The sequence below is a fragment of the Plectropomus leopardus genome, chromosome 20 (assembly GCF_008729295.1).
Source record: "Plectropomus leopardus isolate mb chromosome 20, YSFRI_Pleo_2.0, whole genome shotgun sequence".
In the NCBI taxonomy this organism is placed as follows: domain Eukaryota; kingdom Metazoa; phylum Chordata; class Actinopteri; order Perciformes; family Serranidae; genus Plectropomus; species Plectropomus leopardus.
This window is the reverse complement of record NC_056482.1, coordinates 23,007,281-23,068,228: the sequence shown is the minus strand read 5'-3', so window position 1 is coordinate 23,068,228 and position 60,948 is coordinate 23,007,281. Positions and strand designations below refer to the sequence as shown.

The window sequence follows — 60,948 nt, the reverse complement described above, 5'->3', positions numbered from 1 at the left end:
CATTGCTGCTAATATGTTGTCATCATTTTATTTCTGGCGTTATATTGTTGTTGCAGTGGGTTAGAGATGTGAGATTGATCACAAAAATTCTCCCTACAACATCTAATCAGTGGCATTCTTTAACTCGCTATCATCCAGGATTTGGAGAATATTTCTCCTACCTTTGCACCTTTTTCTCCTCTGTTTTCATGAATTTCATCATGAAGAGCAACTCTAAGAAGCAACAATGAGAATTTTAGTAAATCAAAGTGGACATAATTAACATCTATCCAAAATGTTACATATCACATTTACTATAAATAGGTAGTTAATTACCTGAGTTAGTCTACAGTTATCAGACACTTACACTGAGTGTTTTTCATGACCTTTTCAAGATCATATTTAGACAAAGAAGATTGATTGTTAAGATTGTTAAGGTCTAATGTTTATAAAATTGTGTTTTAAGACTTTTTAAAGGTGTAGTGCATAGGATTTATTGTCATCTAGTGGTGAGGTTGCAGAATGCGTGGAGGAGGACTATTATGGCCAATGCAAATTAAATAATCAAATTTAAATTAAAAAAAAAAAAAAAAAAGGCCCAATCTAGTGCCAGTGTTTGGTTTGTCCGTTCTGGGCTACTGTAGAGTAATCGGCTCATTCTAAGGTAACCAAAAAGCAATTATTCTTATTTTAAAGTTATTATACACCTCAAGACAAAAACACTTGATGACAAAGATAATATTCTTGGAAAAAACACTACAAATACTTCTATTTTATTTACATTTAACACAAAAAATATTTCAAACATGTCACTTTTATAGAAACAAGTAATGACAAAAATATTAACAGATTCAAGATGAATGTCATCAAATGCTTTTGTTACATGTAATCCAGAATTTCTGTCTCCATCTCATTTTCACTTCCCTCAGACGGCTGAAACTCATCGACCTCATCTTCATCTTCATCATCGTCATCGTCCCTGTTCTCATCGTCCTGCACCTCTTCTTCGTCTGCATCCGAATCTCTCTCTAGCAGTTTTGAACTGAGGCCTCTCCGTCTGCGTTTCTTGGGGTATTCTGGCAACGCTGAAGGAGAGACAACACAAGAGTTAACTCACAACATCAACTCACACACTGAGTAACATGCGAGAGATGTGACGGATGTTTCCTTACGTGGTTTCTGGGCTCTGATGACCTTTTTGATCATGGCGGAGATCATGTCCCTCAGCTTGTCGGTGGTGCCGACAACACACCAGCCGTCCCGCTCGTCACACACCTCCTCATTATTGCCCATCTCCTCGAGCACCTGTTTGATACTGGACACACACACAGCTGTGTTACACCCAAACAGTCGGTGACATTTAAGTACAATTTAGACGTTCTTGTTATTTTCTAGAGTTTTTATTTTCTGCTACTTTGCAGTTCTACTCCACTACTTTGAAGAGCAAATATCGTATTTTTTACTTCAAAACCTGTATTTAATATCTTATTTATTTTGTAGATTCGGGGGGGGGGGGTGGCAATGAGCAACTTCAGACAGACCAAAAGAAAATTGGCAAAAATATTTAAAATATAAGAAAATTACCTGAAAATCAAACAAACAACCAAAACAAAGAAAGTTAAAAAACAAAAAAAAAAGACAAAAAGAAGAAAATTCAAGAAAATGACCTGGAGAAGTGCTTAAGAATTACAAAAATTCAGTAAAATAATTTTAAATATATAATTATTGTAATTAGAAATATAAGTTTCTGGACACATTCCCCTTGCTTTTTTTATTAATAATTTAAATCTACTAATTTCTTGTAATTTACAGGACACTTCTTTCTTTTTTTCATGTTTTCAAAGGAAATTCAAACCAAATATCTCAGTTCGCGCAGCACTGTAAAGCACCTTTCTACATCTAAATCGCAGAGCTGGTAAAACATCTGTCTGTGAGGAGGCAGCATGCCTTCTTTGAAGATGTAAGACGACTCCTGTGGACATGAAACAGAAGTCAGAAGGCAAATAAATACAGATTTAATTCAAGTTTTTCATGACTATGACAGGAAATCCCTTCACCCGATTTTGTCAGAGAAGATAAGACTAATGAAGACAAAAAATAATAATTTGAATAAATGCAAAATATAAGCTTTACACATAAAGCAGCTTGAAACCAGCATGTTATCACCACTCTCCAATAATGTCATCATATAACTGCACCGTCACGGACCTTCAGCTGGTATGAGACTGGGACCAGATCTCGACTGCTGCTCGGACCCTCCTGAGCTGACAGTTCCATCACACTCGCTGCCTGGGAAACTGTGAAAAAACAACAGCACTTTTTCCAATATGTTGTCAGTTTTTCCTGGCAACAGTAGCAGGACGGAGGAGATTATTGAGGACTTGTTACAGATGTTTGAGACAGGACGCGCATGACAAGGTTTTAACCATTTACCGCGGTAATATTCCACGGTGTCAACAGGTTTCAAGCACTTAAATTGAATGCTTTTCAAGACATTTTTGAGACAATTTTTAAATAAATTTAAGACTGATGTTTGGACAAATCACCTTTTTCATTTAAGCATCGCAGCTGAGCATTAAGGTAAATATGTGGCCACATGAAGTGGATTTTTCGTAGAAATATGGTTATTAGATTGAGTTTGGTTAATTTGCCCTTTGCAAACAGGTAAGTGCAAGTATAAAGTAAAAATATAGTTTAGGTCAAGTGTCAAGTTTAAAGATTTGTAACATCAGACGTATGGACTTTCACGTGAAAGAATTTGACTCATTTTGACAAAAACAAAAAAAAAGAGAAAAACAACATCAATATTGATAATAAATTTGAAAATAAAGACCTGACTTTTTTATATTTCTAAAATTTTACTGGAGAATTTTTAAGGACCTGCAGACAACCTGACTATGCGTTGTAATTTGGTGGTCTGACTGGATGGTTTATGGATCATGTGAGCAGAAAACTGCCAAAACTACAATAAGGCTCCATTTTTATCTTGTTTTAATTTAATTTGCATCATTATCTTTTCCTTGCAGCATGATTGTGTCTGTCTTTAGAAATGTTAAAATCTGCAGTGATGGAAACTGACATCTACTTAGCGTGAGTTTTATATAACTCACAGACTCACCTGTTTTGTTGAACGTGATGGGCAGACTGTAGTTCAGTGCGCTCCTCTTGGCCTTCACTGGCATGTCAGATAATGAATACCCTAAAATATGAAGACCAACAGTCAGTGTCAGGCAGACAGGTCGTCACCTTTAATTAAGATTCATAAATGAAAGAAAGGATGGCGTACAATATCACTGAAGTGGCACACAACTTAATTTTTCTTTTTTAATATAAAAAAATAGACACCAACTGGGTTAAAGATACTCCACCCACACTGACAGCCTGGTACAGCCTCAAGATTTGGAGCCCTTTGTTTAATTATTTACCATATGAACTCAAAAAACGACATTATCGATACCCTTCAGATCGGAAGAAAATTACACCCAGGGCCACATGAGTTTTACGAGACCATTTTTTGACACACGTTGCTGATGAGAGTCAGATGACAATGTACTCCATCTCTCAGGATACAGTTATGGTCAGTATTTTGATTTATTTGCTATTTCTTGTTAATATTATTAATATTTTAAAATCTTTTTTTCTTCTTTTTGTTTTATAACCAAATTGTAACCTAAACCATGTTTTTACATTCATATTTCACCAATGTATATTATCGTGCATCAAATGTCCTTTTTGTATGTTACATGTACTTTTTAGCCCTTGTGTATATACACTATGGACTTGTTTTGTAATACTGTGAGTGTTATCTTCTGAAAATAATAAAAAATGTTTATTAGAAAAATGAATTAAAAAAAAGGACACCAACAGTGACACTGAAAAGAACTCAGTGAAAACACATTTGAATGAAACATTAAAAACATGCAGTAAGCGTGTGAGGTTGTTACCGTGTTTGGTGCTGCAGCGGATCCTAAAATCTAGTAACTGGTATTTCTTGGCTTCATTGCACTTTCGAGGGTCATAGCCGAGCCTCACCCACAGACTTCTCCATGGTCCCGTCACCTACAAACACAAATCTGATGTTTCACTTGCATTTTAGGGAAAAAAATAACATTAAAAGTTTCCTATATGTTTACAAATGGATAGATTTCAGCTTGGAATCTGTGCAGATTTCCATTCAGATTCTTGTTTAAGTTTCACTATATCTAAATGATATCAGTAAAAACGTATTTGACAGTATTTACTTTTTGGCTGCAAGAGCCAAAGAAAACAATCTTTTCCGGGCACACCGTGACCCCTCAGCTCACCATGTAGTAGGCGAAGATGGGCAGCAGCAGCTTCAGTTTATCAGGGTGGATGTTGATGTTGGCCTTGACCGCGTTCCGGGACCAGATGGGCCGACTCTCAAACATCTAGGTACAAAAAGTTTTGTTTGAGATAAGATAAAAGCCATGTCTGTGTAACATTAAGTTAAATAACTTTCCGACTTCAACCACATGACATTCTACAATTCTACAATTTCATTTAGCAGACGCTTTTATCCAAAGCGACGTACAACACAAGCAAGAATTTAGACTTAAGGAAAAAAACCCTTAGAGTGAAAACTGTCGAAAACTGAAGCGATTTAAAAACAGTCACTACAGTACAGTAAGTTTTTAACCCTTTGAAACCTCGGTTGACATCACTTTTTTTGTGCTGCATTCAGATGCCTTTCACAAGCTACATTACCCTTTGAAAACTGAGCTCTTTAGTTTGATTTCTTTCAAAATGTGGAAAAAGGCAACAACCAACTCTGCAAGAAGTTTTCCTACAGAAAAATTGCAAGAAATTAGCTTAAGGGGATGAGAAAAATACCTAAAAATTAGTTTAAAAAAAGAGGGGAGCATATTATTTATTATCTAATAAAATAGGGAAAAATGTCTAGAGAACTATATTTATAATTATAATAATTTTATGTTTAAAATTGTACAGAAAAAAACACAATAAAGTAATTATAAAATTATAAAATAAAAGCATTTTAAGTAATTTTCTTTCATTTTTAATACATTTTTTGTGCTTATTTTCAGGTATTTTCATTATTTTTTGGGGCCATGTCCTGTTAAATTGCTCCAGGCCTACTCTTTGTTTGTGTACATTAACACTTTGTGCAAATTGACCCCTCCTAATAAAATGCTTTAAAGTTTACTTTCAATGCTGTCACACTATTCCACTGAACTGCAGGCGACAGTAATTTCCCCAAAATGCAGTAGTGCACCAGTAATAGCAAGGAAGAAGAACGTGGATGCAAACAATGCAGGTTTCAAAAATTAAAAAAAACTCTGCTTTGCAGCATGTTTGCACAGCCTCAAGGAGACACACACAGTGTTTTGGTGGTTAACGCTGAAAGTAAACAGGAACTTTTCAAGAAAATTCAACGAGTGAGCGCGTTGTGTCTTATTTCTAAGCTGAAAGGAAAAATGTTGATTATTCTATAGCCATTATATTGTGCAATCAACATTTATTTCATGATAAAATTTTAAAGCAAAAAACTTTAAGAGATGACTTAAATCAACCATCGGTTCAATGATCAAATCAATTATGCAGACTAAATGTTTGACCTACTAATTGATTGTTTCAGCGCTAAAAAAAATCTGACAGCCCTCATCAGCCTAAGCTTTCTTCAGTGTGACTTTTAACACATTTTAGTACTTAAGCTTTGCAGTTTGCCATTTGTTAAAACGCCCTATTTGATTAGAACAGCCAGAATTTATAGGAAATTACATTTTGTCTGGGGAAGCACTTAAATGGTCAGTCTGGACTCTTCTGGGTAAGTTATGGTCCCTCCTTCCTTAATAAAAAGACCTAACTTACATCAGAGTGGCTCAGATTTCCTAATATCTTAATTACCTCAATATCTAAATTATTAGTTATTACACTCCCTGGCAAACAGAGTGTGTGTGTTGATTTTTAAGTAATTAGCGGCCATGATGACACCAGCACACAAACCTTTTTCAGCTGCTCCTCCGCCTGCTTGTCGCTCTCTTTAATGCAGACTCGTACCCAGTTGGTCTTGGCTGCCTCGAGACACTCGGCGGGCACGGTGGGATCAGCGAAGCTGACAAAAATGGCATTGTGGGGTCGGCGAGCTCGACTCCAGCCGATAAAGTTCTTGTTGTCCATGGGCACCTGGCTGTAAACACAGAGGAGGAGGAATGTGACAAATGTATTTCTGATAGTCTGCATTACTTCAAAGATGTAGAGTTCACATTGTTGTTTACGCGGGATGACGACACTTGAAGAGCCCTTACAGTGACTTTTGATAGACGTGGTCAGCTCGGTAAAAATAATCCACAGGACTGTCGAGACGTGAGAAGCTGGCCGGGGGAAGAAAGAAAGGCATGGGCTTCTCAAAGAACTCCTGATTCTCTGATTTGCGAAGGATGATTTTGTCGTACAAAGAAGTTTCTTTTCCACCTTCTGTATGTACAGCGAGGTACTGGAAGTCTGCCATCCCTGCAAAAAAAACAACAAAAAAAAACCAAAAATTGTAATCAGATCAACTAACCTCAGCCATTCATTTAATTCCACATCAGTCTTTTTTTTAAAATTATTTTAACATATTCAAACAACTTCTATACAATAAAAAATACATAATGGAGTTTTTTTTTTTTTGAAAATGACTCAAAATTATTACAGTCAAGTGTCAAAAAAATCTTTGACAGTGGAGAAAAGAAAAAAAAAATCACATACTGTGGGGACTTTTAATCTAACCTTGGAATTTGTATGTCGTCCCAATGACTCCGAGTATCTCCATGTGGATCTCAGAGTCCTTCGGGTCCTTTTTTCGCACCCGTCTCCGCACTCTGAGGACGAGGTTGCTCGATGGGAAGCGGTTTCCACACAGAGAGTGACAGAAAGGGTCCTGAGGTCGGTAACGCATCTCAAGACGTCTGTTGGGGTGAGCGTAGGTCTGTGGGAATCACAGGAAAAGCTATGATAAATGGTGTAATTTTGGTGATTAAAAAAAAAAAGAAATCGGCAGCAAAATAAATAAAAACTACAGCCCTTTATAGTTGAATGCCCTTCCCCTGAGCCAAAATACAAAATAATAATAAGAATAATAATATCAAATCTCTCGCCGGTGCTTTAATAATTATTAAACAGTTCCTAAAAACATATAGATTATAATAACCTTATACAATTTCGATAGCACCTTTAAAAAGTGCTCTGACAGACAAAGCAGGAACTCAGAGAATAATAAAAATAGATATCAACAATCAAGCCAAACAGAGGAAGGTGTAGGACAGTCAAAAAGGTCAGAACAAAATACACATACAAAGGTTTTAGAAAATATAATAATAACAGTCGTTAAAGATAATAAAAGAGGAAAACTAACAAGACAACAAGACGAGGCGACATATGTGTGTGTGTGTGTGTGTGTGTGTGTGTGTGTGTTTTACAGTTTATGGCACGTAGATATTTTAACATACATCAAGGTAAAGACATTTAATACTTGCAACTTTAGCCTGTTGAAGCCATTTTATTCTTAAATATTTGAGTTGTTAATGCAGTCACAGTGTATATATATTTCCTGCATGTTCTAGTTATAACTAGTTAGTTAGACATAAATGTATGATCTTTATAAGTTGCTAAAATTTAGTTTAAAGTGTCCTAAGACTTTTGCACAGTTCTGTATATGAGACTGTTTTCAGCTTCAGTGCAGAAAATAAACATCTGATAGCAAATATAACAACAGAGTGTCCCCGTCAAATTCTGCTTACTTTGGAGACAGTTTTTTCTCCCCCGAGAGTCTCCAGCATCTTGTCCACACTGGTGACCACCGCCGGATACTCCACACACACCAGTTTGTGGTCCTGCAGCTCCACGCTGGACGAGCTGCCGGGGACATCCTGAGCGTCCGTCTGAGGGGACAGAGACAGCTCCTTCAGAATAAAATCCAGCTTCAGCTCCTTTGATTCCGCCATACTGGATATTTCTATCGTGTTTTTTCCAGCGGCAATAACACCAGAGTGCTGCAGTGAACGTAAAACACAGACTACATGAAAGAAAACCCGCTCACAGCCGGGCTGCAGCGTGCAGTTTGTGTCCAAGTGCAAAATAACGCCGGGCGGAAACGTGAGCGCACTCGAATAGTTCCGCTGGCGTATCACTGAGGCCGCGAGCTAAGCACAAAAAAAAACAAAACATTTTTTTCATGTCCAAATGTCCACATCATTTAAGATAAACATTTAATTTTAAACATTACTAATATTTTCTCCCACGTTTATTTTACCTCTAAATTATAAGCACAAATTTATGGTTAATATCATATTCTTACACTGCTAAAATATTACCGAAAAAAATATAAATGTCCTAAAATATTACTGAAAACATATATGATAGACTGCTAAAATATTTGAAAAAAATAATGACAGTTCATTGAATTATATGATATTAGTTTAAAAAAATACAGTGGTTAAACAGCTGAAATATTATTGAAAATAATAACAGTAAATTTCTAAAACATCACTGAAAGCATAACTTACTGTTGAGGGACTGTTTGTTATTTGTGAGAGAGGAGCGAAAGGCACTTCAAAGATTTTTTAATCACCTGGAAGAGGGCGTCATGCTTTTTTTTGGCCAAGGGGAGGAATATTCAGCTTTAATAGTTCTTTTTTTAATACCCTCAAAACCCACAAAATGGTTTGAAAGGCATGTTTCTGTAAAACTCTCCAAAATCACACTATTTTTCATAAGCAGAAACAGTGAAATATGATTATTTACGGTGAAGGGAAGTTCATGCATTTTTTGGAAAGCACAAGGAAAAATATTTTTAGTTGTAGTGAAATGAAAAAAGCAACACAATCTGAAAAAAAGAGGTTATGAACACATTTTAGAGTGAACTTTAATTGTGAGCACCCCATCATAGTGTGTAATCAGCATCTTGATATGGATGGATTATATTGGAGAAATGCTCACTTACACAGTTTGTCAAATTTGTTACTAAAACTCAACAGAAATATATATATTTAGTGCACTGAAAAAGCCTTAGATATTTTAATTAATCTGTTAAAACCTGAGCAAATTGGCTTGATTTTTTGTCAAAAACACTGGAAAAGGATGACGAGCAACTTAACAAAAAATGGCCTAAAACTTAACAAGAAACAGGTAAAATTACAGAAAAATGGAATTTTTTTTTTTTTTTTTAAAAAGAAGAAAATAAACTTACCTCAATGAAGTGTCAAAAACATGTTTCCCCTTTTCTGTAACATAATTTAAAATACATAATTAAGAGAGTTATGGATATAGTTTTCTGGATATTTTCCCCCTCATCTTTTAAACATATGTAAGAATCTCCCCCAGCTCAACCCTTATCACCTTTTATTTATTTTTTAAAATTATTTTTATTCCCAGTTCGGACATTTCCTGTGTCAACCAAGTTTCTCAGTTTTCAGAAGTTTGAATGCTAGTGAAAGGCATCTTAATCCAGATTTTAAAAGACCAAACCTATGAAAAATGGTAGCAAAACCAAAGAGTTAAATTTTTGATCAGTGTATGAAGAGCTGTCACGATGAACTTAATGTACACATTTGGCCACAGGGTGGCGGTGTAAAACCAAACAAAATTAATTAAGGAAATTTAGTGGGAATATCATCACCTTTAATCAAAATTAAACCACTCAAATAACTGTATCTTCTTGAATGCCCTGAGTCTATGTCAATGATCTGTTATATTATCATTATTTTATATTCAGGTCTGGGCATTTTAACAGACACTAATGTCTTTGTATTATCAGAATGACACATCCACTGTCAGATTCAGAGGGCTGTTAGTAAAGAGGATTTATGTGCTGTCCCTCCCAGAAACTGTCAACACACTGTCATCCCCTCGGAGAAGACAGACTTTGAAGAAACACTCGTGTTTACAGAGTTATTTAAGATGCTGTTTTACAGGCGATTACAGTGTGATGTGATGCCATGTTTACTTAGATTCTAGTTTGTCTTCTTCTCTCATGCCTTAAAGGGAGTACAAGGTTTAACATTGAGTTCTTAACAATATGGTCCAGTAGTCATCTCATATTCACTCTTTAAAATCACCTTTATTTGAGTTTAAGTGTCCAAAACAGACGATTTGGTGAGATTCTGTTATAATTCCATCCCGGGACACGTTCCTGTGCAGTGCAAATCATTAGGAAAGTGCAAAAAGTCTGCTGAGATGGTGCATTCATGTGCGGTTATCGAGATTGAAAATAACAGCTGGAGAATGTGATGCTGATCTCGGATGACTCTCATGAATGCAACAACTGAATTATCAACCTGTAGTCTGGGATCTGGTTAGCCTAGCTTAGCTTAAATCAACCACAGAGTGTATTTGTTTTGTTTGTTTGTCAAAGGGCTATGCTAACAGTTTCCCACTGCTTCCAGTCTTTGCGCTAAGCTAGGCTAAGCAGCTCCTGGATCAATCTCTGTACCGGAGATGCAGAGATTAAATGTGGGTCTAAGGGTTTCTTATCTGACTTTGAGTTGGATTTTACTCCTTTCTTTCAGCAGACATGTTATAACTTGTCATAGAAGAGAGGAACAGGTGTAATTAATAACAATATTGATGACTGACTGTGATAGTTGGCCCTTTTTGTGATCATTAGTAACATTAGTTTTTCATGACAAGTAAAAGGTCCAGTGTGGATTTGGGGCATCTATTGGCAGATATAGTATCTAATATTCATAATTATGTTTTCATCACTGTATAATTACCTGAAAATAAGAATAACTGTGTTTTCATTACATTAGAATTTGCCATTTATTGTATAAATAACAAGTTGGTCTTTTCTTGAATGTATAAAGATGGAATCATTCATTTCTATGAAAGTTACTCAATGACACATGAAGCCAAAAAAAATTATTTCTGTTTTATAAAAATTCCCAGACCTGTCACATCCATTGGGACCACAGAACAAAGCAAACCAGAGATTTCTGCCGGCTGAATGGTAAACTTCTGGTTTAGCACTCTGCTAACTTGACTGGGGAATTTTGAGAGTTTTTTGAACTTTAGGAATGTTTTTGAACCAAATGGATCAAATTCTGTTAGTGAAACAGGTCATTTTGCAGTGGTGGTGATTCTCGAAAAAGTCTATGGTAAAAAGGTTTTTTTTGGCCCCCATGGTGTCATGTCATGAACCTGGAAGTTTTAATTTCACGTTGGACCACTACAAAAATTGTCTTCAAAGATGGCACTGTCCCTGGGGGCTTGGTCACATGGATGCATGAAGAGATCTGAACTATGGAAGTTGCTCTGCTGTGCACGAAGCCTAAACAACAGCAGTAGCCCAAATCGGACACATAGGATCAGCTGTTTTTTTGGGTCAGCCTCTGTACTTCTTCCACACGCTGTCTGCAGCCTCACTACTGGACCTGTAAAATGTCTGAAAAAGAAGTCTTGCTCACGGCCTTAAAACATCAAGGAAATGACTACAACACTAAACAACATCAGAACCAGCGCAGATAAAAGATTTGTCAGTTACCTTTAAAAGACTTATGGATATTAGAAAAACGTTGCTTTCTGAAAGAAGTCTTCTTCTTACGATTACACAGCGTGAACTATGTGTTCTTGGGTTTATTATGTTCTTCTGGACTGGCTTCCATTTATGGAAAACTGAAGCAACTTCATGAACATCATTATAGCTTCAATAAAAACATAAATGGTGACATCAAGTCTGGCCTGTCAAAGTGTTACGGAGCTCAATGTTTCGTGGGAGGGATGTAAGGAGGAGGAGACAGAAGGTACTCGAGGCACTGACTGACAATCTGTTGTGTGCTGTGGTGAAGTAAGGATTTTGACAATCTTTCTCTCTTTGTTTCTTTTTTCTTTCTCTTTGCGCACCTCGTACATTGAACATTCATCCAGCTCGTGGTGCTATCTCAGTGGAGGGCCTGTCCGCTCCTCCCTGCAGCTCTGCTGGCTCGTCCCGGCCGTTACAGTATGGGGAGGCAATGATAAGGTTATCAGACAGTCTCTACCGCCCAGCTCACTCTGACAGAGCCTGCTGCCCTCAGATTTCACCCTCCCTGTGACTTCTCACTCAGCGTGTCATCTCTTCTGTCATCCCTTCTCTCAACCTCCAGGACCTGCAGCTGGCTGTTTGTTAGACTCTGTATGCACAGCCATGTTTGAAGGTGGGATGATGCACACATTTAGGCCACACCTACGAGGGCTTGTCACTCTCTGTAGTCAAAACAAAAGGTTATTATCAGTGATTGCAATTGGTGCACTCTTGTAGTTTATTCAAGTGGCGCCGGTATCAAGATCTGCCCACAACTGTCACTGCACAAGCTATTTTATATAGATGCAGCTCTTAAGATGCAACTTGTCATCCACATCATGGTATCTAAATAATCTTTAGAAGCCTGACAATGCAACTGCAACAAGGATACAGTCTCAATCTGTATTGTTTGCATCAGTCTTTTTGCGTTATGATAACTTATAATGTAATCAAGTGCAACAAGCGCACTGCATTGAGTTAGGGGAATTCTACAATCAAAGGCATTTTTAAGTAGCGCTAACTTAATAACTGATGGTAAAACACAACTTTTTAAGTAAAAAAAATAATTTCCTTTGTGTTGAAGCTGTTTGGCCTGCAGGTCTGTAACACAGTCTTTACTGTGTGAATTTTTCCAGGTATTTCATTACCTTTCTACAGCTTAAATTGTGTTTTAAATCAAGTAACACATGAACTGGAGTTTAAATTGCATACAGTATTAAGTTGATGTAATTATCAACATTATTATATGACTTAAATGTTTTATCTAGATCAATAAATTACAGTTTTTATCCTGCAACCATGCATTTAATTAGGCCGCGATGATAGGTCCCCGAGCTAATGGGTTCCCCATTAACTAGAAATTTCTAAATTAACAGAGAGTCTACAGAGTCTACAGCCATACTAGTGAGGCTGAATTTTAACACAGTGTCACTTTGAGTTAAAGTTGATGCTCAAGGAAAAATCAGGGATTCACCAAAATCTACAGGATCCATCCTCTTTGGACAATGAATGTCTATCTAAAATTTCAAGGCAATCCACTCGGTAGTCGTTGAAATAATTCAGTCTGGACCAAAGTGGTCAACCAACCAACAACAGTTCAATATTGACATCCCTACAGGCAATATAAAAATCAGTGTTAAAAGAAAAACACCAATTTTGAGGAATATAAATGTTATTTTTCAGCTTTCCTCTCTCTCGTTCTATCAATTCATGAACCTTCAGATTTATCTTGCGACCCAGGCTGGGAACCACTGCAGCAGACTATCTGCTCAATGCCAGAAGTTGGAGTAGGCTGGCAGTTCAAGTCTAAAGGAAGTCCCAAGTTACTGTGGTGAGAATCAAGCAAGCCAAGCCAATATGAAATTCTAATAATCTAATAAAACTTCACATAGGCTATTTTTCTTGGGGGTTTATGGTGGTAAATGAAGTTGGATGTTGTGGTGGTCACGTCACTGATTTTTAAATTGAAGCCCTTGCATACACCTGGTTTAAGATGAAGAAAGAGTCAAGTTAAGTGAAATTATTTTTAAAAAACTGAAAAAGAGAGAGAGAAAATATATTAGAGAAATAATTATTTAATTATAAAAGAACATATATTTAAAGTTAATACCATTTTACCATAATTTTTAAGTAACTTTTTACTAATTCCTAACCAGTTTGGGGTAATTTCTTGTGAAGTTGCTCAAAGCTCTCCTCCCATGTTTTTGAAAGACATTCAGCCAATTTGCTCTGGTTTTAAGGGATTAAACATAACAGAAACTAAAATTAAAATGATCACATCAAGGGAGGGACATAAGCATCATTTAAGGTGGCAAGTTTTTCTGTTTCCTGCATTTGAGTGGTGAGGCTCCTTTTCAAATAATAACGGACTAGATGTAACTTGCAGGCACCATGTCGATTTGCCATCTTGTGAAATAGATTGGTAAATCCCTGGAAAAACAACCACACGAAATGTTGGTCTTTTCTTTTCCTCTCATTTCATGTCACTTTGTAGGCGTGTCCTTTTGTGCACGTCATTGCCACACTTATCTACGGGCGAGCAGGACATGCTGCTGAACCACAACACAGTGACACTGGCAATCAAACAGTATCTCACCCTGACACTGTGTGACAGCAGCGGATGTGATCATACAGCATCTTCCTGTGTCCAGTCACACAGAGGAAATCTGCTGACTGTTTATTTTTATATTTGGATAATTCTTGTTTAAGTGGCATGTCATTCAACACTGACTTTACAAAACCAGCACAATCCTACAGCTTCACTGTGGTTATAATTATGACTTGAGCGTCAAACTTTCATTAATACATTTGGGGGTTTTGTTCTTTGATGAATAAAGTGGATATGTTGTGGATATTTAACAAGGCTCAAGATATATATAATTTTAATCACTTTTAAAAGTTTGTTTTACTTCTAGCTCATATTGTGTAAAAAATGCCACTACAGTCATTTTTAAAATGTAATATTTTTGCACAGGAACATTCTAGAAAACCCCTATAAAAAGCAGCTGTAGTTAGTCTAGAACTGTTTTTTAATTTAACTAGTTTTTCAGAAAATATACAGACAAATATTCTAGCACACACACCCCACCTTTCCCAGACACCCAAGAAATGAGTAAAGTAACCCAAGAAATAAGAGAACAAATTACATAAACAAATGAATTACAAAGAAGTAAATAAATAAATTCTTAATTATACAAATACAACAGTGAAAATAGTTGTAAAACAGCAATGAATCGATAGACAGATAAAATAAAGGTAAATAATAAATTAGTCTGTACTGTTTTTGTATTTTTTTTTTTTTTAAATAACGCCACAGATCTGTAGGCCTCCTTATGTGCAGCTTCATCTTTACAAGCCTCTTCCCTGTGCTCCTGTACTACTATAATAAAAACTGTCTTTTTTTGTAGAATAAAAGCCAAAAATACCCTGAATTCAACCGTCAAACCTTTATGGAGAGCACTAAACATGCTGCTCTGTCAAGCACAATCTTATGAATAAGAGGAAAGTTTCAGGTTTCGATAGTTGTTATGAGCACTGAGGGGCAACATGAAATCATTTGAAACAGCTAAAATCAGATTAAATTTAGAAACGGGAGCAACAAATCTGAGTACTACTACTGTGTATGTGATTTTTTTTTGGGGGGGGGGGGGTGTATGTTCAAAACAGAGGCTGTTAGAGATACAAGTTGAGACAAAGTGTTAATTTAAAGATAGATATCTTACAGTAAATAATGACTCAGACTCCCGTGATGTTTCTCTGATCTCACAGGAGAGAGGGCAGCCTTTCTCAGGGATCTCCCCTTGTGTTTTCCATGAATCCCTCAGGCCATCCTTCCATCCTGCAGCGTTTCCAGAGTACCGGCCATGCAGGGTTCATTTGCATAGAGTCAATTTGCAAGACAAATTTCAGCTGTGTTCTCTATCTGTTATGTGCGTGTCTCTGACACAGAGAGACAGAGACATTTGGATTGGGGTGTGTTGGCTTTGAGGCACAACACTGATATTTTGATTTTTTTCTTTTTCTTTTCAGTTGTTTCTTTGCTGAATGGATCAGATTTGGAGGGTCATTGGTTGGGTTAGGGTTGTTTTATGGTATCAGATTATGCAGTTACTCCACAACTTTTACACGTTAAGGACTTTTACACATGTTAAGGTCACACTGCAAAATATATTCAATGCAACAATTCATGCAACTTCTAAAATCTTCTTTCAGAAACTTATCATAGGTGGAGTTAGAACAGTTAGAAGGACCATCAAGTAAATTTGCAACTTTCAGGATACCACAACGCCTCAGGCAACACACATTATGCAAATGGCCAAGGCCCAGATAACCGCATAAAGAGCTCACACAGTCCTCATCTGCTTTTCTCTCTGACATCTAAAGAAATCAAAATGACTCCACTGCATTGTCACACCTGTACACCTGTGCACAGGTGAAGGAATGTTACAGGTGCATGCGAGCCTAAGCGCTTTTTTATTTTCTCCCGTTTTTCCCCAGGCTACCCCATGCAGCACCGCCCCTCCTCTTTCAGGACCCATGTCCTGTTTGTTTAGTCCCACCCAAGATGTCTCATTTGTCTGTTGGTTACCTGTGCAGCATTTTGATTTGCTCCATCTCCTCTCACCAGGATGCAGCGGGCGGCTCCAACAGCACATCTAACTGTAGTGGATCACAACGAATCCTGTTGCCGTGGTAATATAAACACGTTTTGCATAAAGACCTCAGATTTGTTTGCCAGACTGTAAGCCCTCACATCTCCTCTCTTGCCTGTTCAGACAGTGATTTCTGCAGCAGTGACTCCACATAGACGAATGCACCTTTGCATTTTACCTTAAAGATCCAGTGGAATTTAGGGGGTATAATGGCAGAAATTGAATAAAAATATGATAAGTATGTTTTCTTCATTACATAATCTCTGAGCACTGTTTGGACTTTAGTTGTCTTGAACAGTTGTCTGAATGAGCTGTTTATATCTACAAAGGGAGTGGATCCTCATCCGTGGAGTTTGCTATGTTACACCGCCATGATTCTACAATAGCCCAGAACAGACAAACCAAACATTAGCATTAGATGGTGCCATTCATGTTTTCATGTTCTCAAGTTATTGGCAACTATAGTTAGCAGCCCCTCTGTGGCAAGTATCATTGGAAAAACACGTTTTTTAAAAAAGCAGCTGGAAGTAGTTAGCAGCTAACTCAAAGAAGAACAACAGCGGCTGAAAATGTCCGCAAACAAAGAGGGAGCTCCTTACCCTTCGAGCAGAGGGTGAGATCAGCTGCCATATAACAGGCACAGTTAATGATTGTTATTGTCATGTAAAGCCATTGTATTGTTTATAAACTGCTGCAGATGCATATGATGTATGTCACACTCGAGGCAGACACTGTTGTGTTAAACGGCACACCTCTTTTGCTTTAGTGATGCTTGCATACTTTCTAAAATCACACACAGGAGTGGCATCATGCTGCCGCTGTTTGGTTGGAGTTGCAAAGAGGGACTTAGTAGCTGGGCTACCAGCCCATCTGCAACAGCCCAAAAAGCGTTGGAGCAACCCTGATTTCTAATTTGAAACTGCCTCAATCAGCATTTTTACTGTATTCATGCACTTGGTTCCTTTGTTTTGGAGAGGATGCGACCTCTTCAGATTTTTTAAAATTTTGTTTAAAAGGGACCATGTACAGTTTAAAACATAAATGTTACCACCAGATTATAGCTCAGAACTAATTTGCATCTGCAGTCTCTCTGCAGGTCAGAACAAATACACACCGAGAAAAAACACACAAGACAAATAGTACACACAATAGCTCATGATATAAAGTGATACAAAGAGGAAGACGCAAGACATCACTCACAAAACACAATAAAATACTACACACAATAGGACATCATGAGTGAATGCTTGTCAAATTAAAATCAAGTTATTAAGTCCAAAGTCGAGTAGCTTTTACTTAGTTACTTTTTTTCAAGGTAGTTTTGAAAGTAGAGCTGCAGCTCCTCACATCATAAGGCAGAGTGTTCCTCTGATTTGTGGCTTTTACAGAAAAAGTTGATAATTCGTCTCCCAGTAAAAACCTCCTGAATTCTGAACACTGAGGAGTGGGAGAAGTTCAGCTTTTTGCAATCTGAAATCCTTACCCCCAGATGCCTCTGCATCCCCCTAAATCTTACACTCCGTCTTTAATTTATATATGGTCTTTAATTTCTAGGATCCATTAGGGTGAAAAAATATTTCACCTTCATGTTACATCAGCAGTTGGTCTGATTTATCTTTAAAGAGAAGCATTTTGTAAAAATTTCTGACAACACATCAAAATGTTTAGATTTAAAAGGCCCAGGTGATGATCTGATTTGCCTCAAGCATCTTAATGTCCTAACAGGTTTTGGTGTTTGAGGAAGGTGGTGAGTCTTCGTTAGAGCAGCCAGTTGTTTGTTGAAGTTAATCCAACAGGCTGGCTGGGTGTGGTAACGGTTGACTAAGTAATCAATCCCTTTTCCACCGCCTCTTATTAATCCCTGTGTCCCATTCCACTCAGTGCACTATAAAGGCCGAGCAGTTACTCTGCATGCATGCAAGGGTGTGTGGCCAAAGTTCATTATCTGACAGTTTGTGCAATTGTGATTTTTTACTGAGATTATGGAGCTGGTTTTGAGTAAGAATGAAATATCATGTAACTGTTGCGAACTGTCCTGCTTTCCAGTCGAGTGATTTGCATGGTGTTCCAGGCATGTTATTTGAATGCAGCGTTACTCCATCACACACTATCTCTGCTCCTGTAAGAAATTTCCACCCGAGGCCACAGACAATTATTCAGTCACATCCTGCTCCGACAGGAAAGTGACTGAGAAAAACACACAGAAAGAGGCGAACGGGGAATAAAAGTGTGTTTACTGTGCTTGTCTTCGACAAATAGTGTGCATATGTTTTGCCTTTAAGGTAAAAAGGATTTTAGATTGTATTTCAGTTTCCATGGAAAAGAACAACCAAAGATTGTGCTACTTTTCACACTTTATTTTAACTGAAAGCATTTATCAACTCACACACAGCCAATATAGCACACAGCACATTGCTCAAGCATACTTTAAATAAATTATATGAAACAAAATAAAGTGTTGCTTTTGTTATCAACCGCAAAAAGCATATTCATAAACATGTAAAAGCATCTTTGATGGAAAGATCACTTCCAATATATTAAACATTTCTTCATTTTACACGTTACATTTTTCTGAAGTTAGATCACCTTCAAGAATTTAATCAGCTTATTATTTAAAAATACATTGATTTGACACATAGAAACACACTCTGAAGCTGGTTTCCTCTTCACTTCAAGCCGTGCTGGCTCTCATGGTGCCTGCGGAGATCCACCTTGCGTTGGAAGCCCTTCGAACAAATGTCACATCCGAACGGTTTGAAGCCCGTGTGTTTCCTGCTGTGTGTGATTAGGTTGGAGCTTTGGCTGAACGCTTTGCCACACACTTGGCACTTGTGCGGCTTTTCACCTGTAAAATAAAACAAAACTGTGAGAAACAATTTCTAATAATTTGCCCAAAGAAGTTGCAATTCTATAAATCCATGAATGGTGCTTGTGTGTTTTTATTAAAAAGATAAAGTTTACATCTACTGGTGAAGAATCATGCCATTGTTCAGATTTGTCAAACATTTATTTGCAGCAAACGGCGACAGCACACACTTCCTTTTACAGAGCTCGGCGCAAAGCAGGAAAACCAGATATGCAAATCCACAGGACATTTGTTTAAGTTTCTTTTCTGATTTATCAGTAGTTATATTACTCCTGGAAACAATTCCTGCTCGCTGCACCTGGAAAGCAGATGATTACAGCAAGAGGAGCAGTAGATAGGTACATATATGGCCACCTGCTGTAAAACAATCTCCACACTGTGACTTACCGGTGTGAATATACGTGTGTTTCTTCATATCAGACTTCTGGTGGAACCTCTTGCCACAGTACTGGCAGGGGTAAGGCCTCGTGTCCGAGTGGATGAGCAGGTGGGTGGAGAGAGTGGAGGAGCGCTTGAAGGTTTTGCCGCACATCTTACACTCAAAGCTTTTTTCCTGATTGAAGACACAAGTTACAACAAGTGTTAAACAATCATCAATAAATGAGAAAAGGTGGAAAAGCTCAGCTTCAAGGATATGAAAGCTGAAATCTGTAGCTGAAAACAGCAGTTGACCAAATATTTTTCATTTCTTTTCATGAGTACTAAATTTGGGGCTCATGCTTTCAGCTGACGAGAAGTTCTTGAAAAAATAGAAATCTGAACACCTACAACTCCATGACTACTTACTTCATTCCTCCAGTGACCATGTGTATCAATTACTTACACCATGTTACACTATATTTGAGAGGAAAATTTTGTTTTCATGCCTCCACATTGAAAGAAATATCAGAAAATAGAGAAAATTCTTAATATATTAGTCATAAGAGACCATGTTTAAATGCATAACTATATCAAAACACCTGTTTTACAAACTCTCATACAACTTTTCACACAGACTCTGCTCTCTTCAAAGCCAAATTCCATTTGCAAAAATAACATTTTTACCTCGCTGGATGTGGAAGCTGCTGGTCTACCACTGCCTCGATCTGTTAGTTGGTTTTTTATGTTTTGTGTCTTGGGTGTTATAAAAGGTGGGTCCTGATTCACCAAAGTCACACAAAAACACAAACACACTAACTGATCGAGGCAGTGGTAGACCAGCAGCTCCTGTGTTCAGAGAGGTTAAATTACTGTTTTTGTCAATGGAGTGAGTGAGTGAAGTTTCACTCTGCGTTCAGTTCCCTGTCAGAAAGTGCTGTATGTTTGGGAAGTACTGAGCAAATGAATGGATATATGAGATTTAGATTATACTGCATGAGATCTGTGAGAGTTTGTTGACAGATGCTTTGATAAAGTTTTGAGGTGGATAAATGTGTACTACCCCTATGACTTAAAGTCATCCAAAATTGACTCTGCTTTTGGAATCTTTGTTCACCAAAGTCATGCAAGGAAAGCAACGATTTCTTTATGAAATGAGTCATTTGGGCAAATAAAGCATTCCTTTAATTCAAAACTAGGTTAGGTCATTTCAAGACAGCAGGAAAACATATGTTTTTAAAGGGACAGTCCATACATTTTACACATTGAAGTTGCAAATCGAAATTGTTTGTAAGGTTTTACATTGTGCAGCATTGGGAGTCACCGACATACCTGAGAGTGGACGTTCATGTGTTGCTCCAAACTGACGGAGTGGCCGAAGGTTTTTCTGCAGATGCTACATCCGAAAGGTCTCGTTCCACTGTGTGACCTCCTGACGTGAACTTCCAGTCCATGGGGCGTGGAGAACACCTGAAACAGACTTACTCCATTAATGGAGGTGGCTGACAAATTGAATTATTCGAACACATAGCGTGCCACTGTGTATTTCCTTTTGGCGTGATGAGAAGCTTCACAACAAAAATTAGATTGCATTTACAGATACTTTCAGGTTTATGGTTGATATGTGCAGGTGTGAGGGTAACATGCATACCTTGTCACAGGTGATACAGTGGTAGGTGTTGGAGGAGGGGGAGTAATGCGTGCTGCAGTCCAGAGGCTGCTGAGGCTGTGGGCTGCGGCTGATGTGGGTGCCATACAGATTGCTGGCGTGCTGCAGCACCGTGGGGCTGAAACTCATCTGACGGAGCTCGTAGGAGGACGGCAGCGGCTCCCAGGCATAAGATGGTTTGTAGTAGGGAGGGAATCCGGCCATGTGAGGCTCTGATGATGCAAACATTAAAAAATAAATAAATAAATAAATCACCTATTTGAGTGAAAGTTGAAAAGGTTGAAAAAAAGGAGAGAAATGAATCTGCAGCTCACCATTTAGGTAGTATGGCTGTGTAGGAGCCACAGGGGGCCTGGTGGGCTCCGGGTGAGCAGGTACGGGACATTCAAGCTCTGCCTCCTCCTTTTCAAAGGAGCAGTGGTCCACAAGGGAAGACTGACCCTCTGACTGCGGCCTATCTTCAGAGTCTGTGCTCTGAGCCCCCGGTAGGTTTTCTACAAATTCACAACAAACAAAAGTGTGATTGATTGAAACAAAAGACAAGGCTCTTTGTGATCAGTCACCAAGTAAATATTCTGTAAACCCTGTAGTTCCGTCTGGAGGACATTTAGTTTAAATAAGAAACCAAAATATGCTGAACTAGAGACTAAAATATGATTAATAAATGGGCAATACTTTTTAAAAGGCTGCCTTAACACCGAAATGCATGCAAATGTTGTAAACACAGCAGCTGCTGTAAAATAACAACACAATGCAGCACAAACAGGCAATATTAATTTAATCGTCTAACATAGATAATAATATTTTTTTTATTCTTACCTGTGCATATGGGGGCCTTCGGCTCTTCTTCATATGATCGGTGAACGTTAAAGGACGTGCACCTTTTGTTTTTCACCAGAAATGAACGGGGCATGTTGATCCTACACCGAAAAAAAAAACAGTTAACATGGCTGACGTTGACGTGTTAAAAACAAAAAGAAAAAAAGATATGGATGTCGATGAAAAAAAATAGTTATATTTTGCGAAAAATTTAAATAGAATAGAGTGAAGTCAAAAGCGTCTAAATTTAAGATCTTCCGGCTTCTGTTGTATTTATTTAACATCTTTTCAGTAACTTTTAAATGCACTTCACACCTTTCTGTTATGATTTTATTTATTATAATCTCACGCGCTAATTGACTAATTTAAATGATTAGGCCTATATCTTATTCAACAGGCCAACAGACATAAAGTTTAATGAGAACATTTAAAATGTTTCACGGTTTAAATCATTTTACTATTTGTTAAAAAAAGTACTAAAAGTGTCAGTCTAGCTGAGTTCACAGGTTATTTTACAGTCAGCTGATACTCACCGTTAACCGAACAGGTTCCCGTCGAAATTAAAAGTGCCTTAATGATAATAAAGTCCTTGTTTTTCGGGTGTGAAGAGGCTCGGCGGAGTAAAAACTCCTTCTAAAATCCTTTCCTAAATGTCAGGAAAGCAAAGCAGTGTAAAAACATCACACTTGTTGCTCTCTCGTTTTCTCCCCTCCCTGATTTTCAATCAGATAATTCCGTAGGAGAATCTGACTGTGGTTTCAACCAATGAAAAGGCCAACTTGCAGGTGGAAATTTGCGTAAAAAAACACGCGGCCTTTGCTGTCCCTGGAACAGTTATACAAAACACACAGTGCTCCAGGGGTTAAAGATGATCAGGTTGAAGGATAAAAATGAAATATTTTCGTCAACCAGCGTGTTTTGATGATTTAAACAAAGGATAATTTATTTGCGCTCAACTGCGAATTTGCACTAAATTTAGAAAACTTTAATAACAAATACAATTTTTAAAAAACATACAAATTTAAATGATTAAAAACATAAAAAATTAAAAAGCACAATGGCGTGTAAGAATTTCCAAACAATTTTTATTTCTTTTAAATCCGACCAAATATTTCTACCTGACAATGTTTGATCTACAGGATTTACTCCGAGTAATGCTGCGTGTATGACTGTGTTGTGTTTAGGATTTAAATGACGAAAAGATCATATGAGACTGTAGCACCTCCAAAGATACACACACCAAACCAGTCCGGGTGATTAACACTGTTGACTCTCTCTGTATTTATTAAAGCATATGCATATTCAGACATGACTGATTTATTCACCGGCTGCTTTAGTGGCACGCATGAGAAGAATTAATGAGTAGCATATATATGTTTAGATTTTATTTTAATGTAAGGGAAACAGTTTTCAGAAAACACTGACAAGTTGTCAAAAATCATTTAAAAGAACTTAAAGTCGAAGAGTCAGGACACATTTTGAGGAGGAGAGAGGATTTAAAAGATGGGACAACTGCAACATCTCGTGGACAAAGTGTGTATCACATCTGAACACGTGAATTGGAGACTTTAATTAATTAATTAATTAATTTTATATATTTATTTGCAGAATAAAACAAAACAGTAAAAATACAACAACAAAAGAAAAATCAACTTGTGCAGGGGAGATTGAAAAAATAAAGATTTACAGAATCTCACCTCAATAAGCATTACTAGTAATTTATCAACAAAAGTAAATAATATTGAATCAAGCAAAAACATAATTTATAAAAAATATATTCATACTACTACTAGGCCAAACAATACTTAATAATGATAATAACAATAACAACAACTATTATTATTATTATTATTATTATTATTATTATTATTATTATTATTATTATTATATTATCATTATTATTGGTATTAAGTTATGGTAGATATTACAGTATAATATAATATAATGCAATTGAATATAGTTTAATATAATAAGTTTTTAAAAGCAGCTGTAACTTTATTTAGCTAATTATATTAGATTAATAGCTTAAACATTGAGTATTTTGTTTATATGGATGATTGAGTCTTACTATAAGAAACTACAGTGTTTATATATTTCTTGCCTGTGTTTGCACAGGTCTGAACTATTACTTTCAGTGATGTGTAAACGAACACAGCACAGCAGCCTCCCCCACTGGCCACAGTGTGATTAAATAGATTGATTTTGTCTTACATGAGGCTGGTTGAAGTCACGAGGGCCTCTGACATCTCCCACAACCCTGTGTGTGTGTGTGTGTGTGTGTACCTGTGTTTGTTTGCTACTTTGTGTTTAGTATGTATGTGTTCTTGTAAGATATATTGTAAATTTGGGGGTAAGTGTTGCTGTAAAAGAGCAGTTATGCTGAGTTAACCAACCCTAATTATAGTCCTAAATTAAGCTTATTAGACATATAGACATGGGTCATATATATATATATAAATGCTTGTTTTATATATTATTTTTACATTGTCATTTCTGAATTTATTTTTCCCCAAATTTATTGACTTCTTGATTGTCCGGGAAAGTAGGATGTGTCCTTGTGTTTATCTGTTTGTGTGAAACATAAATAAAGTTTCAAAATTCAAAAATAACGTTTTTCATTTCCTTTCCAACCTCTGAGTATTTTTTAATTTTGCCTTCATTGTTTTTACCCTTCCATACATACATTGACTAATTACTGTACATTTAACCATTCACAGCTTTTTTTATTTTACTTAACTTTTTTTTTACTTAATATTTTGACTTAGGCGTACTTTGTAATTATTTTAAAATTGAAAGTTGAAAACTTTTAGAGACTAGGCTAGACTACATGATGAATTTGCCCTAGGATCTCATTGTTTTTGCCCTACCTTAAATAGCTGGGGTACATTTAACTATTTATAAATTATTTTTTTTCTGGCGTTAATAAGCCTCCATATCGATCTCCCCACTACCTTGAAAATAAAATCTAATTTGCGCGTGCGCTCTTCACATGTGGGTCACGCGAAACCGCATTACACACATCTCATCCTTCCACCAATGGGGAGATGGGAAAAACAATCTTAGCTTTGCACCAAAGCCAAGAGTTTGCGCCGACGAAAACGCCATTTCTGAATCATTGCGTTGGATTCAACACATTTATTTTAGATCTTTAATCTGTGAATGAGTTGTAAAAGTTGGGGTTGCGACTCGCGGGGCGCTAACTTGTGGGATTAGTTTGTATGCAGCCCGACAGCGGAGGCTCACTGCGGTGGGATGGGCTGTGAGGTGTTCAAGATGGCGGCGCCCTGTGGAGTGCAGCTACTCTAACAGGTAAACAGGTCCGATTATTTATGTCTTTTGTGGGTTTTCTTGCAGTGAATTTGAACTCATATGACTTGTGTAGCTCCACGTGAGTGTTTAGGCTTTCTTCTCGGCCGATCGGAGGCGGCTGACAGGCAGGATGAATCCTCGACCGAGTGTGGGTCGCTGCTCCCAGCTAACGTTAGCTCTCGGCGGTGGGACCGACTTGTTTTTGGAGAGACCCGGTGATGGATTTAAGAGACGTTTATGCTTTGGACGTCTAATCGTGGTTACATGTGCGTCTTAGGTTTGTTTTAAATATGCTGTCGGTTTGCAAGGGTAAATATGCTTGTGTATTTTTATAATCGGATAAAGTAAACCCAACCCTGCCCATTGTTCTCTGCGAGTTGTTTACGACAAGCAGCAGCCAGTGGTCAGTCCACATACAGCAGCCTCAGACCTCAGCCCGTCCGGACTCTGTCCTGCCTCTGCACCGCTCTTTATTATGCATGTCACTATAACAGATTATCATAATGGCCTTTGTGGTTTTTTATTTGCTTATTTGCTGCCTCATCGTGCATCACAAGTGAAAAATCTCCTGCAGCTTTCTGCATCAGCCCTCCTTGCTTTTATCTCTTGAATACACCATTTTTTGCTCTCTCCCATTATCACGTCAATCATTAATATCCCTGATGTGTTTATTCATTCGTCATCTTGTCGCCATGGAGACAAAATGGTTCACTAGTTTCGCAATTTGACCTCCTAGACCTAGCAGCAGCAGCAGCAGCAGCAGCAGCAGCAGCAGCAGCAGCAGCAGCAGCAGGGCTGCAGACAGGATTCAGAAGTATGAGGTCATGAGTTCAGTTAATCAGAAACAAAAAATAAGGGACTGATTAGTATTTATGATAAGACAGGGGATGGTGCAAAACAGGGGAGGCACTTCAAATTTTTATACACTGAGTTCAACTGCGTTCAACTTTAATTGCTCATATTTTTTGAATGACATTTATTAACAGATGATTTCTTTGACTTGCAACTATGCAACCTGAGCAAATTTTCTTGATTTTTTTTTTTGCAAAAACATGGGAGGTCAACAGGCAACTTAACAAGAAATGATCAGAAAATTAACAAGAAATTGGTAAAAATGTACAAGAAAATTACCATAAAATTAAAAAAAAAACAGTATAAGAACAGCAAACAGACAAAAAGAAAAAAAAATCAATAAAATGCTAAAAATATTATAATATATTTTCTGTAAAATAATTAACACTGTAGAAATTGCAATTATACAAGCAAAAGTCTCTGCATTCACAAATACATTAAAAAAAAAAAAGCATTCGAATATACTCAAAGTACCAAAAGTTGAGGAGCTCATTATGCAGAATGGCCCATTTCAAAATAATTTAATATAACTGAATCTTAATTTTGGATGCACAAGCTCCTCTTTAATGTTTTGGCTGGTAAACAATGTTTGAAAGGTGTCTTTTGAAATGTAATACATTAGGTAAGAAAAAAAAGCAAAGCAGCAGAATTTAAATACCATAAGTACCCCAACACCTGCAAGTGAGTTTTAAGACATGTTTTCTTTAAAAATCTCCCGAATAACACCAATTATCTTAGCCAGAAGCTGTGAAATATGGTTATTTATAGTGGAGGGAGGGTCATGCATTTTCCTCCAGTTACTCTGGGAGGCTCAAGGAAAACTATGTGTAGCTCTGAGGAGCGTCATGATTAAAAAATTAAAACAAAAGTCTCATCCCAGCACACTCTCATCTCCGAAATAAAGCACAGTCCATGATGTCTCTGATATGTGATGATTATTTGTCATATATTATTTATTCAGCTCTATTTTCTGTATATCTAATTTCCTAAAGCCAGTTTCAAAGTGTTCTTCTCACTGCACAGATTAAAAGTGGTGAGCATTATTATTTATTTATGTTTTGGTGTCCTGAAAGTAGTAAAATGTAACAGTATTGGTGGAATAAGTCTAAAATTACAAATGTTTTATTATTTGCTTAAATGTTGAAGTAAACTTCCACCGGGTTGCTTAAACTGGAAAACTGATTTTTAATTTTTTTACCAGTGACATGACTGCAAGGTCCTCAAGGTCTGTTGCTCTGTAAAAACAAGTTTCAGCGTGATACTAGTGTTTTGGTACCTTTATGAAGAACAGTGCTTTTCTCAATACCTCTTTGATAAATATAATCATGTTTTTCTGATTATCTCTCAACTTAATTTAACAAAAAATGTATAAAGCATCTCAGTGTAATCCAAACACAGAAGCAGTCTTAGCAAAACTTTGTCAAACAGTCTAAAATAAGGTGCATATCTCCTAATCTAAATGCAGCGTCCTGCGGTTGATAAAGCAGCTCCAGTCACCTTTCAGGGTGAGTTAGGGTCTGTGGGATTTCCACGGCGTGTAGACTGGTTTCCGATTAATGCCGTAACCACAACCTCCCAGAGCTGAAATTTCCCCTCAATGCTTGTTATGTTTAGTACTGAGAAATTTGAAAGATACCCACCCACTCACTGTTAGGCTGATAGTTTGTTTTTCAAGTGTGTTTGTGGGATTTTTTTTTTAAGTCTTCTATTCCGATCCTCCAGTTTGACTTCCCATCTTCATGACAGCCTAATGAGATACATATCAACTGATTTTATAGATATTTTAGTGAATATTTGAAGAGAGCTTCCTCTGTATACTGCTCTGCATCTATACTGCATTAGATGTAATCATTAAATATAAACTGCGTGTATATTTCGAAAGACTAGATAAATGAAACAGGGAAAAAATGGCCTTGTTGGTCTTTGCTCTTATATGTAATTCCATTTGAGTTTTTGTGTGTTTTGAATTTGGATAATTTATGTTGTTAAAGTTGTCTTTGAATTAATTGATTTATCTCTATCCTCATCACCATCAAGTTACTTTACTCAAATTCCTTCAAAGAGCAGGATTTAGTGTCATTTAGCAGTGAGGACTGCAGTTTCCAGCCAGCTGATATGTCTCTTATGTGTTAGGTATGAACTCCCAGTTAGAATTCTTTCAGCGTTCATTTTTCATACTGGGAGCCGAATTATTCTCAGAGGTCTTCTGTTTTTATACCCAGTGAACCAGGTGATTAAAACCAATAAAAACACTGAATGAAGCAGTTTAAAGTTACAAATCATTGTTTCTCCTATGCTGTTTGGCATGTCACAGAGGGGCCACCAGCCCAGCACCTGCTAATTTATACTCGCCTTTTTCCTCTGATAATTTCAGATTCATACATTCAGGATGTTTTGACTGAAAGCTGAATTATCTGCAGAGGTGTCTTCCTCTCTAAATCAACCTGACCAGGTGATTTAAACCAGTAAAAACGTTGAATAAAGCAGTTTGACATTGAAAATCAGTGTTTTTCTCGCCATTGAGGGGCTGCTCACGACGATGGCAGCGCAAAAACACAAATGGCCCTATCTAGAGCCAGTGTTTGGTTTGTCCATCCTTGTCTATCCTCTAAATCCTTCACACTTGACCCTCAAAGCCTAAATACACGCATAGACTCATAACCTCATTATTGATTATATAAGTCTATTAGCTAATTAGTGGACTGACAGAGAAGTAATTGACAATAACTTCATTAACTGATTATGTTAAAGGCCTCAGCAAACAAGCCAAACATTCTCAATTTATAGCTTCTCAAATGTGAGGATTTAAACCTTGAATATGGCATGAGTATCTTTTGGTTTTGGACTGCTTTTCGGCAAGAACCAGACATCTAAAGACATAACATTTGGCTCTGGGAACTTGTTTTGGCCATTTTGCTCTATATTCTGACATTTTATAGACTAAAAAGCTAATTGCAAAGTCAAAATAGTAGTTAAGAGATAAATCTGAGAGTAAAAATAATTCTTAGTGTTGCTGTAAACCCTGTTTACCACAGCGAACCTCTTCAGTATTCCCATTTCTTTTCATCTCCTGCAGCAAGGAGATAAAAGAAAATCTGCTATTTGCTAACTGAAGAGAGCAGTTCTGTTGATGAAAATCATCCCTTTAAATGGACCGAGCGGGCTGTTTGTGTTTTTTTATGAAACTGCTTTGAAATATTCACCCAGGAGAAAAGGAGGCTGTTGGTAACAGCTTGCACACAGCCAAATGTAATTTCCAGTGTGTACATGGAAGTGCTCGGGCCGCATAAAGGTTCTTTGTGTCCTCCTGAGTGTTCCCAAGCTGCCTGGGATCTCACTGAGGGTGGTTCGTGTTATTGCCACTGACCTGTCCCTGCATGACGCTCATTCGAAAAAACAGCCACGTTTGAATCCACTTTCCACCTCTCGATGCCCAGACCCCGTGACTGAGCAGTTTATTGGTAACAGGGAGACAATTGCGCTGTGACCTCTTGTGTGAATCAACAAACAGGAGCATATTTGAGCATTTGTCATCGTGTTTTGATTTGTTATGAATGACTGAGGCCCGAGTTGATGTCATGTTTCTGTCCAGAGGGCACTGTTTTTGTCTGATGTGACTTTTGTGGAAATGAGACAAAATAAGGCGGTTTTTGATTTACTTATTCTCATCTAACTCTCCAAATTAGCTCCTGTTGTCTTGGTTTTACATGTGATTGTGTTATAAAATGCAAAATTCTTTGCTGATGGCATAGTTGTTAGTATTCATCCTCTAACATGTTGAGTGTTTTTTGCCTAAGTGTTGAAAGGAGATCTTGAGAGCTGATGAGATGTCTGGTGCTGATTCATTACTCGTGTTAGGGAATAAGCGGCTGGGTGCAAACACCCTGACGATAATGACCTGCCTATCAGGATTATTTATGCTTGTTTTTCAGATGGAGATTTGCAAAGCTCCCCTGGCCTCCTTTACTTTGAATCGCTGACTCAGCATTGAGCCTAAATTTATCATAAACAATATTAATAGACTAATAACCTGAATTGGTAAACACATTAGGCCAGGTGGTGTTTTTTAAAGCACATCTCTGTCTAATAAATGGTAAATATAGCTCTTAAATTAAACTCAGAACTTTAATTCAGAGCCTTGGTAAACAGGTAGAACTGAAATACATTATCTCTGTCAGGGTCATTTAAGATGCAGGTCAAATATTTACCTATATATTTATTAAACTGAGCAAATTGAAATTGTAAATATAACATACTCCTAATGGAAACACGACATTTTTTTTTTTTTGCTTTTAACAGTCACTTAATGCTATATTTTTGAACTTGTGGGTAGGATCTGGCTCCCTCGGGCATGATGAAGCAGGTGGTAGTCTTTGTAGCAAAACTATCATGTTCATATTTTTTTATAAAATCATCAACTGCTGTAAATAAAGATATAATATGTTTCTCTAATTGGGATGAACTCATGCAAACTAAATTACATCACTCTGAAAAGATGTAGTTCATGTTATTATTTAAAGTCAGTTTTACATCTGAATAAATTAGATAAAGGACTTTTTATATATATTTTTCCATTTTGAAGAAATGGCTTTAGTCTGAGTCCCAGTACAGAGTCGGTGTTGTCATGTGATCACTAATCCTAGATCACAGCTCTGACTAATTCTGGGAAATGTTTATGATTTGGTCTCGATGCGATGTAGAGGTGCCTGGAGACTGTATTGGTGGGTGGCCCCAGGAGTCCTCCAGGCAGGCAGGGACGGACACCGCGAGAGAGACGCTACCTCCACCTCCAGCACTGCCACCGCCATGGCCAGGGAGCAGCCCAATGTGGGGGACCTCCTCCCGCTTCTTGAGACCGCCGACCTCCACCAGCTAGAAGAGATCAGAGGCCTCATCAACGAGCAGCTCAGCACTGGTAGGACAGCTCGGCTTGTTTGTGTGTGTTCAACTTTCTGGGGAGCATGAGAAATTGTAATTTTATTCATTAGTTTAGTCATTATGTCAGCATCACCCCAGTTTGCTTTATAAATGTCCTTTTTAACCATCTGTTTTATAATGATAATAGTTTTATTTATAGGCACCTTTCAAAGCACTCAAGGACACCTTATAAGACACAAAAACAAGCAGCAATGCATTGATAGATCACAGAGTCAACAACCATTAATAAATGGTAATAAGATAGCAACTTGATCAAAATCATTGTCATAAAAACTAGGTATAAAGACATTATAATGAAATCATCATTAGTGCATTTAAGATGTGTGTGTCACCATAAAATCAGAATAAATATGCCAGCTTGAAAAGGTGTTTTTAAACTGGATTTGAAGGTGGAAAAGATGTCAGTATTCTTCAACATACCTCCACTGTTGATAGAATTAATAGATTTCTAGTATGCAGACTACCCTGTCTTTCAAAAATTAACTCATTCAAATTATCTTGTGTGTTTTCCTTGCAGAACGAGGATCCATGCTGCTGAACGGGCTGGTGGACTACTTTTTGGAAACAAACTCTGCCCAGGCCATGCATATCCTCTCCTCAGTCAGAGAGCCACACGATAAGGTGAGAAACCTCCCGTCACAAGCTTAATAACTGTGTTTGGACTGCACTCACAAAAACTGCAAAAGTTTTGGTGAAATCATTTCCTTTCATCATGTTGGAAAGGTTGATGCTCGAACGGATCGTCCAGAGGGAGGTGGACGGTATCTCCACTACACATCATCAAATACTCATAGCAGAAACAACAGATCACAGCAGCATGTAGTCTAGCTTTTTTTGTTTCAGTTTATCCTTCTTATAAGCTGTGTCCCAACTGAGGGTCTGCGTCCTTCGGAGGACGCAGCCTACGCGGTCTACGGAGGCGACTCCTTCGGAGGCACCTCCGAAGGCCACATCAACGGTTGTTGAATGGGACAGTCTAGCCTTTGGAGGATTTCCTGGTTGCGTCACCAGTTGTTCCCGCCCGTACCCCCACGTCACTTTATTCCTGCTGTTAAGGCTCGAGAGAGAGCGAGGGAGAGAGTGGTGAAGTAATGAGTCCCAAAACACGGAAGTCCGTTAGCCTTTTAGCACTTCAAGTTCCCTCGTCTTAAAGTCTATGGGTTTTTTTTAAAGGGTTTTTGGTAAAATGCCTTAAATAAGGTCTGTGGTTAACACAGGCTGAAGATATTGAGACGTTTTGTTCTACAACATAAAATATGTTGTACTCGATTTTTTAACTTTTATGGTTTTACTCGTCTTTAAAAAGGCGGTTGCTAACAAGTGGCTAAATGGGACTACAATGTTTGTTGGGGACGTTAGACGTCATCACAGCAGACACAGAAACTCATTACAACTCATACAGACTTGCACTCGAACTTAAAGATTTATCTGTTAATAATATTTTTTGATTGTGTTTTTAACGTGTTTTTGCAGTGTTCGTGGTTGTGACATTTAAGTTGTGCGACCGTAATGTAGTTTGTGTATAGCCTAACAATAGCTTTTTGCTTTAATTATGCTTCCAAATACACAAAATGGTGTTCATTTGTGAAGATTATTAGAAAAAAACGTGCAAGTCTCATAAACTTGTCAGGGAGCTTATTTTTTGCGATAAACGAAAATCTGAAAAAAATATTGCAGTAGAAAGTACAATATTTCCCACTGAAATAAAGTAGTCCAATGGAATTACACAAGTAAAGCTACCTCAAATTGTGGATAACGAGCTAGATTACCAGAGTAAATATCGACCAGTATCATTCATTTACGAGGCAGCGACACCCATCGTTGTGCTCTCTGAATAACTCCTAGTACATGCAGCACATTCAGCTCTAAATATCATTTCTCTTTCAGCTTCAACTGCACAAATTAAACAAATGTATGTTTCGTGACACGTTGATGTTGTAACTGCATTTGAGCTGATTTAAAAAGAGGTCTCGACATTCAGGCCGAAACTTAAAACATTTGATTAGCACGAGTGCAGTCCATGTAGTTACTATATGAATCTCACAGTTAGAGAAAGCTTGAAGTCCTCTATGTTAAAAAATCTGCCAGAAACTTAAGCTGCTGTGATTAGTTGGCTCCGCTGTGAGCATTTGATGAAATTCAGCGGATATCCCGCCCACCTCCATCCGGACAATTTATTCTAGCATCAACCTATCGGAAAGTGTTTGTCGTGACTGCTCGGGCTAGTTGGTAAACTACTCGTTAGCTGACTCGGCTAGATGTGGCTAGTCAAAACAGTTCTCTGTTGTCTCTGCCACCGCAGAAGGATGTTTGCAAACCACTCCTCTTTTTTAAAAACACTTTAAACTCTGACAGAAGGTGAAAAAAGTGCATCGAGTAATGAAGGGATGATGTATTTTTGTAGGCCAACCAGGAAGTTTTGAATAGGATTTTCGATTATCGATCAAATAAGCTGTCTACTAATACAAGTTTATGAGACGTACATGTTTTGTTCAGCATGATAATCTTCAGATGAACACCACTTTTGTATGTTTTGAAGCATAAATTAAATCACCAGAAGTAAAAGGCTATTGTTAGGCTATACACAAAGTACATTGCTGTCGCATGACTTAAATGTCACAACCACAAACACTGTAAAAAAACGTTAAAACGCAATGGAAAAATATTATAAACAGATGAATCTACAAGTTTGAGTGCAACTCTGTAAAACTGTAAAGGCGGACAAGTGGGTTTAATGAGTTTCTGTGTCTGCTGTGATGACGTCTAACACCCCCAACAAACACTGTAGTCCCATTTAGCCACTTGTAAAAAGTAAAAAAGTTCTTTAAAAGTTCCTTAAAAGTTCAAATATCATGTTTAAGCGGACATATTTTATGTTGCAGAACAAAATGTCTCAATATCCTTTGCCTGTGTTAACCACAGACCTTATTTAAGGCTTTTTACCAAAAACCCATTAAAAAAACCCATCGACTTTAAGAGGAGGGAACCGGAAGTGCTAAAAGGCTCACGGACTTCCGTGTTTTAGGACTCATTACTTCACCACTCTAATGTGTATCACAGCTAATCAGCTACAAAAGCTTCATGCCAGTTTCTTTATCCATTGTGGATTATGATTTTTTCTCAATATTTTACTGAACTTTTTTTTTTTCACTGAAACAATGTCACCTATCGTCATCAAATTTATGTATAAAATACATAAATAAAAATAGAGAAGTCATTCTGAGAAAAAAATCAAAAAGCATACAAAACAAGTCCATATTCCCACATGAATATGCACCTCAGACTTACAAGCAGCCGGTTCATTTTGATACTTTTTAGTTTAGGTTTATTACAATGCAAACAAAAAGACCATTTAAGTAAAAGAGCTGTTACATGCTGAGATTTGCGTGTTATCACAAGTATTTTCCATCAGTGTCAGTTCATAAAATGTGTCAAAATGTAGTGATTGTAAGGTAACAGGACACTCCAAATTTAAATCCGTAAGGACCTACAGTAGGCATTAAAAGTGTCGGTGTTCTTGTCCTCAGCTCTTGGAAATGTCATCAATCTCTTCCATGTTGCTGCTGTTGCTTGTATTTGCATATTGCCATAGCAAACTAAGACGTGGATTTGTTGTGGTGTGGGGCTTCAAGGTCATCATCATTATTTCTGCAGTCTTCTCTGATTTTATTTGCATCTAATCAAAACACTCAAACCATCCCGGCGCCTGAACTTCCGTGAAAGAGGTCAGAGTCGAATCACAGTGGTGATTTGTAGTTTTTTTTGATGTAATGATGTTCTGCAAGATACAGCATGTGTATATCTGTATGTAGAGAAAAAAAAGCGCAATTCTAGATAAAGTTTCCTTTACATTTAGATTAATGATATAAAAAATGTGGTAAATACAGAGTTAACCTTACTGTCCCTCCCTCCCTTACAGCACCTTCTGGACAAGATGAATGAGTGTATGACCAAACAGGCCTGCCGGCTGCCCACCCTCACCCTGCTCGGCCATGTAATCCGCAAGCAGCCGTCCTGGATCCACAAGATCGCCCGATACCCCCTGCTGCTCTCACTGCTCAAATGCCTAAAGGTAAAAACCCTATTATGTTATATGGTTGAGGTTTAATACATATTGTTAGGGCCCAGAGAAGTGTATGGATAGATGAGGATTAAGATCTGTCATCCAGCTTCTTTTAGAATTGATTTTACATAAAATATGTGATCATAGAAGATGTGATATTCAGTAGGACTCTTCCTCAAAGAAATTTTTATTAGATTTATTTAATCTTCACTGATCTCTGAATTTGGCTGTCATCCTCTTTTGCAAATCTGCTGTTAAAGTCTTTCTCACAGACCAAAGTTTAGTTCTAGTGGGTACAAAAAAATGTGCTGTTGAAGTGGAAAAAAAAATCAGCTCCTTACAGATTTCATTTGGTATATTCTCGATTAGCTGTGTCAGTCGATGCTCCTCAGAGAAACACTGTGTGTTTGTGTGCTCAGACTGGGCACAGTTGAGGTTTATAACACTGCTACCCAGAAATTTGTTGATTAAACCCTTGATTAAATTAAGTTTTTAGCCATGCCAGTTACAAGGCACAGGGGATGTGATGATGGTCTGTCGGTCCACTGCTCTGCTCCCGACTGAAATGTTCTCGTAGGCCTTGTTTACTGAAGTGACACATGCTCTTAAGCAGGCCTGCAGGAGAAAAGAAAGCAAATGAGTTTCTACCTTTCATGGCAAATGATCAGGATGTGTATAAAATTACAAGTGTGCTCCATTCGCTGCCAAAGCAGTTGACTTTTCTCGCTTAATCGTTAAAAATAAACAGTCCTAGATTTATTTTTAATGCTAAACTTTTTCTGCAGAAAAAATAGATAAGATTCATGATTAGTTCTTAATCTCCAGCTTCTCCTGTAAATTTGGCAGTGCAATATTCTCAAATTGAATCCCAGTTAGTCTCTCTTCTTATGCCCTCTCTCTTGAAGTTTTCCCCAAGCTGGTGATTGTTTCTAAACCAACTACCTGCCTCCTTGACCCCCAACAGCTAAACTTTTTACGGATCTCTTGCCATTTCTGCGACCTACACTGCTTATTTATCAGTAATGACTGGCATCTTCCCCACTAGCTTAAAGACTGCTGTGGTTAAACGTCTTCTTAAGACACTACACCTTGATCCTTATCCAAATCGAGGATCTAAAAATAGAGGGTGTTGTACAGATTGTAAAGCCTCTTGAGGCAAATTTGTGATTTTTGATATTGGGCTGTATTTGAATAATACTGACTTGACTTGACTAAGCTTTTTAGCCATTCCTATGAAATTTCCCACTTGTCCATTTCTCGGTTTTGTACAGTGGATTAAATACTTCTTCAAATAAGGAACTGGTTTGGTTAAATGTTCTGTATCATAGTGACATTTTGAAACCCCAACAAAGGGAGACCGTCGTTGTCAGATGATCAATTAAAGGTTCTTATTTGAAACTTTTTAATCTCTGACTTTATCATAAACTTGAATACTCTCTGAATTTCCTGGCAGACGGATACGGACGTAGTAGTGCTGATAACCGGAGTGCTGGTGCTGATCACTCTGCTGCCCATGATCCCTCAAGCTGGGAAACAACACCTGTGGGAGTATTTCGACATCTTTGGCCGCCTGGCATCATGGAACCTTAAGAATCCAGGTAGGAGCTTCCTGTCATGTCTCACCAAACATACTGGTTCAACATTAATGTAAATATACACAAAAAGAGATGTGTTCCATCTACTTAAAAAAGGCAACTTTTTTGGCAACTTAAATATAGTATTGACTGTATTATAAAACTAGTCCTTAAAAAAGTCAACCACTCAAAGACCTCTAAAAAGTTGTTTGCACTCGCAGCTTTGTAAGCAGTTACCTTGAGCACGAAAATCCAAATTTGGTTAAAGGGGAGGAAATCTCAGTGGACAAAATAAGCCAAAGCAAAACTGCTGTTTTAGTTGAGATATTTAAAGTTTTTGCTTTTTTCCCCCTTTGATATTTTTTACATGTTCAGGACACATCTCAGAGGTTTACCTAATCCACCTGCACGCCAGCGTCTACTCACTCTTCCACCGTCTCTACGGCATGTACCCTTGCAACTTTGTGTCCTACCTACGCTCCCACTACAGCATGAAGGAGAACATGGAAACGTTTGAGGAAGTAGTGAAGGTGAGGACATTATGTCCTGCTGCTCTGCTTTGTGGCTTTCCATTAGAGTTTTTGTAGCTAAATGATTACTAATATAGATTTTGTGTTCAACCTTCATTCAGCCGATGCTTGAACACGTTCGTATTCACCCAGAACTGGTGACAGGAACCAAGGACCATGAGCTTGACCCCACCAGGTACGTCTCACAATGCTTTGCCTGGCAAAGAAACACTTCAGTGTTCAGTCTTCTTCTCCAAGTCCATTGCATCTCTCGTCCTCGAGTAATAGTGCTATGCTTTGCTGCAGGTGGAAAAAGTACGAAATTCACGATATAGTCATCGAATGTGCCAAAGTGTCTCTCGACCCCAAGGAGGCCTCCTGTGAGGAGGGCTACGCCACCATGCCTGAGAACTTCTACCCCCAAGTTCACCTGCGACCACAAGACTGCACTTCCAGCCCCTACACAGACCTCCACAGCAGCTACGGTCAGAAAACCCTTCAGACATGGGACAAATAATAGAGCCTCAGTGATGCAGGGTTTTAACATTATCACATTAAAATACATTTTGTTTGCCTCTGCCAGCGAGAGCCGTGGCTGAGCCATTATGTTTTAGATAGATAGATACTTTACTAATCTTTCACAGGAAATTACATTTGTTTGGGTTCCCTCACAGCTAACCACACATAACCACACATAACATAAGCATGTGTTCAGGGTTCACGGAGGCGTACAACCACTGTGTGTTAGTTGTAGTTGATGTCAAACATAGTGTTTTTTAACTGGTTTAAAGGACAAATACCAAACAGGGTTCTCCAAAAGAGCAGAGAAAGGTTGCAAGTTGGTAGATACACCCATGTGAAAATTGATCAGACTATTTGTCTTCTTGACAACAGGAAGCTCTTCTTCGACCCCGTTCTCAACTCCACGGCAGCCACTTCCCCCGCCCCTGTCCTTGCCCCCCTTCTCAGGGACGCAGTCCTCCTACCGCAGCCCTCAGACCTCCAGACGGCAGGTAAGATCATCTACAACACGGTCAAAAGCTGTCAGAATCTTGTTTTAGGGCACAAGATTGGTCAGTGCCTGATCAGAGGGTTGTACCACAGGACACCGCTGTCTGCTGTTTCTACACGCTTTCATGTTACATATGAATCACCTGTTTACCGACGACGCTGAGAGGAGGCGAGGGGACAGCTTTTGAGTCATCAAAGTCATCCGGCTGCCAGACAGTCGGGTCAGGCTTCAAGAATTACAGCACATACCCCCCCCGTCCTCGTCCTGCCACCTCTCTGTAGACACTCCCGAGGGCCGGTTGCCATGGAGATGCAGTCTCTCCCTTTCTGTTATTGGGCCAGCCACACAAGGGAGGGGTTTCGGGTGTTTTTCTGCCCCCTGGGGCCTGTCTGAGGATTTGTCTCTGCGTTACACTCCCTCCGACCCAGACAGACAAAATAAATGGAAAACATTGGAGACCCGCCTTTTTAAGATAAACAGCACTTTAATTGGCTGGAGTTTGTGTTGTCGACTTACTTTTTTCTGTGAGACAGAGAGAGTTAACTGTTGTGACATGTCCCCTGTCACGACTGAATAAATTTGTATTGAAATTATTTCAGTTAAGTACCTCTTTAAAGAAAACGTAGTTTAAGAAAAAATGAAATGAAATTAGACCCTAAATCCTGCTACATCTTTTGAAGTCAAAGGAGGAGTTGAGGAGTCTCACATCCTGGGGAAAGAAGCTGCTCCGTAGTCTGGTGGTACGGCAGCAGATACTGCAGTATCTTTTCCCAAGAGGCAGCAGGGTGAACAGACTGTGGCTGGGGTGGCTGCTGTTTTTCAGTAACCTCTGGGCTCTGTGCAGACACCTCACTTCACCGAGGTCACTGACGCTCTGTAGACAGGTACCAGTGATGTTCTGGCCAGTTTTAATCACCCGCTGCATGATTGATAACAATAAATCACCGATCAATTAATCTGTAGTTAAGAATTTAATTGAACATGCTGACAGTGCAATGCTCAATGTCAGTTCTTCCCCAAAGCACTTAAACAATGTATACGAATTTCAAACAAATTATGCAAACTGTAAATATTTTATTTTCACACTCAGAGAAAAAAAAATGGTGGAGCTTCATTCCAGTGCACTCGGGCAGCACGACACTCCTGATTAATTCGTGATTAATCCAAAGTATAAAAACAACAGGCTGTGGTTTTACAGTTGGTCATTAGAGAGCTTTAGAGGTGCTGGTAGGCAGATTTTGGAATAATTTCATATTATATACAGAATATAATATAAACTCCCTCCTAGAAAGAAAAAAAGACAAATAAAAAATGTTTTATGCATTTCTTTATGTTTCCTCTGTCAGATCTGTAATCGTTTTGCTGTTTTATTCTCTTTCCTTGCAGAACTCCACCTGTGAACTCAACTCTTCCTGTGGGGGGAAGGACCCTCTGTGGAGCCCCTCCTCACTGTGTGGCATGGCCACGCCCCCTTCCTCCAGGGGCATGTCGCCCAATTTAGAGCTCTCCCACAGTGCCTCACACCTTCCCAGCCGCTTCCACTGCACATCAGGTCGACAACACGTACATCATTGCAATACAGTACAATTTAGCTGAAGTGACTTTTACATTTTACCTGGAATCTGAAATGTTGTTTTCTGCTGATTGTTTCGACCCGAGCAGGAGGAAAAGGAACGCCTGCCTCCAGCACTCCAGCCACCTCCTCCCCGCCTCCCACCCTATCAGATGACTTCCCCATAATCTCCTTACCAGCCAACACAGTCCAGTCCAGTCCACCAAGAAAGGTATGCTCTCTCCCTTCTGTTATAAAATCCTTATTATAACACAACACACTTTCTCCTGTCAGTGAGTTTATGACTGTTTGTGGATTTCATTTATACATTCATTAAAAGATCCCCGAACAGGCATCTTCCAATCATTTTTTTCAGCATAACAGAATTGCAAAAGGCCAGTGGGTGGATTGTGATTATTCATCACCAGTATGCTGTTTTTCTGAATTTCACAATAGCGTAATTGTTCTGGATCTTGCTCCTCTTGCGTATCCAAACAAAAATGACAAATATGCCTGCCAATTCAAATTATGTTAACTTCTATCATCTTGAAAACTCATTTCCTTGACAGCAGGAGGGAAATTGATTTATTAAGCGTGTCTTAAGTCTGTGATTGTGCACTCAGAAAAAGCGACAGGAGAAGGGAGTGGAAATCATTATAGTCATATTATTGGGTCCCTGCAGGAGTCTGATTTTTTTGTCTCATGACTGTTCTTTATTTTGGTGTATTAATGCAAAAACAGGCAAAGAATAAGAGTCTGTAATCAGCCTGTCCTGCCTGTAATTAAAACGTAGAGAAGGCGTGAATGTTCAAACTGCTGATTTGTTATCCAAAATAAATTCATAATGTAACAAAACTTTGTGACTTTTCAGGATCGTCGACAAGCAGAAAGCAGTAAGCCTGCACTGGTGAGACAGGAACCAGTGAAAGATCCAGAGAAGAGTGCCGAAGGAGCCCCAAACAGAGGTGAGTCATGACGTGATTTATCATCGTTAATTTTAAAAATAAAGGTTGTTACAGGTCCTCAACTTTCAGTCAGATCTGATATTAATCCGTGGAAAAGCACGGTTAATTATCAATCTTGAAGGGACCTGTGGGCACTCATAACTGAGGATAATTAGATTCAAGCCGAAACATGGTTGACCTGAACAGACCTGGATAGAGAAAGAACATAATTAGCCACTGATTAACTCACCATCTTGGTTAAAAAAGTGGTTACATATGTCATTTTTACCATACTAGCTCACTCTCTGTCTGTTTTAAAAAATAAGTTTGGTATTTTTCAACCTGGACCTTGTTTCTTGTTTTAACATGTTTTTGTATCATATAAACGACTAATGTAACATTAATGGGAACTTATGCACTGACAAGTTATCTCCACTTAAAGTGTTTTTTTTTGCCACTGATCGACTTGGATAATTTTTGTAACATTATGGAAAGGATTTCTACCAGTAAGAAGCCCCATAATCGCTATCACCAAACCCACCAGGCTCCATTTAAATAAACAGTGATTTTATCATAATAAAACACATTTCATTTAAAGTCAACAGGTACACAATGAAACTCCCAAAAATCTATTGGTTCACCTTTGTGCTTTTCAGCAATCACCAATTCTGGTCTGGTTGAAATAAACCCTTAATTTACCCAATTCAATGCTGACGCTATACATGCTAAAATTACTGTTTATTAAAATGGAGTCTGGTGGGTTTGGCGATAGCAATTTCGAGGCTGTTTTGGGTTAAACATAAAACATCTTACTCTTAACAAAAAGGTCTATCTTCGTAGGGATTATTTCAATAATGTTGTCAGACAATTGCAACAGTCAGTGGCATTTTTAGTGGATGTAAACTGACGATGCACAAATGCCCAGAGTGGTGACATTGCAGGCTGTTAACTGTAGTCCTCTCGCTCAATATTGGACCAGTTTCATTTTTATTTTATTTTATTTTGACATTTACAATATATAGACACAACCTTACATAAAGTACACATATCTACATACGTTAGGTATATATCACTGTCACAGATTTTTGATAATCTCAGTGACTCCCATTTTAATGATTGTTCCATTAGTCACTTAGACACAAAAACTTGGGAAAATAGGTTCCAGGTTGAAAAAAATACCAATGTTGCCCTTTAAAAAAACACAATATCGTCCTGTGATAATTATGATGTACCACATGTTCAGAGGTGACAGAGAATCTCCCATTAACATATTGACAAACTGACCTCAAACCAATACAAAAGGATCCTACTTGGGCTTAATTTGACTGAACGTAATGTCTGTCATGCCAAATGTTGAATAATTTGGTATAATAATAATAATAATTTGGTTAATAGTCTTAATGAGATACAAACCAGTGATACATACCACCTCGTTACAGATGCGGGAGCAGCTGAGAACGTCTCCATGACTTTGACGGAGCTGTCGGTCTTCATGAAGAAACAGGAGCTGGAGCTTCAGCTGAGAACAGAAAAAGAAAGGGAAGAGGGTGAGTATCGACTCTGCACAGATCATAGAACCAGATCCAGTAAGTGCATGACTCGGCATTGGAAAAAAAATAGGCCAAATTGCGGATATCGCCAAAAAAAAAAGTATCCAACATAACTAAATTATGGTTTACATGAAGCAATTACAGAAAGATGTAATTAACTGTATTTGATTTATTTTTTAGCTGCTGCAGAAGTCCAAAAATATCAGGAGTGAAACTGCTTTGTGCAGTGTGCAGAAAGAAGTTGGTTTACAAGCATGTTAGACCCTTCAGTGCTTTTTATGTGTGGCAAAAGAAAAGCATGCATGTGCAACACTGTGTGCTTTGTGTGTGTTTTAACAGCCTAACCAAAAAAATGACCATACACAGGTCTGCTTATCTAACGCATGAACCAGTTCCAGTATGAAGATACAACATAATCAATACATTTATTTATTTAAATTCTTTAACCTTTACTATACCAGAAATTTCTTCAGAAAATCTTTTTTTTTCCAAAAGAAGACCTGGCAAAGACACCAGTTAAAAAAGAAATAAAACACAACAGACAGGACATACAGTCATCGAACACACAAAGAAGAGACAAAGTCCAGCACAGATAAAGCAGGTGCATTTTTCACTTACATGGACTTTAAACAGAGCTTGACATTTTTTATTTTTAAGAGGACTACATTTTTAAGATTTATTATACTCTGAAGATTTATTGATTGATTTTGATAGCATGCAGAGGTTAAAAAAAGAATAGAAAATTACTAACCTTAATAACATTAACAAGGCTGGGTAACATATAGAATGTCAAATATCAAAAATATTTTTAACCAGATACCTCGATTCATAAAATCTGAGATCGGTATTACTGTTGCTGCTCTAGAATCCACATTTATTTCTAAATTATTAAAGTCTAATCATGTTTTGAATTTAATCTTTTTTTTAAAATCATTGTGCAATTTACAGGATTGTTTGTTGAAAAGCGCTCTATAAATAAAATGTATTATTATTATTATTTTAGCAAAATTGTTATTGTCACTGAAATATGCCTATGCAGTTAAGACTACCTTTATTTAATAGTAACTTCATTTATAAACAGTGTTTACAAAGTGCTTTGACAAGCAACGCAAAGCAGAAGCAAGAGGGGTTTCCTGCAGAGGCAACATAATAATGCTGAATTAAGACCAGAAAAAGAGAGAAACAATTACAAAACAAAAATAACTACCCATACCAATAAAAGAAGTACAGTGTCTTACTGTCTTACTTTACATTACTTTATTGAGACCCAAAATCTAAGACAGTATCTACACTCATATCACGATATTGATATATTATCAGTATGCCATAAGCATACAGATATCCTCGTTTTATGGAAACCGCACATTTTCTCGCAATAAACAACCTATCAAAATCCCTCATGTTTCAGAGCAAAGTCAGCCAGTACAGCATTTTGTTTTGACTGAGCCAAAAAGTTTTAATTTGCATCACATCCTTTAATATGTGAATTCATTCCCCTGTTGAGCTAAACGCACCTGAGCTCATACACTAAATATCCAGGATGCAAACACATCCCCGTGTATATCCCTGTGTGTGTTGAGCTAGCTCTGCACAGTTATTGGTTTAAATCCAACTTGAGCCACTTGTACTAAAAATAAATGCACCTAGAGAACTGTGGACCATTTTAGATAAAAGCACCTGCCAAATGGCGCAAGCTCTGCTGCCAAAGCTCGCTGCTTAGACTTAAACATTTCCATCCTCTTTGGGGGGAAAACAGAAGCTCAGAAACTTCATTTTTTTCTGTGTGGGATAGCAGGTAGTTGGCACTGACTGCAGAAATATTTAAGCACAGACATTGACATTCAGAACATGCAGGTTTAAGTCTAAAAAAAATTCTCCATATGTCGTTTCTGCTGCAGCTGCCATCACGGAAGAGCTGCTGAAGATCACCGAGGATAAGCAGGAGCTGCCGGGCCTCAGGGGCTTCGACTCCCCTTTCTACCACACCACTGAGACTCTGACTGGCTGTCAGGCTCAAGACAAGACCCTCTCCAGCACCCAGTCTGGAGGTCCAGTAAGAGACACCCACCGTGTTGTCTCGACGCCGGACAAAGGGGAGACCACTGCGAGCACCAGCGGTGTTGGGAGTGAACGAGGAGGTGGAGGAGGAGGAGACAGCCGGAGTTCAGCTCTCGGTCTCGAGCAGTCCTGGTCCTCCCAGTCAGGTTTCACCCCCATTGATCACCATCTGCACCGGAGCCCCTCTGCCCCGGACGACGAGGTGAGCAAGTTTGGGATGTTCTCCCCGAGCCCGTGCAGCAAGACCCCCGCCCTGGGGCCCTACGAGTCGTTTTTCGACCTGGCTCTGCCCAGGGCGGCCTCGCTCTTTGTGGGTCAGAAGACGTCGGAGGCGGTGCACAAGGCGGCGATGGAGAGGCTGTCGCAGCAGGAGGAGGGGTTGGAGGACGGGGAGGAGGAGGGGGTAGTGTCCGCTTCACCACTGGAGGTGCTGGATCGCCTTGTTCAACAGGGGAGCGACGCCCATGATAGAGTTCTCAAGAGGTAATTTTTCCACTTTTATTCAAGGCTTTTTGGCTTTTATTTTTGCAATTATTACTATATATTATTTATTCGGGTTGGGTATCGTTTGCTTGTTTGTTTGTTTGTTCTTTTCTGATACCAATGCTAAAACGGTACCGGTGCCTGAACCATTATTTTTTTAGTAATAAAGCAAAAGGGACCCAACCTTACCATTTGTAAACCATTTCTCCCTGAACAGGCTTTCCACTATATTGACTTTTGCGAATTGTTTTAGTCTTCTCCAACAACATTGATCCAATACTCATAAAGCCGTGTACAAGTCACCCAAAATGTACCAGTATGTTCATATACCCAAGTTCTACCCCTGAACATGACAGGTGCATTTATCATCTCTGAGCAATCTTTTTTTCAAAACCAATGATTGCTTTAAAGTAGGAACGGTTGAACATTTGTTTCGAGAATTGTGGAGGACGTATTCGCTCTGTAGTTCTTTGAGTGTCGCCAGCATGTTGATCAGCGTGAAGAGACTCAGGAGTGTGTCTCGATGTGTCTGTTCACTGTGCACAGCCTGTCTGGGTTTGTTTCCACTCTATTGCTGCAGCCGAAAGGAAACACCCAGTGGAGAACAAGTGTGACATTGTTCAGAATCCACCGCCTCCTTTCTTTCTCCACTCTCACACGCAAACACACACGCATTGAGCCGGTCCTCCGTGTCAGCAAAGTCAACGCTTGGCCACAGAACAATCTGGCTTCGCTCATTTCAGTCGACCATCATGTCTGTCCTCAACAGAGCCAAACACAGCCCGATGAAGAGACTAAAATCCACGGAAACAGAGACCAAAGTGTGGCTGAGACAAATGGCCAATAAGCCAATTTATGACTATATGTCCACCTGCAGGAGTTGAAAATATGGACAACATTAATGTGATGATTATTATAACAGCATTTTCTCTAATGATTCATTATGACATCTGCAAAGGTAAATATTGTTTTAAAAAAGCAGCTGTATTTTGAAACATTTAAAGAAATTGACATTTTGGAAAACACAATATTTCACTTTCAAAGTAAGATGAAAAGATCAATTTCTGATTAATAGATATAAAGTTAGAGTCAGGGGATGGTAGGCTTAGCTTAGCATAAACACTGAAAGCAGAAGATAATAAAAAAAAAACGTCTTGTTGCAGTGTTAGCTGAACTGTCCAGCAACCTCACTGTGGTTGTACTAATATTACTTAATGTCCGTGGACAACAGGCGTTTCGGAGGGCTTCCCTCCCTTCACAGTATGCCGCATCGTATTAATTCAGAACCCCGTCAATTGACAGCGACAAGTAGTTGATGGAGTGCCCACCAAATCACTAGACAGAGTATTAAAGTCATCGATATAAAACAGTACGTCAACATTGAGTCAAGACAAAAATAGATTATTTTTAAAAAATCTGTTTAACCTTTATTTATACAGGTAATCTCATTGAGAACCCCCCCCCTGTTTTTCACACCTTTAATCCAAATTGTGTCTAAAGAGAAAACCTTGTTTGAGATATAGTGTATGTTTTGGATTGGGTGAATTTATCAACAGAATAATTATTTTTTTCCTCTTTCCATTACCAGAAATCTCCAGATTCCCTAAAAACTTATTTATATACATGTTCAAATGACTTGCTGTTCACTCTTTGGGAAAAAATGCAATCATATCATTACTCCTTCTGACTGACATGAATCACTTAAGAAAGAAACATCTCAGAAATTTCACTCCCCTAAAATGTTTCCCTATTCTCTCCTTCTCCAGATTACCGTTGCCAAGTAAGTCAGCTGACTGGACGCACTTTGGAGGTAAAACACTCACAACAGCACAACACGGCCGCACACTGATAAAAGACGCTATTCTAAAGACTGCAGAAGGAGCATTATTCAGGCATGACTGGCCGTTCGTCACGAGCTCTGAGACATGAACAGTATGTTAAAATGTTACCCTGCCAGACAGGGAATTTGTTCAGCGGAGGTTTATCAAAACACACAAAGTTCCCACGCTCATGCTGAACCTGATCAGCTCAGAAATTGCAAAGTTGGCCACTTTTCTTCACATTTCTTCACCCTTTTATTTATTTACGCATTCAGTTAACCAGAGGAGGAATCTAATCATTTTCAGCTGCAGCTCTCAACAAAACAGAAGCACTGTGTGTTTGTGTTAAAACTGTTTGCTAGCTTGTAATTACAACTCTGGAATTTAATCATCTCCCCTGGTTGACTGATGGGAGTCATGCAGTTTGGATTGCATCTAAAACCGAACTCCTCTGTTGCTGACTGATCGAACCTGTATGGAGAAATGTGAAAGTTTTGGATCAAATTCTCCTGAGAATTTTTCTCTAAACATTTTTTATCTGCTCTCTTCCTCTTTATACATGTTAACTAAGTAAAGCTCTGTATCCAGAGTTATGTTGAACAGCTGCAGGGATTGAAGACGGCTACATGTTTCACATTTTAGGTATCTATTTAATGCAGTCCCTCCAGAATTTTGTGATGTTGCATTGGCAACAATTCACTCACTGTCAGCGAGCTCTCTCTTGAGAAGCTGCGGGGCACACGGTGGTCTTAATATGATGCTAAAACTACTGCTGCGTCTGCCTCATCTGTGATTTAAATTATTCTCCCTGTCAGTCACTAACTTGACAATCGGGTCAGCCTGTTTCATCCTTGTTGACCTCACTGCTGCCTCCTAAATCTTCCTGACTTGCTCTGGCATGTATAACAAAGACAATTTTGGACCAGCAGAGATTTTTTTTGTCACTATTTGTTTTATTTTATGCCAGTTGGCTCTGAAATGCGTCATATCATGATCCAGTGTATCTGTAACTTGCACTGTGATTTTTAAAAAGAAATCTTCCATGAAATCTGGGCTGCAGCAATCACAAAAACAGCCCAAGAAAAACTGATTAACTGGTCAAGCTAACAAGTCAAGTTTTACCATCAGGTCACTGGTTCACATCAAAAGATACCACTTGACATGCTCCGACCGAACACCGTTACAAATCAAGTACACCCCTTTATGGCAACGGCACACAAAAAATGCTTAGAAATGGGTCAAGAAACGTGGCAAAGAACTCAAGATGGCCTCCAAATTCTCCAGATCCCAGTCCGATCCAGCACTGGTGGAATGTGGTGGCACAATATAAATATTTATACACACATTCACACATGTATTTTTGTGCGTGATTACATATTTATTCATTGGCATGCATTTATAGACATATATTTTGAAACATCTTGTTTATGTGATGGCGTTAGATGGCATCTCACAGTGTAAGTCTAGTCTGATGAAGAGCTGTCTTGCTCTAGTAGAACATTGTGTTGTAACAAGATGTATTATCATAGTACTTTTTTCTGTTATATTCTCATCATATTACCTGTGCTAGTCTGGAGTTCCACACTTGAATAATAATTAAGCTCTTTTTTACTGTTGTGTATGTGTGTCAGGCGTGTGACCGTGTTAATTACATGATTATTACCGCGGCCTCCCCAGGCTCAGCTCCGCTGGACGAGCTTCACACGCTGCGCAGCCAGCTGCTCCTGCTGCACAACCAGCTGCTGTACGAGCGCTACAAGAGGGAGCAGCACGCCGTCCGCAACCGACGCCTCCTCCGACGCATCATCAACGCCACTGCACTGGAGGAGCAGAACAACGCTATGGCAAGTTTGCATGTGCTCATTATCACACATTAGCCCTGTTAAGTGCTCCAGACAAAAACAGTGTTTAAAATAAGCCAAAGGGCAAATTTTGATTTGTTTATTAAGAAGCAGCTCCACAGGACAATTTGAGGTCTGTCATGTAACTGCAGGCTCACAGATTTCATCCCGCAACGACCAGAGTCCTGTTTGCATTTTGATCACAGTGAGAGGAGAAAACGCATCTAAATTCTTTTAAGATATCAACTGATGACTGGGCATTTGTGCATTTTCTTACTCCAGCTGTCAAATCAGTGAAGTATCATCTGCAGCATGCAACAGAAAAAATATGACCGAAGATGTTTTGTGTGCGGCTGAGAGTGACCCAGACAGATTGCTGATATGGTTATAAAAAAACAGGGTGTGAATTTAAAGAAAAAAAAAATCGAGGCCATGAAAGTTTTTTGAAAATAGACATGCGTCATTGAAAGGGTTTGAAATTTTTTATATGTTGCAAGAATATATACACATATAAAGACTTTGCCTTTATTCTGATAGGACAGCTGTAGCCTGAAAGGGGGTTAGAGAGGAGAAGACATGCAGCAAAGGGTCAAGGGTGGCGTTGAACCCGCGGCTGCTGCAGGAAGAACATAGCCCTTGTACATGGGGCGCCTGCTCTACCAGATGAGCTACTGGGCACTCCTCTTGTTGTTATACATTAGTTTTAACTTAACAATCAGAAATAGGCTCTTTTTAATTGTTTTCTGTGAGCTTCTGCAATGTCTGCTAGTTCTCACTTTAAAAATTATCAGTGTTATAACTGTAATCAAAGGTATTATGAGCCACTAGAGGTGTGTAGTGGGCAATAATCTGCAGAGACTCTGCCCTCTGCGTGTATTTTCCTAAATTCTTTGATAAGTTCATGCCCACAGCATGCAGGAGAGGTCATGACTTAAAAAAGAGGTAGCAACCAGGTGCCAGACCATAAGCAGCATGCATTCAAGAGGAAGCTGAATAAAATTGTGGTCACTGCACTGGAAAAAAACAGCAACGCAAATATAGTGAATGAGAGTCAATGTGAAGTTTGCTTTCACTTTAGTTGGCGATAAACAGCAAACAACAATTCCTACACAGTATACCTTTCATCTTTTTCTGTGTCTTACACTATGCAGTGTGGGGTCCTTGAAAGGGAATTGGGCCTTGAAAGTCCATGAAAAGTCCCTGAATTTGATTGTGAAGAAAATGTGGGAGCCCTTTAAAGAAGCCATGCATGCTGTTTAGTCCCCAGGAAGGAAATGTAAACACAGAGGTAGAACGCTGATACATCCATGCTGCTATCAGCTGAAAATGTTGCTCAGTAATTGAGTTTTGAGAAGAGAAATGTCTGTGTGTCCATCCCTACCCTCACTAAAGGACCAGCTGGACTGCACAACCTGCTGCAAAATGCTTCAAAACATCTGTTCTTTCTCAGAGACGTTTAGAAACGTTTGTACGGTTTATATTTAACTTGTGTTCATCTGTGTTTGTGTGTCTGTGCAGAAGGACCAGCTGAACCTGCAGAGTGTGGACATCGTGTCTCTGAGGGAGAGTCTGCAGGTGGAGCAGCAGCGGTACAGGCAGCTGTGGGACGACCGGGAGACGGTGGTGACCCGGCTGCACAGTCAGATCAGACAGCTGCAGCAGGGACGAGACGACTACTACACCAAGAACCAGGAACTCCAGGTACACAAAGATACACAAAGATTTAGACACCGGCACACAAAGGTACACATTACCATATATGGTTTATGCAATACAGTACAATGATAATAATACAGTACAAATACATGTAGTCTCCTTTATAAGTTGTAATGTAACTTTCTTAAATCTGGTTCTGTTTTGCGTCTCCAGAGCAAGCTGCAGGAGTGTCAGAAAAGGATGGACGAACTGGAGGCGGAGCTTCAGAGGGCCAACAACAAAGTCTGCCACACTGGTCACCTCCTCAACCAGATGACTATCAAGGTAAAGAAACACCAGAGCCACGGTCTGATTTAAGTGCTCAGAGTAATATATGGCTGCTTTGATTATTAATAATAATGTAAATTTGTTGTTATAAGCTGCAATGTGGTGTCGCTGGAGATTACATTTGTCTATTACTACCAGCAGTAGCAGCATGCATCTTAGACATATAGGGATCATCAGAAAATTGTAACATTTACCAAGTCTATGTCGACATAGTCTGCGTGTGAGGGATTTTAGGGATATCCATAATTTGTAGCCACAGAAAAAAATAGGTTAGACTAGTAGTACGTATGTAAATACTACAAAATTGTAAGAACAAGCAGAAGCACTTCTTTTATATTTTTTGTACTCTATAAATTAAGTTTTCTCAGTAGGGTATAAAAATCTTCCTCTGTCATATTTCTGGCATATTAGATGCTTTACAGCAGGCAGAACCACTTTGCACAAATCCAAATGTATTTAGTTGGATTAAATGCCCACGACATGGAAACGCACATTTTATCAGATCACTTCATTTAGCTTCCGTGTAAACAGTTAAAACAGAATCTCTAATCATTTCGATTGAGTTGAAGGAATATTATCCATTTAACTGCATCTGTTGCCGGCTTCATCGCTCTGATGAGGTGATGGGGTTTTGTCATTGAAACAACGGCATGACGAGGTCAATTTGTTAAGGCTATCAAAATACATGAGTCAAAAAAACAGCGTTAACATAATGAAAATTAAAAAATAATTAACGACAATTAAATAATTTATTAGAGAAGAATAAAAATACAGTCATAGTGTAATTACAGTGCAGCAATGAGAAAAGAAAAAGAAGCAAGTCTTCCACATTTTTAGTTTTCATGTTTGGGCAGGTGTTCAGTTCCAGATAAACATGTCTCTGTTTACAAATCCATACGGGCATTTTCACACATTATTTTGCTACTTAAGATTATGTTAAATCAGCAAGACTGTTTGTTTGGTTGCTGACATTCAGGTTCATTCAGTCAGTGTAAAAATCTTTTTTTTGAGTATCCTTGTGCCTTTCTAAACGGAGGAATTGGGCAGGATAGTGAGCAGGCTGGCGGACAGTTGGGTCAGACTCAGGGGGTTACAACAGCACATGCCCTCGTCCTCATCCTGCCACCTCTCTGCAGACCGCAGACTGTCCCAGGGCTCGGTTGCCTTGGTGATGCTGTCTCCCGCTCTCTATTTTTGGGTCAGCGGCGCAGAGGGGGTCTGGGTGTTTTTCTGCCTCCTGGGGTTTGTCTGAAGTCTGTTACTCTCCTCTGACCCAGACTGAACCTAAATCCTGACAAACAAGGAGGCGTTGATTCAGGAAGCAGGCTTGACTTGAGGTCCGTATTTCTGATATTTAGACACAATGAAAAGACAGTGCGGCAGTGATACTCAATTCACAGACCACAGACCAAATCTTTTCTGATTCACAATAAAAATAAAACAATTCACACAATTGTTTTTGTTTTTTAAAGATGCATAAGGTGCCAGTGTGCATAAAACAGCATCAAAATAGAGCTTGTTTATAAAAGAAGTGTCAGTGGAGGATCCCCAGCACCCCCAACAGAGGCTCGAGCTATGCCCTAAAGGTCCAAAAATCCTAGAAACAGCTTAAAATCTTAGAAACATCCTAAAATCTGAGAAATGTCCTAAAATCCTAGACATACGTATTGGGCTGCTGCAACTGGCCCCTGGCCTCCTGTCATTTCGCAAAAGTGGCCCCCAAATAAGGAAGCTGAGTATCCCTGCAATACCATTCAATATCTTATGAAGATTATTTTCAAACACTGTCTGTACAGCGTAAAATTTCTCTGTTGAGTTGACCACAAAGTAAAGTTCTGACATAAAGTAAAATTAGTTTTGGGAAAAAAGTAGCTCCTTACTGAAATGTTTGCATGGCTCATTTGTCTGATCTTCAGTGGGTTTAGGAGAGGCGGATAATGACTTATTCTGTCGCGCTCATTGTTGATGGATTCCCAGATATTCCTGGACAGGTTTGATTTGTAGCGTAATTGCTGTTTTGCCCTCCGTCGTCATTGTTTGTCTCATTTGTCCTTCAGCTGAGCAACAGCGAGAGCACCCAGCAGCAGATGAGCTTCCTGAACAAGCAGCTGCTGCTCCTCGGGGAGGCACATAAGCTGTCCATGCAGGAGTTACATCATGCAGGTGCCGATAATACGAAGGTACGCTGGAAGGAAAAGTGTGTGTGTGTGCTCGTGTGAGTGTGACAGATGCAGAGAACTGCAGAGACGACGTACCGAGGTGAAAAAAGGGACACTAATTGGGTTTGTTGGGCGCCAAGTCAAACTGTCCGTTGGAAGCGTTTTAGCTTCCCTGTAGCATCATCCATAGAGATATGTCATGGTCACAGCTATCCGAAATATGAGGCTGAACTTCAGTGGAGTCAGAAGGTGGTTTTAACTGTTAAATTCTGCTCATAAACTCAGCAAACATCAGAGAGTGAAAGGATAGAAAGTTAATCTAAGAAGACTTTTTGTGTTTAATCCTCAATGAAACCTGGCAGGTTCAGGTGTGTTAAAAAATGACTAACCATCCACTCTGATGAACCTTAACACATATCTAACCTGTGCAATACTAGCTTATCCTTTCACCTTGTATCCAAAAAAAACCTGTGATAGACATTTTTCTATATTTTAATGTATTTAAACATGTTTAAATCATTTTTTAATTGTACCTGATCACAAAGATGCCCGTTTCATGCAGCCTATGCCAGTGAGCACGCCACATCAGTCTGCCTTTCTATCAGATTTTGTGTGTGTGTGTGTGTGTGTGTTGTTTTGTCTGTGTGTCCATGCATGGCGCAGTAAGTAACATACAGTATTAGTACATTAGGTTGCTGTAAAATCCAAGTAACTGATACCAGTAGTTTCAGATATGAACTTGTGCTACAGATTCATACTTTTTACAAAAGCACAAGTAAACATGAATTTCTTACTTGTATAATAATTATATTGTAAACTCAAAGACTGTATTAAAATAATGGATATAGCTACTGTGACATGAACAGTGGCTTTGTGTGTATTTTGAAGCCTCGAGTTTGACATTTTGGTTATCAAATACTTAACTACTTTCTTTTTGGTTTCAGACCCCCGAGTCAAACCGCATTCACATGTACCATAGATAATGTAGAATATACAATTAACTGTAAATGCAATAGTGGAGCTATCATGAAAACATAAAGCTGCTCTCACATGGATGTAAACTTTTATAAAAAAACACTCTAAATAACACTGTAATCTGTGACTTTTTTCACCGTGTCATCACCTCTTGTCCCCTCCTGCTCTTTGTGTCTGTTTGGACAATCACCCACCGCCACGCAGGAGGCCCAGATGCTGAAGGTGTCTTATGGGAAAGAGGTGGAGACGCTGAGGCAGAGCCTGCTGGTTCAGGGTCAGAAACTGGAGGCGGCACAGCAGAGAGTGGCCGAGCTGGAGACGCACCTCTCCAAGAAGGAACACCTCATCGCAGAGCAGAAGAAGTTCCTGGAGGATGTGAAATGTCAAGCAAAGTGAGTATGAACATCAGTCTTTGAAATAAACTTTGATTGCAAATAAGTCACTCACTAATTCTTTCAGATATCCGTGATCATCACTTTTGCATCTCAACATCAGGACAAAATCTTAATCAGCAAGACATGAATCACTATGTTTGTATGGATGGAAGCAGATGTAAAGCTCCTCAGTCAAGCAATCAGTCCCTTTTTCTTTCTCTCTTCTATTCTGTCTTTGCATCCGTCTCATCCCATGTCTCCTCGCCATTTCAATTGTTCTGATATTCTTTTTCCCACCGTATCTTTGTCTGTGTCCCCGTCTCATCTCGGTGTCTTTGCAGGGCGGAGCTGCAGGCCTCAGACAGCAGGTATCAGGCTCAGAGGAGAATCACTCAGCTGCTGCAGACTGAACTCCTGCAGCTCTACAGCAGAGTGGAGATGGAGGCACCTGCCAGCAACGCCACCAGTTCACCACCAGGGGGAAGAGCTGACCCACACACTCGTGCTGACTCCAGGTCAGAGCGCTCTTTATAGTGTCACTCGTGTTACAGCTACACTGCCAAATTTGCTGCACGATTTGACTTACCTTCTTACTGGTTTGCAATAGTTCCCAACAATTGTGGCTTGTGACATTCAAAGATGACACAGTGTATGTCTGTCATTTACTTTTCACACAAAGAGATCTGTGATTGTTTGCTTTTTAAAATATATGTACTTTTTAGAAGCTTTAAGATGTAAAACTGTCCATTGTTACTGTATATTATAAAAAATCTAAGAGTAGAGGAGAGTCAGAAACACAGATACATTTTAACAGAAAGATTTTCCCCTTCAATAGTTTGTTAAAGGATTATATTGATATATACGTATATATGTAATTTAATAAAATTATAAATAACTAAAATAGAGTCAAACTAATTACAAGGGAAAAATTGACTAATACAAGTTAAATTAAATATTATTAAAGTCATTATGGAGTAAATAATGGTTGTTTCAAAACTAAGGCTGTGACTGAATGTTCTTGTTCCAAAATATATCAAGCTAGACATTATTTGGATATTTTGAGCTGGGTTCCCTAAAATGTATCAGGAACAGTTCCCAGATTTCCAAAAAGACATCCAGTTTACTGTGGATCTTATAAATTAGGAAGCTGATTTGCTTGAGCGTTTTTCTTAGCGTGAATATTTCTTCCTCCACAGTGTCATGGTGCCAGACGGACCAAGCAAAACTCACACCATAGAGGACGGCAGACAACCACACGATTCCCCCCGGGGCAACGGCAGCACTTTATCGCCACGGCAACCAAAGGCGAGCAACTCTTCCAAGACAACAGCCAACTCCATCAACGGCAGCCAGGACTTGGCCCCGCCCCTGCTGGTGGAGCCCTCGCTGTCCTGTCCATACGCCAACCCGCTCGCACCCCTGCCTCCCTCGGACGCGCCGCTCACCGTGGGCTCCTACCCCAGCGCCAAGAGCTTCCTGGGCATGAGGGCTCGCGAGCTGTTCCGCAACAAGAGCGAGAGCCAGTGTGACGAGGAACAGCCGCCGACGCGCCTGGCCGGCCTCGCCCACGGCCTGAAGACTGAGCTGTGCGTGGAACCGCCTTTCCCAGGTTATATCGCCCCTGTCTGCCCCGCACCTTCCTCCATCCTGACTCCGCCCCCTGCCCCCGCCCACGCTACTCCTCTTACCGTGCCCACCAAGGAGCCCCCTTCTGAGTCCAAGCAGCGGGCCTCCAGCCAGGAAAGCCCCCGCAGGAAGGCAGGCGGAGGACGGGGTCAGGCGGGCTCAGGGCGCCCCCGGCAGCAGCAGCTAAAGATCATGGACTATAACGAAACACATCACGAGCACAGTTAGAGACACGAATTGAGCCGGGACGCGGGGCAGGGCGGACGTTGAAAGACTGAAGTTTAACGATGAAGAAGAGCTACAAATCAGCAAAAGAGTAACAAGTCAGCAACTCTTTGGAATTCAGTGTTATTTGTTCCATTCCTCAGAGTGGACAACAGGATTTCCCACAATGTTTTTCTACTTTTTTTTTTGTATTTTTTTTAATTCTAAATCATTCCCCTGACGATTTTTGAAAAGGTGACAAGGATACAACAAGTCCATGTGTTGGAGAGGAGAGATGCTAGTCTTACGGATTTGTTGATGAGACAAAGATGAAATCAAAGTTATCAATAGCTTAGATGTGACACTGTGAGTCTCACGTTTAAATGGTCATTTCACCCAAACTGCAAAAATCTTGCTTGGCGACAGCTGTATAAAAGCCATGCAGATAGTCAGGCTTAAATTAATCCAAATTCTCAGATATCTTTCTCTGAGATTTCTGCCTGCGAAGCCAACACAATAGAAATTGATGGATTTGTGTTTTGTGATGCTCAAGTCATTGATGAGTCCTTCCAGGAATTTCACAGGCCGTTTTTTAGGATTCTTACGACCTTCTTTCACGCCAGCTTTTCAAAAAAAAAAAAATTATATTATAATAACATTTTAAGGCCTCTTTTGCGATGCAATTGAGAGATCAAGTAAAAACTGCAAAAATACAATACGATGCTGTGGTGGATTTAGAGCCTATTATTATGAGCATTCAGTGTTTCCCACAGAATTGGAATCAATTTGTGATTAAAGATTGACGCTGATCAGCTGATTGACGCGGCGCTGAAGGATGGTCTCCCTCTGCTCTCTCTGCCTGGTTAGGATGAGCTAACACCCGACAGCAAGGCGTTAAATGGTCCCAACAAAGTCACACCGACACCGAAATGGCTCGACTTTGTTGTTAAACACATTAATAACTGTTGGGTAAAATTGGCCGTGTGATGCTAACAGTCTGCCATGTCACTGTGTGTGTGTGTGTGTGTGTGTGTGTGTGTGTGTGTGTGTGTGTGTGTGTGTGTGTGTGTGTGTGTGTGTGTGTGTGTGTAGGTGTGAGACTGTCCTAGATGTGGAGGTCACACTCTCACAGCAGTAGTCATGAGGGGCGGGCAGGGAGGGCCAGAGCAGAGCAAGATGCAGCCCGCCCGTTTTAAATAATCAAATTTGCAGTGAATTTACAGTGATTGGACAAAATTGCAAGTTTGTGCAGAATTCACATGGATTACCTGAATTTGTGTTGATTGATCACAAACTGGCAACATTCTGGAGGAACTGACTGAAAAATCACATTCAAACTCAGCAGTAACTTGTCTTTTGAAATAGTATCACAGCTACTTTGGATGATTCTCAAACTCTGAAAAAGAGAGAGGTGAGTGGTTGCTCTGTAGACTATTATGGTAACCAACGGGATAAACAGGAAAGAAATCCAGGCACTCCAGAAATGTGAAAAATGAGGAGGATATCATTAAAAAACCTTTATAGTCATGGTTACATAATTAAAAAAGCCCACGTCTTCATCAGGGCTTTAAAATGATTTTAAAGCCCCGATCAAGACCCGTAAGCTTTTTTGTTAAACGATTTAGCCCCTACATTAAAGGCTTTTTAATGTAATACCTCCCAATTTTCACATTTTTGGAGTGCCTGGATTTCCTTCCTGTTAATCCTCAGACCTTGCTGAATTTTCATTGGAGCTACTTTCTTCTGAAGAAATTGCTCCTTTTCTAAATTTGCATCTAAATCATTTTTAGATGCACCGCAAATAAAAGCTTTTTTACATCCATTGTGTTGCATGTGGAGACAGGAATCTTAGAGACAAATATCTCAAAAACCTTGACAAAATAAGAAATTAAACTATTTGCTCTAGTCAGTAACATTAGAGCTAAGTGAGTGTTATTTGTGTGTCATGACCCTTTAAAATCAATCTGATTATTTAAAAGAAAAGTAAAAAACAAATAGAAAAAGGTGTTACATTTGTCATGATCAGCTGTTAGGCCTCCTTTGGCTTTGGCTGTGGACCGAAATATGTTTTCTGATATCAGAGTGCATGTGAAGGTGATCAGTATGTAGAGACGTTTGTTTTGTTTTGGGGAAATTTCCATACAAAACTCCATAGAGTGTTTGTCCAAAGTAAGTCAGAGGGAGAATGTGTGTTTGTTTGCGAATGTGCAGATGATGAAGTCGTGTTGGTTCTCGTATTTCAGCAAAGATGCAATGAGGAAAGTTAATGAAACTTAGAAATTGTATGCATTTTTATGAATTCCACAATCTGATGTATTTTTTTTTTTTTTTTTAATTTATTCAGCCATGCAGGGTGCTCACAAGTACATATCCTATATTTGAGTCAGACCTGGCAAGTGACACAAGCCCAAGCTGTAAAAATCCTGTTTTTCTCTTGATCATTTTGAAGTGCCATGCAAACATTTGTGTTTAAACATCTCTAAACAGACGTGTTGTTTCTCATGTTGCGTGTACATCTGGCACAGAGTTGGAAACAAAAACATGGTGTCCAATCAGGTTCCCTCTGCAGGTCTGATAAACAGGGAGTTACCTTGTTTTGTTTTGGTTTTTTTTCCAGGGTATTAAAAGTAAACGCCCGTATTGAAAGTCGTCTAAGTCCTGTTGTCCACCGGGAACTCCTGCTGTCACTTCCTTTTGCCTCGCTATCTAAAGCATGTTCAACAATCCACTTTAAATGCCAACCGTAGTAACTACCGCAAACCAAGACAGAAGGTACAATCAGCACAAACTGAAGGAACCAGGACTCTGACCAGAGCTGGATCTGGGATATAATGACAATAACTGGAATATAATGGCATAAAAGGAAGTTCTTAAAGCAGTGGCTTGTGTTTAACTGTGAACAATAAAGATCGTCTTCAATGTTTTGCACTACAATTCTGACTTTTGCTTTTTTTTTTTGCTGCTAAATATGAACCTCTACATCTGTCAAAATGCAGCATCAATGTGTTTTGTTATGATGTCCAGCGAAGGCACAACTATGATCCCTAGAGTTAAAAAGGATAAATTATTAATCAATCAATACATTGATTTAGATTAAGAAGTTTTGTCACTTTTACATAGTAAACTGAATATGTTGATTTTGGCCTGTTTTGACTTTTTGCAAAAAGAAAAAAATGGTAAAAGGTGAAAGGGAATGATCTGAAAATTAGCTAGAGTGGATAACTAGATATGATCAAAAAAGAGGAAAATGTGCACACACCAAAAAACATATTGTAATTCTCTTTATAAATAATGATAATGACAGTACATTTCATTTAAAGAGTATGTTACAGAAGTCATAAAGATCACAAGATAGAATAAATTAATTATATACATTCAAAAATAATGATTAAAAATTAGTTTAAAGAAAAGAGAAAAATAATATTAATTTCTAAAACTTTATTAAGGTATTTTTCTTTTTTTATTTTTTTTGTTGTTTTTTTTTTTGTCTTTGCTTATTTTCAGGTAATTTTCTTGTAATATTTTTTAATTTGATTTATCGATTTATTTTTTTTTAAAAAAATATATATATTTATTTGACAAATTTCTTGCTTCTTTCTTTGGACATGTCAAGTTTCTTGTCGTCCTCCGAAGGTGTAGAAAGACATTAAGCAAATTCGCTCAGGTATCAAAGGGTTAAACAAACAATGTAACACAAAACGATTATTGTTACACTAATATATTAACATTTTTTTTTTATTTTATTTATTTTTTTCAAAACGTTTAATTAATTTATTTTGCCATAGTGACACACACACAGTTATACACTTTCTTGAAATAATAATTAAAAATACAGAGAAACAATTACACCAATACTACTTTCGTATCTGCCAAGTAGATATGAAACTGTGAGCCACTACGAAGGTAATTCATTTGGGTTTAATTTAATTTTATTTAAAAATTTAATTATTAAAACACGAATTAAAAAAACACGACATAATGTGTTAATTAGTGAGTTTTTTTGCAGCTGTGAACTGTTTTGACCCTCGGACGTAGCTCGGCTAACTTTAGCTATTTCCGGTGTCAATGCTAAACAACGCTAAGCTAACGGTTTGCTAATTAACGGACAAACATGCTAATTCTCGCGGGAAAGCTAACAAGTGTATTTCGCCAAAATATCGAGTTCTTGCTTCGGTAAATACAAAGGTGAGTCTTGTAAATGTTATTTATTCAACAACTCGGTTTGACAGTTTGTTGGCTAAAAGAAAGCTAACAAATGAGCTAGTTGCTGTAGTTCAGAAACAGTTTCAGAGCTAGCTAACGTTAAGTTTTTCAGACAGAATATCGATTACAGGATTTTTAAAAAGAGCCTGTAAACTCAGACTTGGATTTATTTGTATTAAAACTGCATTTAATGCTGTTTTTTCACTGTAATTAAGGACTGGATATGGTCAGTGGTGGAAGAAGTGTGTTGTTCCACTTCTTTAAGTTACTAAAGTAAAAGTACTAATGCCACATTGAAAATACTCCGTTACAAGTAACGTTAATAAAATTGAAAATGTCACAGAAGAAAAGGTAAGTAATATAATTAAGACAGGGTACTAAAAATAAAAGTATACCAAATGCATAAAATCTAAAAAAACAAAAACAAACAAAAAAAAAACTCAAAATAAAAAAGAAAAGAAAAGTAAAAGTAAAAAAGTAATCGCCATTTGATTTTCAGCAAATACCCAACTCATCAATCATGTCAGCTGTACTTGCATGTAACTTTGGTAATTTAATGTATAACCATTTTTTAAAAATAAATTCATGTTTTAATGCAAAAATAAGATTAACAAAAAGGAAAATGTAGTAAAAAGTGCAATATATCACTCTTAAATGTAGTGTGGTAAAAGTATAAAGTGGCATGGAAAGAAAATACTCAAGTACCTCAAATTTGTACTTAAGTATAGTACTTGAGTAAATATACTTAGTTACATTCCTCCAGTGGATATGATAGCTTATCTGTCTTTGTGTAGGGGTTGTTTTTGGATGCAAAGATATAGAAAGCTGTTGATGGTGGTGGTCACTTAAATGTTGAGTTTTGCTTCATGAATGTCTTTTATGATCATTGTTTTCATGTTATTGTGTCTTATACCAAAGATAATTGTGCTTCACATGTTTTCCAAACTTAAAGTTTATGTTTGACATTTCTAAAATACCCCATATTTTCTCTTGACTCTCAAAATAAGAGGCTGGGAGAATTTCTGTGATCATTTTTTCCCAGATACTGTAGGTGTCCCTGTT

General features: G+C 38.6%; 3 protein-coding genes across 3 annotated transcripts; 1 reads left to right on the top strand and 2 right to left on the bottom strand.

Annotated features, from left to right (window-relative positions):
* Window positions 1-767: 767 nt before the first annotated feature.
* On the bottom strand, window positions 768-8,047 carry gtf3c5 (general transcription factor IIIC, polypeptide 5). The gene is made up of 11 exons (XM_042509356.1): window positions 7,737-8,047; window positions 6,727-6,925; window positions 6,264-6,468; window positions 5,962-6,145; window positions 4,284-4,388; window positions 3,924-4,038; window positions 3,098-3,178; window positions 2,188-2,276; window positions 1,869-1,951; window positions 1,152-1,294; window positions 768-1,064 (listed from the first exon to the last, which is right to left on the bottom strand). Exons 1-11 carry the CDS (start codon window positions 7,938-7,940, stop codon window positions 859-861), a joined length of 1,614 nt encoding a protein of 537 aa, XP_042365290.1. The 5' UTR covers window positions 7,941-8,047; the 3' UTR covers window positions 768-858.
* Window positions 8,048-18,488: 10,441 nt separating this feature from the next.
* Window positions 18,489-22,878, bottom strand: gfi1b (growth factor independent 1B transcription repressor). The gene is made up of 7 exons (XM_042509541.1): window positions 22,391-22,878; window positions 21,858-21,958; window positions 21,353-21,532; window positions 21,021-21,250; window positions 20,702-20,839; window positions 19,400-19,565; window positions 18,489-18,991 (listed from the first exon to the last, which is right to left on the bottom strand). Exons 2-7 carry the CDS (start codon window positions 21,949-21,951, stop codon window positions 18,813-18,815), a joined length of 987 nt encoding a protein of 328 aa, XP_042365475.1. The 5' UTR covers window positions 21,952-21,958; window positions 22,391-22,878; the 3' UTR covers window positions 18,489-18,812.
* A 2,214-nt stretch (window positions 22,879-25,092) lies between these two features.
* tsc1b (TSC complex subunit 1b) lies at window positions 25,093-55,896 on the top strand. Its single transcript, XM_042509555.1, has 22 exons — window positions 25,093-25,166; window positions 30,719-30,933; window positions 31,474-31,577; window positions 34,876-35,028; window positions 36,473-36,617; window positions 36,969-37,123; window positions 37,225-37,298; window positions 37,409-37,587; window positions 37,997-38,115; window positions 39,501-39,666; window positions 39,777-39,898; window positions 40,538-40,631; window positions 42,050-42,157; window positions 44,059-44,701; window positions 46,468-46,511; window positions 48,199-48,365; window positions 49,881-50,063; window positions 50,232-50,342; window positions 52,403-52,525; window positions 53,684-53,871; window positions 54,195-54,368; window positions 55,050-55,896. Exons 2-22 carry the CDS (start codon window positions 30,825-30,827, stop codon window positions 55,705-55,707), a joined length of 3,819 nt encoding a protein of 1,272 aa, XP_042365489.1. The 5' UTR covers window positions 25,093-25,166; window positions 30,719-30,824; the 3' UTR covers window positions 55,708-55,896.
* Window positions 55,897-60,948: the final 5,052 nt, after the last annotated feature.

Excerpts from the sequence above, each read along its gene's own strand:
- gfi1b (XM_042509541.1), bottom strand. The coding sequence starts at position 21,951 with ATGCCCCGTTCATTTCTGGTGAAAAACAAAAGGTGCACGTCCTTTAAC. Across the intron at positions 21,533-21,857 it reads GAAGGCCCCCATATGCACAG|AAAACCTACCGGGGGCTCAG; the intron begins GTAAGAATAAAA and ends GTGAATTTGTAG. Across the intron at positions 21,251-21,352 it reads ACAGCCATACTACCTAAATG|AGCCTCACATGGCCGGATTC; the intron begins GTGAGCTGCAGA and ends TTGCATCATCAG.
- gtf3c5 (XM_042509356.1), bottom strand. The coding sequence starts at position 7,940 with ATGGCGGAATCAAAGGAGCTGAAGCTGGATTTTATTCTGAAGGAGCTG. Across the intron at positions 6,469-6,726 it reads GACGACATACAAATTCCAAG|GGATGGCAGACTTCCAGTAC; the intron begins GTTAGATTAAAA and ends TTTTTTTTGCAG. Across the intron at positions 1,295-1,868 it reads TGCGATTTAGATGTAGAAAG|TATCAAACAGGTGCTCGAGG; the intron begins GTGCTTTACAGT and ends GTGTGTGTCCAG.
- tsc1b (XM_042509555.1), top strand. The coding sequence starts at position 30,825 with ATGGCCAGGGAGCAGCCCAATGTGGGGGACCTCCTCCCGCTTCTTGAG. Across the intron at positions 40,632-42,049 it reads CGAAGGAGCCCCAAACAGAG|ATGCGGGAGCAGCTGAGAAC; the intron begins GTGAGTCATGAC and ends ACCTCGTTACAG. Across the intron at positions 53,872-54,194 it reads GATGTGAAATGTCAAGCAAA|GGCGGAGCTGCAGGCCTCAG; the intron begins GTGAGTATGAAC and ends GTGTCTTTGCAG.